Below are 72089 nucleotides of genomic sequence, written 5' to 3'. Positions count from 1 at the left end.
GACAAGACAGTCGAAGGTTGTATTCAAACGTCAACCTACAACCAGCAATGCCTTTTTGTCAATGTTGAATGTCGATAGCATGCAAAGTTCAAGTAGGAATGTACACGTTACTCGACTCGTGACCCGTGAAAATACGGGGTAGAATAGGTCCTCAGCAACCCATGCTTGCCGTAAAAGGCGACTACGCTTGTCGTAAGAAGTGACTAACGGGATTGGGTTGTCAGGCTCGCTGACTTGGTTGAAGCATGTCATCGATCCCATTTGCGTGGATCGATGTTCATGATGTCAATCACTGGATTGTCTGGTCCAGACTCGATTATTTATAGACCGCCGTCATATAGCTGGAATATTGCTGTATGCGGCGTCAAACAATAAACCAAAAAAAAACAAAAAAAAACACTCGCCTCGCTCGATGTATTGAAATACACTCGTTGTGATATGAATGGTATACAACGTGGACTCGTTTAGTTATCTCCATGTCAGACCGTGTTGTGATACACATGTTGGTCCTGGTAGCTTTGAAATCACGCCTGTGTTACAACATACACAAGCTATTGATTGACATGTTGCATATTGAATGCATAGTTCGCGGTAGTTGTGTTGTCACGAGCGATCAATGTTTAGTGTTGTGTTGGCACGCCATCTAGAACATGTATATGCAGGTATAGGCACAGAAAATGTACCAGTTTTTTTTTTTTAAAGCCGCACTCAGTAATATTCCAGCTATATGACGGCGGTCTGTAAATAATCGAGTCTGGACCAGACAATCCAATGATTTTGGGATACGATGACGTTAAACCCTATTTCACCCCACTATAATCATACGAATTCTCATTCTCAGAGTTCATTCTACGATTCCGACTATATGAAATCTTGTGTTTATGAATCACTTTCAGCGAGCTGCATGCTTGTTGGATTATTTACATTCACTTATCACGTTGTGCTACAATCGATACAACCCTTTTTTTTCAAAACTTGCTATACCGGCGCTTTCTATATATAATTTTGCATTCATGACTCACTCGTATATATATATGAGTGAGTGAGTTGGCTTTAACGCCGCTTTTGACAGTGTTCCAGTTACATTTACGACGTGTCACCTTAATGTGGGAGGAAAGCCCAAAGTGATGCAGGTCTCAGACGTTTACCACTTCGGTGAAACCCACGAGCACGGGTATGGTGCTGACAAACCTAGAAACATAATCAGGGCGAACCGGAATTCGTACCCACAATCATATGTTTCTGGCGTGTCCAAGGGACGCAACTCTGCACAGGGCATCGCGGCGCCTTAGACGACTGGGCCACCCGTGCCCCCAATATATATATGAACTTGTTCTCGTCGCTATATGGATGAAATAATGCCTATGCGAAGTTAAATTTTAACTCACTCTCTCACTATGTCGACGCTTGGTTTACAAAGCACTCCCATAGCACAGCGGGACGATTATAACAGCGTAGAAACTGTGCACACTGCAGAGATATCATTGTCCCATGCTGTTAAGTTTGTAAAGTGACTCTATCGATCGCAACCCGACAACACTAGGTGCACTGTTTATTTATAGCGACGTAAGCAGTGTGAATGCCAGCACATACCGGTATCTGCCGTATCTGACACTCCCCTGTCGTAAAGAGTTTTGCGCAGATATACAATTCAGTTACAAGTACGACTGAGGATTTTGATGTTGCCGAGAGCTACAGGTAAATAAGAAACTTTTGATAATTATTTTATAGATTAATGCAGAGGCTTAAGCACGCGCCTTATTGAATACGTGCTCTTTCTGTCTATGTTGAAACAATACAGTGACTACAAGGAACTGGATGTGACGATCCGGGTCTTCAGCAACCCTTGCTTGTCATAAGAGGTGACTAACGGGATTTGGTTGTCAGGCTCGCTGACTTGGTAGATGCATGTTATCGTATCTCAAGTGCGTGGATCGATGCATATGATGTCAATCTCTGGATTGTCTGGTCGACCGCCGTCGAATGTTGCTGAGTGCGGCGTTAAACAACAAACAAACGAAACGAGACGAGACGTGACGACCAAATACAACAATATAGATAATATTCACCATATCTTACCAAACATTATTTTGTATATTGTGTTGCGTTGCCAGTTAATTTCCTGTCCATATCTGAAATTACTATATACTAGTATATATATGAAATCTGCATCAGGTTTACAATACATACTGGTATCTTTCTAATATAACAATCCAGTAAATTTCGGTGTCATCACTGATTTTCAGCGACACATCCATTTTTTTTTAACGGCTATTTTGCCTTTTAGGTCCAATGGATAATCGAGACTTATTCTCTCGCTTTAACTTTTTATATTATGATAAAGTTATTTGAAGCCATAGTATATATATAGTATATATTTGCTTAAAAATCACACAAATATACATATGCATATAAGTGATACACATGATTTGCTTTGATATTTTAAAAAACAATGTTCACAAAATACTGCAAAAAATAATGTTGATGAACAAAACGCTGGAATTTTTTTGTCTACACATCCTGACTCAGTTTTTCTTTCTCCCAAATATTAAATTGTCAGCCCCTTAATGGTTATAATATAATATGTCTGATGAAATTCAAATTCTGTGGAGTTGACGTTTTATAAAATGAAGTTACAAACTTATCTATGTTCGATGACACAACATGTGATACGAATTGTTGAATACCATTCAATTCTACTACATTGTTGGGTTGGGTTCCAATCAGGATTCGAACCTACAACCTCAGAGTGAGGCACCCAACCTTCAGTACACAAAGTCTGCAATCTAACCAACTCAGCTACCGATGCTTTAGGAGATTGGCTAACACTTTAAATATAACGCAACTGACATATGGTTTTGGCTATGTGTGGAATGAATACAATGTTAATTCTAATTCTCTTTGTAAGGATATGTACTTCCAAAATGGTGTACAACCAAATACATATTAATGTCAGTTTTTGCTAAAAAGTTCTAATACACTTATATTAGGAAACATGTCCATGCATTTGTGTCATGCAAAACTGGTTATAGACAGGCGGTTAATGGACTGCCACCTGTTTAAATATTGCATTGTCACACCTTGCATTCACATTTATAGGCAGGTCAAAGTGACATTTGTAGTCAGTCACGTATTCAACTCAGCATTCGCCACAACCCTGACAAGTTGTATTGACTGACAAGGCCTTGTCTCCGTTGTCAGCGACAACCTGCCATGGTGTTATTGCTGTTGTATATGTCCCTGTATTTGAACACGTCTTGCGAATATGCAAATGTATATTTTTGTTTAGTACAGAAAAGACCATACTTTATCCTCATATAATTTCATGTATATGTCTTTTTGGTTTCGATGATGTTTAAATATTTATTTATTGAGTTTACTCGGAAAACTATGTGAAATACTGCACTTCCTCATTAATAACATCTTTGCGAAATGTGGGGGTAAGACATATAGGCATGAAGTAGGCATCCCCATGGGCACCAGTTGTGCTTCCCTTCTTGCTCTTCGGAATTTCTGTTAGGATTTGCAAAGTCACACTAAGGGATGTCAACTTAAGCTTCGAGGTATATCGATTCTCTTTCACTTATTTACAAACCTCGCATTGTCGCGCTTTGGTTAATTCTTACACTTTTTCCTTGTTTTTGTAAGGACGACAACGCGACAATGGCACTTCTAGGATTCCATAAACTACACAACATTTGCAACTGTTACAGGACGTTTTGTGTCTCTCTTTCCTGAAATGATTTATGCCACATAATAGGAGGAAACTGCTGACTCGGGTTAGTCTGGGTGGAAGGTAATAAGTTTCAACCTTACACTGCTGTAAGTAGGTCACATATTTCAAAGCGCCTGGGCTTCGCTTCGCGATAAAGGAGAGATCAATGTTCAAGGTTGCCTTGACTCACCATGTCTAATGATAACACATTCTGATATAGGGACAGTAACTAATTTCTACTCCTGATTTTTTTCACCTTGACGAAATGAAAACTGATTATTGTATATAAATACATATATTCTGTTTAAACGAGGCGAAAATAAATATGACCATGATGTATTTACAGGTCTATAATGTATCTGAAGGAATTAACTGACGTGACACTACTTAACTTACTGGCACACGTATCTATATTTTGCTTTTCATGAACTTCGTGGATATTTTTACACAGAAAAAAGCCTTATCACTATCCGATGGGGCACATTAGAATTTTGTTTATATGTATCGTAGTCAATATAAACTAAAACAAGGAGTCATATGAAGCCATACGAAGAGATGGGCACTAGGGTCGCTTTATGACGTCAGAAAAAATGATTAAATGTGAAATTAATACACCATCTCTGGCCAAAATAAGATAAATTCAGTAGGTTTTCTGATACTTTGCACTTTGTCAAGAACAAGGATCAAGGGTCATAACTGTATGCTCAAAATCTAAAAATTGTAGCAAGAGAAGTAACTCTAGGAAAAATGAATGTATGGCACCAATTCGAAATGAGTCTCGATAGATATCTCTTAGAAGCTTGCAAAGTTTCTTCAGTAGTTTCTGAGAAAGCTTGTCCCCATTGCAGCCGCAAAGCACTAGGTAAAGTAACATGGATCAAGGGCCGTAACTGTGTAAAGAAATAATTTACGGCCCCAATTTCATTTCTCTAATTTAAATAGGTTTTGAGAAAATTTGTCCTCTTCGAGAAGCGGATAGGACAGAAGGACGGACGGACGGACGAACTAAGTTCATTGTCCCCAGTGCCACTTCACATTTGTAATCGAATTAATTGGTTGCTTTTTCAAAGTATAACTGATTTGTTAAAATCACACACACTGTTCACTCTTACACCCGATTTAGACTTAAGCATTCCAGTATCAATAGCAGTCAACTGGTCTAACTGTCACTTCTCTCACATTCCTTGGGAGTGGTCTGTCCTTCTCGTTTCCAAACGAAAGTACAAGTTCTGCTACCGCAGTTATTGTCGTTTAGGTGATTCATGTTGTATGTTTCATACAGTTTGGGTGTGACAAGGGAGGTTCTCGGTGGGCAGGATACGCTCACCCTTTCGCGAACATCTTGTATCCTTACTATAGGATAATGATTCATAAACATAATCGTTTGATACAGTCGGAATTGTGCAATGAATACTGTGTTCAGCAGATATTTCTTATGAATATGGAAAAGGTTTTGTCGCTTTTATTACTTTCGGTCAGTTTGAGCTTGCTATCGGTTTCGCTATTCGGGAGACTGCTGACTCTGTATGCCACATGTGGTCTTTATTAACGTTGCATAGTTTATTTCTTTATTATTTCCATGTCCCCCCAAGTGACATGGTACCCACAGATCTATAAATCAGCAATGTTGCTTAGTAACACGAAGAACAAGCTGCTTTCAAGTTGAGTTGACGGCTTGGTTGTTTTCAAGTCATTGATCACAATCGACCCGTGATGATCCGGGTTACAATAGCTCTTCAGCAACTCATGCTTGTCGAGTAACAGGATTGAGTAGTCAGGCTCGCTGAACTGGTTGATGCATGTTATCGTCGGGAATATCGATGAGTGCGGCGTTAACAACGACCAAACATTGTTTATAGCTCTATGCAAATCACTATGTTTACAGCATTGGGCATGGACTACTTGTGATGGCGCGATGCAGGATCAAAATCAGGAAATAGAAGACACAAACAGTAAGTAGCCATATCAGTCATATTATCACATTGTACACCCTATTTTAAGGTCTATTAAAGGGAATATCCTAATATTGAATGAAAAACACACATTGAAATATTCCCTTTCACCACAATAGTGTAAGCCAGGTGTAGGCAAAAGTGTGTTGCAATTTGTTGTAAAGTGTGTTATGATGAATGAGTAGGTTTCAGAATATGGATAGCAAAGGGTGTAGGTGGAATGGGATCGTCTTCTGGTGGTTATAGTGATCCATCCATCCATCCATCCATCCATCCATCCAATCGTAATTCGTTTTTAGCAATTACTCAGCATTTATATTTTGGGGGGTACTAAAACAATAGTTCGTTTTTTGGTCAGTTTCTTATAAGCTCATGAACTGGGGTGTTCTACCGGCACAATGAAGCGGTGAAGCTGTGAGTTATAGACTACGAGTCAAACAGTTTACAGTCAAAGATACGTGCTTATATATCAAACAAAACATGGAAAAATAATTACAATTGATGACATGCTGGATATTGAATTGCCTTCAGGAAAGCAACTGGGATAGCGCTGCAACCTTCTTTAAACTAGAATGTCATGGCATAGAAATCTTGTGGCGTGACGTCCTAGCAGTGTATGGCGTCATCCATAGAATGTCGTTGCGGGTTAGAAGGAAGGACGTAAATGTTTAAAATTTGTTCGATTTGAACTACCAAAAAGGAATAATAATTTTTACCTGATAGAAAAACGTGTTATCCATATGTGGTTAAAAATGAAATAAATTCTTTGATCATCCTTTGATGCAGAACTATTTAAAAGGTGCATAGTTTGACTCAATGGTTAAACGTTACACAGGTTCCTAGCGCAATAACATGCACACAAACTACAACGTTTGTTTTCATTTGGGCAGTGAGACTAAACAACAAATATTTTAGATGCATCTTTTTTAGAAAATGTTAAATACTTTTTTGTACGGGGCTGTGGACATAATTAAAGTTGTATTGCAAAAAACAAGGACATTTACAACATGGTAGTTTAGGTAATGTCGTCTAATCTTTATTTATTTATTGATTGTGTATTGTAGGCCTCTATGAAGTTCATGAATTATTATCAAAGAAGTACATTTCATGCCTTCCATTCAACCACTATGACTGTATGATTCTTAAGACATGTTTATGGTTTTTTTGCAGACTGTCAAACGTGCTCTGCTCTTTTGGATAGAAAGGAACATTTTGATCTACCAGAGGACAATGCTCTGCCTATTGATGTAAATGTTGATTTAATAAACAAACCCAAAGCAAAGTTGAGTAATTTGCAGAAGAAGGAACAACGAGATCAGAGGACTGACTTTGTTAACAAGCTGAAGAAGTACATATCAGCTCTGCGAAACACAGCAGGTGGTATAGTGCTGGTTCACATAAATGGAATAGCAGATGAGGACACATGTCTAGACTATTTCAATGAATTAGTTGATGTGAGACTGAATGATATGATCGAAGATGGCAGTCTCTTTGTGCAAAGTTATCAGAAGGATTGGCTTCTAGACACCGAATCAAACAGTGTAGAGAACAGACGTTTCAAAGGATTTGTTGTCATCCATGTAACAGGTTCTAGTATAGTGACAACATTTAACTTCAATTCAAAACAACCACTTGATAATGCTATAATTGATGTGCAAAGTAATGCAGTCATCAGATTCCTCAAACGGAAAAACTGTTTTCAAAACAAAAGTACATCAATTCGTGGAATACCACAGATCAATGAAAGGCGAAACATTCAAGTGAAAGGTTTCCGTCCTGAAACTCTACCTTCTGGGTTACTGCAAAATGCTGCCACATTCAATGACTATCTTTGGGAAAAGTGTGGGTTAGCTGAATATGTAAGTGCCTTTTCTAAACTAGATGGTGGTGGATCGTTCTTCCTTGGCATCAACGAGGACGATATACTATACCAGGAGACTTACAAGTCAAAGACATTTACAGGAGTGGGCATACAATTCAGAAATTTGCAGTTTTGTGAAGATACTAAAACCGCCATCTTGCAGTCTGTACAGAACAACACTGTTATCGTGACATACAGTGGAGAGCCAGAGAACACACCTAGAGACACGATTCAAGTCGCATTCCATCCAGTAGAGGCAGACAAGTTTGTGCTGGAGGTAGCTGTTGCAGCAGTTGACGGTTTGCTGTGTTACGATAAGAAAGGACCAGAAGCTTACGAGTTTGAAAATAACAAACTGAAGAGGTTAACGATAAAAGAGTGGTACGAAGGGTAAGTTAAATTTGGTTGTCGATATCAAATTGAAGTTGTCTGTAAATATAATCGAGTCTTGAGTATGCAATCCAGTGATTGACATGATGAGCATCGATCCATGCAAATGGGATAGAGTGACATGCATCAACCAAGTCAGCGAGCCTGACCACCCGATCCTGTTATTCGCCTCTTATTACAAGCATAATCGCCTTTTACGGCAAGCATGGGTTGGTGCTTAAGACCAATTCTACCTCTGATTTTCACAGGTCCTTGCCCTTATAAGGCAACAGCATCCAGCTGCTGTCCAGATTTTGTTCAAGAGGTTCAAATCCGATTTACCATATTGTCAAAATTAAGGTTTCAATTTCTGTATACGCACAATTTCTACATTATCGAGTGTACTATTCCGAATATATCGTGAGCATGTGTCTACGAATCACTATCAAATAGTGATTGTACCCGGTGTTCGTGAAAAGGTATTCATGTTCGTTGCTTTATTAGGTATCTGACTATAATATTGATTTCAGTTTGTATATCCAAGACGAGACTGACGCCCAGGCTAAGAGCAGAGATGGCAGTATTTGAAAAAGACAGCAACCCTCGTTTAGATGGTATGTTGGTTCTCTGATTTGAAATTTATTGTTAAAGTTCAGATGAGGTGAAATGGGGTTTATTGTCACCTTCAAGGTTATTGCACTTACATTTTGACGTATTGTAGCATTGAATATTGTTCAAATATAAGTTTTGTGGAAACAGATTTTTAGATATAAATACAACAATAAACACACAGTACTCACAATTTTCATTTGATTTACTGACATTTTGACAGTAACTTGCATAAAGAAAACTCCAGCAATGATTTAACAGATCATAGTATATTAAAGAAAGTATATGTTCTGGTAACAGAGAACCTGACACACCGTCCTGTTGGGAGGGTGGATATAAGGAGTCTGTATCAGCGGAGGCCTCCCTGCATGCAGATAGAGAGGAGTCTGGAGGATATAGAGGCCACAGTTTTACATGGAGGTACAGCAAACGTTTTCCAACTTGTTGGCACCCGAGTTAGAAGTGGTTTATAGCTATATATTCCTTGTATGACTGAACTCAAGTAAATAAGATGAAAAGATTTTGTGACGTGACTGGTTGTATTTAGTGATTCCCAATATTCTGTTTTATATCTATTCCAGATCATTTAAAATTCAACAAACCTGACACTGGACTTTTCTTTCACAGGACTAGATACAATCAAGACATTTCCCACGGATTTCCCAGCAGGAGAGGCATATGTTAATTTGAAGACGAGGCTGAATGAGCTCTCAACAATGGAGAATAATGGTCTGGCATACATCGCAAAATCTCTCCCTGCTACTGCTAATATGGACATTAAGTACAGGGCTCCTGGAGATGTTATTTTGGACATATGTCTTATCAGACAGGGCAGTCCTGCAGTTGTTCTTTCTGTTGTGACAGACATGCCTGTGGATATGAAACTTGCTCAACGATACACCTCTGCTGTCTCTAAAGAACTTACAAAGAATGTTCGCAGGTTTACGACTGTGACCTTCAACTCTATATACGGGTTACTTCATGAGAAGGACCTCGAGTCAAAGGAATCATTTGAATCATGTCTATCAAGGATAGAGAAGGAAAGGTCTCGCCTCTGTGTTCCTGATTCTTTGAGCATGAACAGGGAAAAGTATAAACATGTTGTCCGTGCTTTCCTCTCTTCTGTTGCAGTAACAACGTTTGTTAATAGCGAAAGCGAAGAAACTCTATGGTTTTTGACACGCAAACAGTTTTGTATCCTGACACAGAACATTGATCACACTGAAGTGCATGTAGATACCTGCCCAGCAAGCGGTGGTGGAGTCCTGTCTCTCACAGTTGTTCAACGTCTACAGAAACTTGGACGGACATTGCTGATATCAGATGACCCCACACTAGTCGAGCGTGCAAGGTAACATTTTATGACATTTGTTCTTATTAAAACTATTTTTAATTGATTAATGTGTTCATGTAGGCAGATACAGACAAGATATGATGAATGTGCTGCCTCTGTCCTCCTCACAGAAAGCAGAATATTGATTCCAAGACATTCAACGACATCAAGCAAAGTGACCTGATGGCAGATCTCATGAACATTGTTATGTACCGAGTTGGAGGACCATGCTCATCTCAGACTCCACAGTTACCCCAGCTTTTGTCGGGTGCACATAGGCGCTGGGTTTTCCACAGACAGAAAGGTATTCGTGATCAGCGTGATTCAACATTGTTAACCTCACACCCCTGGGTACGGTGACAAGAATCATAACGGGATGCTATTATGACAAGACAAACAACTTTATATATTGTTGAAGTAAAGAAAGACCATGTTGATATGATTAGCATCTGGACTAGTTTTCCTCTATAATTTGCAAGTTATGATTAACAACAGAAGTATGACATTTGTGCTAATTCAAGGGAAAATCTGTCTGGGAACATTCCGAGTGTCAGTGATCAAAGATGAACTGTTCGCCTTCTATTTACTATATAGCATAATAGCATGAGTGATGTGTTCCAGGAATGCTTGCGGATGAAGATGGGCAACAAAGGCAAAGCCTTTTGCCAGAACCAGCAACAGTTAGTGACTATGGTGGGTATATAGGGTCAGCATAAACATAATATAACAAATGTTATATTTTGGATAACACTTTCTCAGTAACGTACAGATTCTCGTACTTGTTTTGGCTAAGTCCGGTCAGGGATTCGAACCCACACTGCCAGACTCAGGCACGTAATCGCCAGTACACAAAGTCAGCGATCTAACCCACTCAGCCACCGAGGCTTCCACAAATGAAAGTCCGACGACTGGCGGTCGTGTACCGTCTGCTTCAAGTCAGCTAATGAACGTGCATAATATCGTTTTTATGTCGTCTGTTAAATGTGTATTTACACAGCTATTGAACAACACAATTTTGTTAATAATGTATAACGTCATCAAAAATGGATGGTTACAAGATATTGCGTGCAGTAGGCGACATGAAACATTATTGAAGGATAGGTGACATGGAAAATTAAAATATGTGTGATATAAAACGCCCTGTTTATATTCATGCACACTGGGTGCAACTTTGGAAATACATTCTGTGCATACTTCAAGAGAGACTCATAGACAATCACTCAATCACAGTCTGGTTGATGAAAGATGCACTTGCATTTGGTAACTGCAAATGATTTTGTTTTGTTTGATGTTTAACGCCGCACGCAGCAATATTTAAGCTATATGACGGGGGTCTGTAAAAAATCGAGTGTGGACCAGACAATCCAGTGTTTGATATCATGGGCATCTATCCACGCAAATGGGATACGATGACGTCCATCAACGACGTCAGCGTGCCTGACCACCCGTTCCCGTTGGTCGCCTCTTACGAAATACTCACATGTCATTTTTTGCAATGGCAGTTTATAATACATGTGTATATTTTACAGATGCGTATACCATGGACAGAATTCATAATCTTTTAGGTAAGTGGAAGATAAAATACAACCATTCTGATGTGTTGTGCTTTAAACTTGATTCAGTAAAGACTGCTCTATTTAATATGATTAAATATCGAGGAAAAATTGCAATGATGTCTGTTGTTTTCTGTTATTTATAATGAAGCTCGGTTAGTGTGAAGTATACACCATATGCCATCAGAACAAAGTGCCTCAAGTTGTCAAAGTGTGCATGGTATACTACATGTAGCATACTGCACTTCATTTTTGTTCCCAGATGCTTCCTCTGCCGAAATAGCAATGGCCATCAAGGACAGCTTCAGAACATCAGCTGTTGATGATGTCATCAAACTGCTGGAAGGGGACAATCGGTGGGTCACAATCACTGGTCTGCCGGGAGAAGGAAAAACAACTCTTGGGTACATGGTTCTGGAGACTATGAAAGCCAAAGGAGCAACAGTTTGTGTCATTGACAATCCAGACGATTATGCTCTTTTCACAGACAATGCAGCAACTATGCATGTGTTTTTGTTCAAGGATGTATTGAGGTATGCTACCTGTGACCTAGAAATCAGGAAACAATGGATTCACTTTATCAATAACTTACATAGAAAGATAGTCAAGGGTGAGGATGTCAGCAATGTCTATGCTGTTTTCATATGCAACAAATATGATGAGGAATGGAAATATTTCGGTGGATATGATGAGGAAATATTCCACAGAAATGTTTTCAACCTGAGTGATCACTTCAGAGAAACTCATAGTGAACAAACCACAGTTCTTAAATACTTTCTGCAGAAATACCAGACTCCTGTACACAGACTGGACACAAGCATTGCCTGCACCAAGCATGGATTTCTACACTGCTGTAAACTCTTTTGTGAATGGCAGAAGACAAATCAGACAAAACAGTCTCTTCTATTTTTCTCAGATCCTCTTTTTTATGTAATGAATATAGTCAGTGCCCACATACACGATGTAAGTACCATGACATTTCTACGCAATATGCTACAGAATGATAGATTCATCTCCACGAAAGAAGTTGTTCTTCCAAAGCCTTTGTCTCAAATGCCTGGTGTATTCCTTCAAGAGGACAAAGAGATGCTAACGTTCAGTCATCCATCTGTTCGCATGGCAGTAGCATTGGTTGTCGGAAAGGAAGATCCGCTATTTGTCCTTCAGAACTGTAATTCAACCTTTGTCATTCCACGGCTGAAGATCCATACAGCAAAAGAAGATACAGGATTCTTATACGTCAATTTGGACAACCCTGAGGTGTTGCAAAAAGTCATATCGACCTTCAAACATGCTTTGCAAGAGGGATTCTTTGATGTAATAGGACATGAAATGTGCCTTGTAGAAACATTCTGTCGAAAGCTGCTGACAGATGTTTCAAACGTAAGCATGGAATACTTGAATATCACATTCTATGAAATTATTTCATGTTCTTTGAAGTTGAAAGTGCAGTTGCGTCACAATATTAATAGTTATGGTGTCTTTAGTTGCCGTTTACAGTGTCATATTAGGTTAGCCGAAAAATATTAGGTGAGGTTTACACTATTTGGTATCTTTGCCTTTGTATCTTTTCAAAATGAAAACTTGACACTTACAATGGTATAAACGATAGGACCAGTACATATGTTTCTGATACAACGCTTTAATATAACCATAAACATTAACAATTTAATATATAAAGCACTAAATGTGAACGTTTAAAGTACTACAGGTAAAATGGATAGAATTATCATAAAATGCCTGAATGTTTACAGAAATCTGTGAAATCATTTTCCTAACGACGAGCTGCTGTCTATTCTATTGCTATGTCTAGTCATTGGCGTCACGTTTCTTGTTTGTGACATCATCATATATTATGTTCTATGACGTTGCTATGTGTAACACAGTGACCTCTGCTTTTTTTCTCTGTAATGTTTATTATTTAAGTCACGAAGGGGGTTTCTTTAAAAATTAATATCTTTGCTCATCACATTTAATGATATTAAAACACAAAAGAGTGTCGAATAACGATTTTCTGTACTAGAATTTTCATGTGAAATATGTGAGGTTGGTGTTGAAAAAACCAAAATGGCTGTTACTGATGGTATACGGTCTCATATTAGGTCAGTAACAACCATCTTGGATTTTTACTGACGGTACACGGGCTCGTATGGGATTAGCAATTCTGTGCGTTGAATGGTCAATTTCACTTTGAGGCATAATAAAGGGTAAGATAAGGAGGTCTGATCAGGAAAAATCTGAACATTAATAAAAGTAGCCTTAATCTAGTCTACAACTGAAAACTGCATATTGATGTTTAGTCGGCCAGAATCTGATAATGATAACGTTTTCATTACCTGTCCAAACATTTCAGCTTATTTGGAGGTTGGTTTTTTTCAGGCATCTTCAACATTTCTAAACGAAGTGAACATGGATGGGTATTCATTACTTCATGTAGCCTTGAGACATGGCAACAAAGTTGCTGTACGTGTCCTTCTTGACATGGAAGTGAATGTGAAAGCCAAATGTCATGGTAAAACAGTGCTACACATCTTGTGTGAAGACATTAAATTCGACAAACATCTCTTCTTATTATTACTTGACAATGGTGCTGATGTCAGTGCAGTTGATGAAGAAGGACAAACTATTCTTCACCATTTGTGCATGATGTCGGGAAATGACCCTGCAATCCCATTGGTATTAGGTAAGGGCTGTGACACTACGGGGACAGATAAGAGTGGGAAAACAGCACTACATTATTTATGTGCCAACAGACACATTGATGAAGACTTTGTCACAAGACTAATTCAGTCAGGCTGTGATGTGAATATGTTTGACAAATGGGGAAAGAACGCTCTGCACTATTTGTGTGAAAGTTCTGTGTTTGATCAGAAACTTTTTCATATCATAGTCAAACATTGTGCTGATGTTAGTGCAACCGATCACTTCGGTAACATGGCACTGCATTATGCTGCTGAAAGGACCCATCCGCTCTATACCATAGATTTTCTCATTAAAAATGGATCAAATATCAATTGGAAAACTAAATCCGGAGACACAGTACCACTCCTGCTTTGTAAGTTGAATAAATTACAAAGCCGACTTTTGGACTATTTAATTGGACATGGTGCTGATCTAAATGTGGCGGATGTGGATGGAAAGACGATCCTCATTATTCTTGCCGAAAATGGGACTCTAAATCTTGAAATGTTACGCTTGTTAATATCAGCTGGTTGTGATGTCAACAAGCAAGATGATTTGGGTAACACACCTCTCCATTACTGCTGTATCAGAGGTAATATGGATAAAACTATTTTCCGGATGCTGCGGTACTATGGTACAAATGTAAACCACCAAAATCAGTTTCTGAAGACCCCACTTCACTATGCTTGTGAACACAAGTACATTTATCCGCAGGTCATTAAACATCTAATCATATATGGTGCTGACACAAATGCCACTGACCTGCATGAAATGACCCCACTGATATATCTGTGTGAGAACACACGTACAAGTATGGATGATTTCTCTTTGAGTTTGGATATGTTGTTACAGGGAAAATGTGATTTGAACAAATCAGACAAAGATAGAAAAACGGCTCTGCATTATGTGTGTGAAAGACAGAAAAATACAAAAATCATATGTGAGTTGATTCGAAAGTGTGAAGAAGTCAACATGAGCGATAGCCACGGGAGTACACCACTGCACTATCTTTGTATGAGGGAAGACCTAAAGGATCTATCAGGGATGGTGAATATGCTGACTCAAAAAGATTCAGACCCGAACATATGCGATGAGTGGAGGCGAGCACCACTTCATCTCTTGTGCAACAGAAAGCATATTGACAAGGATATTATCAGGATCTTATTGACCGCTGGTGCAAACGTAAATGTGAGCGATGTTTTCAAAAAGACACCACTTCACTATGCTTGTGATCATACAACTGTTAACAGAGATGCTATAACTTTGTTGATACGCGGGCGTGCTGATGTGAACATTTCAGACGGCAATGAACGAACACCTCTGCATCTATTATGCAGGCAGAAGCATATAGATATAGAAGCTGTGAAAATTCTTTTGAAACATAACGCGCTTGTAAACAACACTGATGAGCACGGAAATACTGTCCTTCATGATGTGAGTCAAAATGAGGCGTCAACCAAAGACATTGTGACTCTTATAATAGAACACGGTGCTGATTTAGACAAGACCAATGGTTTAGGCATATCAGTCTCAGAATGCCTTTTAAAGCGGACAGATTTGAAACCAATTGTACAGCGAGCCATCTGGAAACATATGCCAGCAGGCAGTACAATGCAAGCAGCAGAAGACTACAACCTCAGGTTTCAACTACCAAATGGGGCACAAGAATTGTTCAAAGAAATCGGTAGGACTGGGATCATTGACAGAAAAGACAAGCATGGGAAGACATTTCTGCATTATGCCTGTGCTATGAAATATGATAGCATCATTGAACAAATATTGAAGCTCAACTGTAATATTAATCTGAAAGATCCCGATCACATGACAGCATTGCATATCATTTGCAAACGAACTGATGGGAACATTCAGAAATTCATAGCACTATTGTTGGCGCATGGTGCTAAAGTTGACATTACTGACAGGTATGGAAATACACCACTGCATTATCTTGGCATGACCACAATTAACGCTGAACAAAATGCTACTCACCTGGAACTGCTGTTGAACAGGGGCGCAGATGTCACCAGGGCTGATGGTAATGGCATACATTTAGTTCACTATCTGGCTATTGCGGGAATATGCGATAAAATAAAAGTTGCACTGGATAAAGAGACAAGAGACGTTGATGTCACCATTAAACATGATGTCAGTACAGTCATTCATAAAGGACAGACAGCGCTTCATTTAGCATGCATTTCATCTGAAGCTGGAACAGGTGTTGTCAGAGAGTTGCTGAAGTTTAAGGCTAATATATGTGCCACTGACAGAAGAGGAAGAACACCTTTACACTACCTATGTCTGAGTCCGTGCAAAATTGCATATAATGCAAAAACAAATGAACTGACCGTTGAACCTACAACAGACCGTAAAGGGCGGAAGGAACTTGTGGAGCTTTTACTTGCCCATCATATGAAGAAGAAGAGGAAACAAAGAGAACAACGGCTGGTTGATGAGGACAGCACTTCTGACTCGGTAAGTATCACAGTTAGTTACAACATTAACTGAAAGGTAGAAATAAACTAATGATACACAAAATTAATACAGAAACAGCATACTGTTACATTTAGTTACATTTAGCGTTCAGATCCGAAATAAAGCTTACTGATACATAATATAATCTAATTTCAATGTTACATTGACATGTATATATACATTGTTTGTGGTACGACTTATTGTTTGCTGTTTTAGGGTCTTGGAGAATTAAGTGATTGTCCAAAAACAACGAAGAGTGCAAGTGTCCCTGTTCCTCCTGCTGTCAAAGATTATGTTAACATGACGGACGACAGGGGAAGATCTGCGTTCCAATATCTTTGTTCAAGTGGCACCATAGACAATGAACTTTTCCAATACATGATCTCACTGGACCCAACTGTAAAGGCAGCGTTAGTCAACAACAGAGACTACAATGGTCTAACAGTCCTACATTCGCTTGTGCTTTCAGGATCACATCTTACTGAGAAGATAATCGGTGACATAAAACATATCAACCTTACCCCATTCGATGGAACTAAGGATGCGTTCTTTGTTATTTCGCCTGGTCAAACGGCCCTACATTTGGCTTGTAGAACTATAAATGCTGATCTGAAGATTGTACATCTATTGCTTCAGCACAAGGCTGAAGTCAACGTAATTGACTGCAATGACAGGACACCACTGTACTACATCTGTGAAGATGCGCAGAACATCTCATGGGACCAGACCAGCCACGAACTTGTCATAAAATCTGATAGCAAGCCCCCAGAAGCCCTTCAGGATATCCGATATAACATTGCCTTAGCCCTTATAGAAGTTGGGGCTTGGAAAGACAAACCCAGTGATGATGGTGTCCCAGCTCTTCATGGCCAGTTTAGAACCATGTTTAGTAGTACATGAGTCTTTACTTGACCAATATGCCCACGGATGATGTATGTAGTGTTTCTGAGGAGGTTGTGAATATTTCTCTTAAGCCTGTACTTATTTGCCCAAGATCATGCACATGCTGTCATTTCGGCCATTGCATCAATGTGGCCAGGATGTTGTATATAATGCCATTCAAGTCTCTACTTAACCAATATCCCAGGGATGGTGGCTATTGTTCCATTTTAGTCTCTACATAAACAGTGTGCCCAGGATGTTCTATATAATTCCTCTTTAGTATCCACATGTCCAGTGTTTGATGCAAATGGCCTCGACTGGATGTAGTGCATCAGTCCAAATTTGCCAAGGATCTTGTGTCAAGTTTACCGAATTCTTTCATTAAACATTTTCCCAAAATGTTGTTTATAATACCACAATGGTCTGTACATCATTCATCTACCTAACGAATTTACCCAGAGTGCTTTCAATTTCAGTTAACGTTCTTGATAAATATAATTGCTTGGGATGTCGTTTATCATGTCATTCAATAATTTACTTAATCAATTCACTCAGGATGTTGTACATTGTGACATTGAAATCTCTACTTTACTTTGTATAGAATGTTTCTTACGTCTCTGAAGTATCTATTCAACACGTTCCCTTCGGGATGTTGTACGCCATGTCACTTGGGGCCCTGCCATTTAGTATTCCAGGGGAGTGGGTGGTGATAGGATGTTTGTTAGCAATAGGATAAATAGAGGATATTTCATGTGTCGAGAGATGCGCCACTCCTGAAAATGAGATGAGATATATCACGAGACACATGGAATAACCTATTTATTATATACGCTTTTTGTTGTTGTAGTTGGCAACCGGAAAATATAATTATTTCATATGAATAGTAAAACCAGGAAACATAAATTGTCCCTACATAACACACAGAGACGCGTCACCATCCCCTTGTATTTGCGACCCAAAAAGTAGTTTCCCGTTTGCAAAATCATAAAAACATAAACAAAATTAACAAAAAATAATTAGGGTCACGAAAATGCTGTGTCATACCAACTTTTACAAAAAATATTCTTGAAAACTTCGAGACCGCTTTTGGAAGCGAATGATTACACTCATGTCAAGTACAAAAATGGTGCGAAACGAACGGTCTCGATTGAAGAATTGAATGCAAAATGTCCTGTTTATAACGGAACATTTTCAAGAGAATAACAAACGCAATGGAGAGATATTTACTCCATAAATGATAATCTGTCATTATTTGGCCTTGTCAATGTGGAACTAACGTAAAACGGATGTCAACAATTTTTGAGCAGGCCAGACACTTACGAAAAGGGAGGCAATTTGAGGGGAGGTCACTCTTATATGAATATAGTTCCTTTAAAGTGTTATGTTCAGTGCGGTGAAGTATAAATTGTTATGTTCAGTGCGGTGAAATATCATTTGTTATGTTCACTGCAATGAAAATATCATTTTTCTCAACTTCGGAAAACTCACACTTAAGTAAGTGATAATAGTTTGTTCATTGCTTCAAGACTGTTATTTTACAAACGTGTTTGTCCAGGATGTTGTGTATGATGTCACTTGAGTCAGGATGTTTCAAATACTACTTAAGTACTTAAATATCTAATCAACCAGTTTGCCGATAAGTGAAAATTTGGTCAGTTCTTGACCAATATGTCCAATATATATGTAGTGTCACTTAAGTCATTACTCGAGTATCTTTACTGTGGAAGTTTTATTTGGTGTATAGGGGTGGTCGGGTAGCCTAGTGGTTAAAGCATTCGCTCGTCACGCCGAAGACCCGGGTTCGATTCCCGAAACGGGTACACTGTGTGAAGCTCATGATATTGCTGGACCATTGCTCAAAGCGGCGTAAAACAATACTCACTCACGTATATGGTAAAAAGAGTGGCTTTAGGTTGTTTTTGTGGGTGGGTGATGGAATTTTTGTTAGAGATGGGCTATCGTTTTGTCGACTGCTTCCTTTGAAGGGAGGGGTCGGGTAATTAAGGGACCGAAAATTGATATTTAGTTGGGCCCAGGAACACTTTTGAAAAACCCAGTAATTGTTCCACCAAAGAGTAAAATGATTTTCGGTCAGGATTTACCATTCAAAAGAATTTTTCACTGGACATGCTGCAAAGATTTCGTTCTAACGCGAAGATAAGACATCACAATCGTATATAGAGAACGCTAAATAGTAGGCTCACTGTTGTCCTCAAAACTTGGAATGCATTCATTTTGTTGATTTCTGTTGTGTTTTCTGCACGATATGTATTGCCACACATCCTCTGAATATTGTAGTAACTCCACGTTTGTATTTCGTAGCCGATAATTGTACACATACTTAGATGAATATACCTACCGACAATTACGTAAAAGAAATCTTGACTTCTTCAGTTTGCCCTGATTGTTGTATATAGTGTCACTGAAATCTTGACTTCTTCAATTTGCCCTGAATGTTGTATATAGTGTCACTGAAATCTTGTCTCCTTCAATTTGCCCTGAATGTTGTATAAAGTATGACCTAAATCTTGACTTCTTCAATTTGCCCTGAATGTTGTATATAGTGTCACTGAAATCTTGTCTCCTTCAATTTGCCCTGAATGTTGTATAAAGTATGACCTAAATCTTGTCTCCTTCAATTTGCCCTGAATGTTGTATAAAGTATGACCTAAATCTTGACTTCTTCAATTTGCCCTGAATGTTGTATATAGTGTCACTGAAATCTTGTCTCCTTCAATTTGCCCTGAATGTTGTATAAAGTATGACCTAAATCTTGACTTCTTCAATTTGCCCTGAATGTTGTATATAGTGTCACTGAAATCTTGTCTCCTTCAATTTGCCCTGAATGTTGTATAAAGTATGACCTAAATCTTGTCTCCTTCAATTTGCCCTGAATGTTGTATAAAGTATGGCCTAAATCTTGACTTCTTCAGTTTGCCCTGAATGTTGTATATAGTGTCACTTAAATCTTGTCTCCTTCAATTTGCCCTGATTGTTGTATAAAGTATGACCTAAATCTTGACTTCTTCAGTTTGCCCTGAATGTTGTATATAGTGTTACTGAAATCTTGTCTCCTTCAATTTGCCCTGAATGTTGTATAAAGTATGACCTAAATCTTGACTTCTTCAGTTTGCCCTGAATGTTGTATATAGTGTTACTGAAATCTTGTCTCCTTCAATTTGCCCTGAATGTTGTATAAAGTATGACCTAAATCTTGACTTCTTCAGTTTGCCCTGAATGTTGTATATAGTGTTACTGAAATCTTGTCTCCTTCAATTTGCCCTGAATGTTGTATAAAGTATGACCTAAATCTTGACTTCTTCAGTTTGCCCTGAATGTTGTATATAGTGTCACTGAAATCTTGTCTCCTTCAATTTGCCCTGAATGTTGTATAAAGTATGACCTAAATCTTGACTTCTTCAGTTTGCCCTGAATGTTGTATATAGTGTCACTGAAATCTTGTCTCCTTCAATTTGCCCTGAATGTTGTATAAAGTATGACCTAAATCTTGACTTCTTCAATTTGCCCTGAATGTTGTATAAAGTATGACCTAAATCTTGACTTCTTCAGTTTGCCCTGAATGTTGTATATAGTGTCACTGAAATCTTGTCTCCTTCAATTTGCCCTGAATGTTGTATAAAGTATGACCTAAATCTTGACTTCTTCAGTTTGCCCTGAATGTTGTATATAGTGTTACTGAAATCTTGACTTCTTCAATTTGCCCTGAATGTTGTATAAAGTATGACCTAAATCTTGACTTCTTCAGTTTGCCCTGATTGTTGTATATAGTGTCACTGAAATCTTGTCTCCTTCAATTTGCCCTGATTGTTGTATATAGTGTTACTTAAATCTTGTCTCCTTCAATTTGCCCTGAATGTTGTATATAGTGTCACTGAAATCTTGTCTCCTTCAATTTGCCCTGAATGTTGTATAAAGTATGACCTAAATCTTGACTTCTTCAGTTTGCCCTGAATGTTGTATATAGTGTTACTGAAATCTTGACTTCTTCAATTTGCCCTGAATGTTGTATAAAGTATGACCTAAATCTTGACTTCTTCAGTTTGCCCTGATTGTTGTATATAGTGTCACTGAAATCTTGTCTCCTTCAATTTGCCCTGATTGTTGTATATAGTGTTACTTAAATCTTGTCTCCTTCAATTTGCCCTGAATGTTGTATATAGTGTCACTGAAATCTTGTCTCCTTCAATTTGCCCTGAATGTTGTATAAAGTATGACCTAAATCTTGACTTCTTCAGTTTGCCCTGATTGTTGTATATAGTGTCACTTAAATCTTGACTTCTTCAATTTGCCCTGAATGCTGTGCATAGTGTCAATGAAATCTTGACTTCTTCAGTTTGCCCTAAATGTTGTATATAGTGTCACTTAAATCTTGACTTCTTCAATTTGCCCTGGAAGTTGGATAAAATCTTACTTAAATCTTGACTTCTTCAGTTTGCCCTAAATGTTGTATTTAGTGTCACTTTAAATATTGACTTCTTCAAATTTTCCTGAATATTGTATATGGTGTCATTTAGGTCTCAACTTGACAAATTTGCCCCGAATATTGTATTCAGTGCCATTAACGTCTCCACTTGACGACCACCTCCGTGTTCTAGAGGATGGAACGTCTGCCCTAAGCGAAGGTCGTGGGTTCGATCCACGGCCGCGTCACAGCAAAAGACGTTACAACATGGTACTTGTAACCCTGGTATCAAGGGGCTGAAGCAAGGACAAGTCGGCTCGGAAAGAATATTTTTGGTCTGAGCTGGGTATCCCAGTTGGCTAGCTCTATAAACTCAGCATTAGTCCGGACTAGTACAAACAGCCACACACACACACACACACCACGCGCACACACACACACACACACACACACACACACACACACACACACACACACACACACACACACACACACACACACACACACACACACACACAACCTCGCCAGTCCTCTACTTGACAATTGTGCCCTAAAGTTTTAATATGGTGTCATTTAAGTCTATACTCGACCAACTTGCCCTGAATGTTGTCTTTACTTGACAAATACGCCATGCATGCTGTATATAGTTCTATTTAATTGTCTACTGTAATATATTTGCCAAGGCTATTGTCTATATATCACTTTAGTTTCTAACTATATTCTTTACTTTGCCCAGAACTAGTATATAATATATACATTTAACCATTTTGTTACGTATGATGCCACTTTAGTTTCTACTTAACCAGTTAGCATGCAGTATAGTATTCACTTAAGTCGCTGTATAACCATTTTGGTCTTTACTCAGGTTCACTACTGTTATATTAGAATTGACTTCAATAGTTTTGGGCTGTTATGGAGGTTTATACGCATTGGGTATTAAGTCATTTTATTCTTTACCTAACCAATTTACCTAGCTATAGGATGTTTTATATAACGTCACTTAAGGCTCTACTGGGCCAATTTGTACATGATTGTTATGACGCCAATTTGGTCTTAATTAGAGTGAGAAGGATGTTCTTGAAAATGTCACGCAAGTCTCTGATATAACCACTGCCTTCAGGCAGTACACAAAGATGCTGTATAAAAGAATGGTGTGATATCATTTTTGATTTTCCACATGTCATTAATAACCCAACAGATATGGTTCTTTTCATTTTGCTATTCAAGTTCATATTGTCCCTAAATGTTAATGTATCATACCTTATTTTTTCATATGTTGATACGTTTAAGCACAATGTTTAGATTTTAGCATTTGAACCTTAAGCTAACGCTTACTTCAAATGGTGATTAGGAAAGTAATTCCCCCGAGGAACCATTTGATCTCACACTGTAGTAGAGTATTGTATAATTATGTGTTCTCTGTACAAGGATGTTTGCCCAACGCGACACCTTCAGTAGTCGTATTTAGTGACGTATTAAGTGATTGAATGTATGTATATTTAAAGGCAATTATTTAGAATCAGTTGAACTGCTGTGTTTGTACATTGTCTGATAAACTGACGTCACTTCCAAAAAGAGACTGATTCTAGTTGAGGTGATGTGTTTGTCGAACCAGTTACATTCAGGTTTAGTGCGCCTAGCATAATGTAACTTAAGTCTCTCCATAACCAATTTCCCCAATTATCAATTAGTTGATAATTTACTTAAATCTCTACGTAATGCTTTTGCCAGAGGATGTGTATATTATGTCACTTAATCTTCAAATAACAGTTTTACCATGTTTTTGCATATAAATGCCACCCTAGGTAGGTATCTATTTAACTCATATGCTTAGTTTATCACGACGTCACATACGTCTCTATCTATCACCCATGCCCATGATCGTTTTTATAAAAGCATTATTAACCAATTTGTTCACCTGATTGCAACAGAACCGCAATACCGACGAAGCTGACACGTTAGCTTGAATGATGTCACTAAAATGTGCTCACAGAATATCGATTCAATTTAAAACGTGGCTACCCCAGATTACATAGGCATGATCATATCTGCCCATTACGCTGACATTTTTTAACGTTTTCCAATGACATGTGATAAGTAGTAAGTATATGACAATTAAGCAGAATACCATATTTTGATCTTTACCTTCAAGAAACCCTGTTTATCTAGTTTCACTGCACTTTGATATCTCCTCTGAAAACTTTGAAGCTAAGATTTTATGTTCTTGGCCACAGCAATATTGTATTTATTATTTGCAAATGAATTCAGATTCGTCTTTAAATATTGGTGTCATATTGAAACATTTAATTTCCACCAACTGCTCTGACATTTCTACATATGTTGTCATATCCAAGTTGATATACAGTAATTACAGGATATGTCTGAATGTAACACATGTTATAGTGAATAACGCATGTTATGTTTTGTTGTGTATCGTGATATCTTACACAGTTACAATCTTTGGCCGCTGCAGTCTGTTCTCCCACGGGGATTCCTGCAAAAGTGCTTTTCCTCCTAGTCGAAAGAGGGGACCATGTGGACGGGGTTGTCAGGCTCGGTGACATGGTTGACGGCGTGTCAAGGTGACCCGACGACGAAATGTTAATTACTGGATTGTCAGACTCGAGTATCTATAGACTTCTGTCACATACCTAGATTACTGCTGAATTCGGCGTTAACGACAAGCAAACTCACAGACAAGTACATACTTCCTAGGTTGTCAGTTATGCATGTCCATCGTGTAATATTATGAACATGAGGAGGGGATAGCAGAGATAATTGTTATTTCGGGGTTTCTCCGTCTTTTGTCTTTAAGTGAATTGTCTGATCTAAAATATTCAAGAAACATTCAGACAAGCTACATTTATATTTCCTTATGTGTGTTAGGTTTCTTTTTAAAGAAGGTAAGTTATATGATAGAGGCCTGTTAAAAACACTGTTACTTTCGGTGTGCCATTTGTTTGTTTGTTTGCTCGTTTTGTTACGGCGGGCTGTTTATAAGGTATTTTTTGGACCGACTATTTGATATTCTGGGGCGGATGGGTTGGGGGTTGTTGGTTTTTTGGACATTACCTACGTTTTTTAAATTAAAAGCTTCGCCTAAATTTATTAAGAAAACCACCTTGCAAAAATGATTTTTTTTGTGGCAGACAATTCATTTTTATCTATAGTCTGTAGCATATTTATGTATTTAATTTTCTGAGACAAGTATTTTTGAAAATTAAATATCCCCCCCTCCCTTCCCACCTTCACTATGTCGTCACATAGTATTAACAACTTCTCATACTTTCGGAGTACGAAGACACAGGCTCAACCAATCCTGAACTGTTACGACAAGCTCAGTTTGTTGGGAACCAATTCTTACCCATGACTACCACGGTACACCATTTATACAAGTTGTACAACATTCGAGCACCTGATTGTCCGTTTTTGTGTGTGTCGTTGCTGTAATCATATATAAATAAACCTTTGAATTTATTTGCTTTTGTTTTGTTAATATCAGTTTTCATAACTTGGCTTGGTCTGTAAATAAGCTGCATGCGTGCCAATGTTAGTACTTGCGGTGGACCTACTGTCTACACACATTATTTGACTAACTTCACCCTAATCACAGAACTCGGTTTCAAATTCACTCGTATATGCGTTTGATGTGTGAATGATGTGCATGAAGGATAGACAATCATTTGAAAACAAAGTTATCTGAGAAATAGGAGGGATTTTGAAAATTAATAACAAGGATATCATAAATATACAGCAATCAATGATTTACCATCCCAAACTGGCTCACTAATACTATCGCTTGGGTGAGATCAAGCGATATCTACATTGCAGATATCGCTGCAATGAAATTGCATCACAATGCTTTGAAGACCATTGAACATATATGACGTCATTGTTACCATGACGTCACAATCAAATCGCATCACTAATGGCTCTGTTTGCAGTACTTTTTACACTTAAGACACTGCTTATTACTGTCTACAAACTAAAACAGTTGGAAGAATGATGTTGGATGATAAATAAAATCTCACACTCTTGTCAACATGAGCTGATAAAAGCAGAAAAAGTTTTCCACTTTTATCAGCGAGTGTTGATATATCTGATATCAAATGACACTCGGATAAGAGTCTCTTTCTGTATAAGTGGAATTGGCTCAACAGATCTTTGTTTCAGTATTGTCACGACTGTCAGTTTCATAAGGAATGAAAGCCATAATCGTGACTGAACTGAACTGAACTTTATTACACTCAGGCCGATATCGGCGGCATTAGAGGTACAGCATTGATGCATTAACATATACATCACTATATACAAATATATAATATATATCAACAATCTTTCACACAACGTTACTTGGGACAACAGTGTGAAAGACCTCGCAACTAGGAACCCTTTCCACAAAGCGATCATAGCGCTAAGACGATTCGTAACTATGCGTTTTTGCATCCTGGGTCAAATGAGGGCTGATGTATTTGTACCACCCATACCCTAATGACACCTTGAACATGTGGCCCAGATGCAGTCAAAGGGACATAACTCTATACTACAGTGTGTGCTGAATGTGTTAACGTGGCGGGGGATTTAAGAACGGGGATAGAGAAATGTAATTTCACACCGATGCTCCTGAGCACGATCCAAAATGTGTGTCTAAAATTCATTTTTAACAGATTTATGATCCTGGTATGAGCTTCTGTCGTAACAAACACGGAAATTAGTATAGCGCCAATGTTTAAGTCTACAATAAGGTTAAGGTGTGCTTTCTTTGATAAATTTCCCCTGTTTCTGATTATTATAAATCTGATGTGAGTTGTTCTGCTGCCTATGTACAAGCTGAATGTGTACACCCCACACAACTTCCCGTTATACGGCCTCATTATCTATGTACAGGATAAAACGCGCTCCCCCGGGGTTTGGTTGAAAATGTAAAAACGAGGGAAAGGGACAAACCCGTGTGCCACACCCCACAACCCATCACCTCCCCCACCCCACACCCGAGAGTCAAATCCGAGGGATGGTGTTGTTATCTGTCTTCCAAACCAACAAATCTGAAACAAAAACCACAACAATTTTGTGTCCAGTACACGTTGTATGAACCTTAGGAAACGGACGTAAAATATCTCTTGCTGGCGTACAATGACATGTACGAAAACGATTCATCAGCGCCTCTCTCTGTATCCTATTGATTCGGTCATGAGGCTGCAAGTAAGAGTGAGTGACTGAGTGAGTATGGTTTTACGCCGCTTTTAGCAATATTCCAGCAATATCACGGCGGGGGACCCAGAAATGGGCTTCACACTTTGTACCCATGTCGGGAACCGAACCCGGGTCTTCGGCGTGACTAGCGAACGCTTTCACCATTAGGCTACCCGACCGCCCCTGCAAGTAAGAAGGTTGCAAGTTCGAACCTACTGCAATTTTAGGTACATTTGTTGATTGATTTCACATCGTCCACATTGCCACCCCCGAGTACGGATATGCCAACAAAACACGAATCGGAATCAGGGCAATCATGTCACACCTGCTTGCTGTGTACTGATGAGTCGGAGTATTATCAATAACTATTGTTTCGTAATATGTTGTTATATGGCAATGTATTTTGTTGTTAACAGTGGTTTTAGCTGTTTTAAGTTGTTTCTGTAGAGATTCGGCAGACGCTCATTGGGTTGTTTTTGGGCAGAGATTAGTCGTCATGAATATAGTGCCATTTATACTGAGCAATCGTCAGGAAGTTACTATATTTGGATACTAGGGTGGTGATCAGCATGAATAACCTCTCATTCCATCCGGCATGATGACACGCAATCGACCAAGTCTAATCACCCGATCTATTGATGCGTGTCATATGACAAGCGTAGTAAATTGTGTTTACGTATACCCTATGAACGAACCTCGAAGATCTGGGGTGGAATAAGTCTTCAGCAATCCATGCTTGTCGTCAAAGGGTATATGGCCTGCACTCCATTTATCATGTTTTACATGCTGGTCCCGTATGACAGGATCAATGTTGACGAAACGTTTTATTCAAGTTGAATTCATCGGGGCTGTGAATCAGTTATGATTTCAAGGGTACCCTATCTTCCAAATAACGTTCTTGGAAAGGTATGCCAAGGTGAAGTGGACCTGTAAGTTCCACTACTCGGGTGGGCAGTACGGCCAGTGGTCATGCTTTCAGGCATTTGATGGCATTCTGCTTCACTGGAACAAAGCGCTCCATTTTTCCAGCGTCATCTGTGTACCATCCTGGATACTTGAAATGAGTCATTCAGGCCGCATAACTCATAAATCAATTTTTTTTTCTATAAGCACGGTAAAGTATATTTTCCACGAAGGGGGAGACTTTCGGCTGGTTGAGACCCACATGAGAGAGTGAATGCAACATAGTCATGAAGGTAACACTGACACAACTTAATGTAGATACGGATATAGTTAGCTGTCTAAACTGAAGAGCGGTCGGGTAGCCTAATGGTTGAGGCGTTTACTCGTCACGCCGAAGATTCGATTTTAAATTGAAGGGTGGTAGCCACCTACGATGGCGCAAGAGGACTGATGAATCCTCCGACCTTGTACCGAGATGAACATCTTTTTTGGGGTAGGCGAATATAATGACATAACCTCGTCCATCAGATTGAATGAAACTTGATGCATCCTTCAGCATCTGCACCTGCGCCCCGTGAAGATCCGGGGTGGAATAGGTCTTAAGCAACCCATTCTTGCTGTAAAAGGCAAATATGCTTGTCACAAGAAGCGAATAACGGGATCGGGTGGCCATGCTCGCTGACTTTGTTAAAGCATGTCATCGATCCCAAATGCGTGGATCGATCCTCATGATGTCAATCACTAGATTGTCTGGCCCAGACTCGAATATTGACAGACCGCCGTCATATAGCTGGAACGATGCTGAGTGCGGCGTACGGCAACTAACCAACCAACCTAACGTGCCTAAGGGAACGGAGATCTTCACTGACCACGGGAAGAGGGAGTCATAAGTTGGATAACTTGTTCTCAATCCATATTAACCAAAATAAAATATCTAAAAACTAAACACTGAACACGGGGGATACGCCTTTCGTCTCTTTCTACCACTGAACATTGCCCCCCATTCCCCCACCCCACCCCTTGAGTGTTAATTATTGGGTATTTTTCACCTCTAAGGAGTACATTTTTTTAACTTTCCAGACTAAGGGAGGTGAACGTTAAAACCGTCGATTCTCTTCCATGTGACCTACCATGCCGTAACTGACCGAGGCTAAGCATATGCAAAGAAGATAAGAATAAGAAGACAGCTATTATAGCAGGGGTAGTTGTTTGGGTTTATCATGGAGACACAGGCAGACACACATACACACGAACACACTAACACACCGACACAGACGGTTGATACATTTCCTGTCTGACCAACTGGCCTCCGTGGCCAAAGGTCGTTATTGTTATAGGATTTACAGAAATAGCAGAAACAGTATATGTAAAATAGCTAGGATTCACAAGATAGATAAACGCGGAAAACATATCAGCCAATGAAAACAGTTGTCACCACTGTGCCGGTAGCTTCAGGCCACGCCCCCAAATAGGTTTGTGTTGGAAGCCGATTACGGAGCGTGTGATTGCAATACTTTCACTTGGCCATTTTTATACTTTCTGCAAATATTATGAATTTGAAATTGAGTAAATGTATGAAGGGAAATTAATATTTGCAACATCATCTGTTTTTCACTTTACTTGTCTTTAATAGTTTGGATCTTTATGGGAGCTCTGAATCTTATTGGATTATGTAAGCAGTTTGGGGATGTTCCACAAGCATACAAACAATCGCGATGATGAATAATCGTTCCTTTTGAATTGTTGATTGTTGTCAACAAATTTGTCTACCAACCACAAAACCCTTTTCGGATTATTTGCATTCATTTATCAAGTTGTGTTAACTTGCTGACATAAAATACAAAGCTGTATCTGACTTGGTTTACAATACATTGGTGTAATCGTCACGGGAATTGTGCACACATCATTGTCCTGTGCTACAACCTTGGTAAAGCGACACCGTCGATTACCACCTGACAACCCCTGTGGTAACAATCAAATGACACCACTAATGGCTCTGCTACTTAAGCTGTCAGCAGTAATTTTTGACACTTAAGAAACTGCTTATTACGGTCAACAAGCTGAAAAAAAGTTGAAAGATGATAAATAGAACCTAACCCTCGTGTCCTGTGATATCAAAATTCACTCAGGTGAGATTCTCTATTTATAGTACAGAAACTATGATAACGTTGTAAATGGTTTTACTGTATGTATAACAACTTTGCTGATCGTAGCTAACTTAAATTAAAATTGTGATTGTGATTGTTGTATGTGGCAACAGTGTTGATTGTAGGATAACCAATGTTTGGTTGATGTGTGTTGAACGCAGAATCTGTGATGAATACCGGTACTTGTGAGGCTGTTGACGTCGCCGTGATGAAACGGTCCCGCAGCTGTCGAACCCGGATGTAGCGATCTTGGCCAGGCGTTGTAACGCGAGGTCGTCCTGACCATGGCCTGTCACGAACGTTGCCGGTGGTGTTGTAACGTCTCCACAAGTTAGAGATGGTCAATCTGGTCACACCCATCACCTGCCCCACATGCTGTTGTGTTGCACCCGCTTGCAGTCGCCCGATGTGGCATTTTAACGGCTCGTTTTCTGATTTTCTGATGTGTGTATCAGCAGTCATTGTCCCTGGCTGACAGAGGAATTGTCACGACAGTTCAGAAAGTCGCATGCTGCACGTTTATGGCATTGCCTTTTTTGTAGCTATGGTGCCACATGTACACACAGGAATTTTCTGTCAGATAGCAAAAGTCGGTGATAATAATAGATATTCACTCAGCGGCGACGGTGGTCAAGCTTCCGAAGTTGGGTAGGCAGGGAATCAGGGATGATGAGCGATCCTCACATCAAAACTGGCACCAAAGCGATGAACAAAATGTGTGCGAGAATGTGTGAGAGATTAGGCAGGCACTTCCTGTCTCACTATAAGGCTCTAAACAATGCGGGACCACTCTCGCCGTTTCCAGAAGTTTATAGGCCACACAAGCCAAGCTCCTTCGCAGCGCGTGAAGAAACCCCACTCTTCATCCCCCATACAATTAACAAGCTGGTGTATAGACCCGTCGTGGTTGCTTCTTGCATGTCATTTTATCCCAACTGCGTAGATCGGTGCTCATGTTCTCGACCACGGGGCTGACTCCGCCATGTTATTGCTAAACTTTGCGGCGTAAAACAACAAACAAAACAGGCTGACATACATAAGCGTTATACCTTATTATCCGATTATAATATCAAACAGCAATTGTACTAACGTTCTCATCTTGTGAAGCTCAGTTCCTCCATCGTTGACACCCACTAAAGCCACACAGAGTAATGTCACAACCACTAGATGTAACAGAAAGAATATAGAATTGTTAATAAGCAGTGAATAGCATGAATAAGCTGTCGTCATCCTCTCAATTATGTTATTGTTGTCAGCCACGTTGGAAGTGTTTTTTGATGTGTCAGTGTTCGTGTCACGTGGCGAGGCTTTGAGGTGTGAACAATTCAGACGTGTGACGAAAATGTCAGGATGTATACATAGGTATCTTTGTGTTTCAGGGGGCACGGGTGGCCCAGTCGTCTAAGGCGCCGCGATTCACTGTGCAGAGTTGCGTGCCTTGGGAATGCCAGAAACCTATGATTGTGGGTTCGAATCCAGGTTCGCCACGATTATGTTTCTTGGTTTGTCAGCACCAAACCCATGCTCGTGGATTTCACTAAAGTGGTAAACGTCTGAGACCTGCATCACTTCGGGCTTCCCTCCCACATTAAACTGACACGCCGTGATATAACTGGAATACTGTTTAAAGCGGCGTTAAACCCAACTCACTCACTCACTTTGTGTTTCAGCGATTCCATCACCAGCAGACTGCGACAACCTCCATGTAGCCAGCGGGAATTGGGACGTGGAGGGAGTGAGGCGGTTCCTGTCTGCAGTTGATGTCAACATCAATTGTAGATTGTAGAGCATGATGTGGGCAGCACGGTACGGACACAGAAGTGGTGGAGCTCCTTGTGAGAGAAGGCGCCGATGTGTCACTGCTGGACAGGCACGTTAACAACATCCTTCACTGTCAGGGAGGAGACGTGGAGACGGTGAAGTTTGTCCTGTCTCTGAACGTGGGGGACATCAACAGTAGAGATTTCGCACGGTATGGACACAGAGAAGTGTCACTCAGAGACGATGACGGTTACAACACCCTTCATTTGGCCTGTGATGAAGGAGACATGGAGACGGTGAAGTTTGTCAAATAGTGATTGTACAAGATGTTCGCGAAAAGGTGAGCGTATCCTGCCCTACCGGTGGCACCCATCACAAACACATGCAAAGGCAAGTCAATTGTTCATCTGAAAAATCATGGGAACATAAGGTACAAGTCCAAATTGCATCGGACATCATTTTTGTCACTGATGCGGCAAATTTGGAAAGGGCCTCCGCATGTCTACCATAAAACCTGTTGAAAGCTTTCCTGAGGCCTTGAATGTTGATTATTTACAGACCGCCGTCATATAGCTGGAATATTGCTGAGTGCAGCGTTAAACAACAAACCAACCAACCAATGTTAAGGACGTCAATAAATTGTACAAGCTTTAAAAATATTTACCTGTATCTAAATATTGATGGCTCCCTGAATAGAATCCCACCTCGCCGATGTCAGACAACGGGATACCAGATCCACCTGTTGTCCTTGGTCCGATAGTTTTGTAAAGAATATTACTGTCTGTGTTAAGTCTCGAGTATGAGTTACTGCCGCTGATGCCTTGAAGTACACTCAGTGAGTCTGATAGGACGACTAACTTTCCTTCCGGTAGTTCCGGTAGGAGTTTGAGTGCATGATGAATTGTCTCCAATTCAGCAGTGAATACTGACTGACCATCAGGTACGCGGACCGAATGTACTTGGGGTTTGGAGCTGTGGATGTGGATCCTGTAACCATCAGTGTTGTTGATAGGATTCTTGGATCCATCAGTGTATATATGGGCCCAGCTGTCTCAGGTAGTTTGAATTTTAGTGACAGCTACTGATTTTAGTATGGTCAGGTTTTCTTTATAAGTTACTTCTGATGTTTAAGTACAGTGTCAACATTGGGAGTTTTAAAGTCCAGGGAAGGTGTAACCTTTGCAGTGACTTTCTGGTGGCTGTCTGTCGGATGGGATCACGTAATATTATCCTAAATGGCTTTACACGGGGATTTTTCCAAACTTGGGCTTCATCTCGGGTGTTTTTGTCATGCCATATCTTTTTCGACAAAGAGTTTTATGTTCGTCCTCAGAACGATAATATTGCCTGCTCTCTTGTCAGTTTCAATGGGAATTCTCCTGTTTCTACTTGTTCAGCTTCTAGTGAAGTACCTGTTGCTGCACCTGTGGCCAGCATTAGGGCTTTGTGTTGCAGTCTGTCGAGGCTGCCCAAGACGGGTCTAGTGTCCGCTTAGACTGCAGACGTGTAGTCTCTGTCATAGACATATGACACGGGCTGACACGACACGTGTTAATAATTGTCCTAGAACTTCTAAAGTTACTAAACTTTCTTTATATCTAACGACTAGTATTTTATCTACCTACATACCACTTTATTGTCTCATATTGCGGTAGTTAAAGAAAACACAGTGCTCAAAGTGAAGCCCTTTTCACTCAACATTCTCAACATCGTCTCTATCAGAAGTGTTTGGCTTGTCTATAGATGTAAACACATTTGATGATCCATTACTGTTCAGAATTTACATTACATAACGTTACAAAATGGAAAAAGGATTGGCAAACAGGCCAAAAAGGCCTATATAAATGCTTCTCCTTCTCCTATATATATATATATCAGAAGTGTCGTTATATATATATAACGACCGGGGGAGGAAATATTCTGGGGGGATTTCTATTTCGTAGGGTGGGGGAGAGTTTATTTCGAGAGGGGCGGAACTGTACCGGTATAAATTCGCCGGGGGGAGATTTTATTCTTGGGGCGAATATATTTCCTGACACCGGCTCTGTAATGAACGGTTTCACGAATTTCTGATACATAACACATAACTGGTAAAACCTGTCAATCGCGAGCACGAATATTTCCATTCACGTTATGGCACATGTTTCCCATGCAGATAGACATGCATTGTGTGAGTTCAGACACCGTCACAGGACTCAAGGTTGTAGCATTTATATAAGGACTTAGTACAGCCTTTCGTGTCAGTGAACAGGAATCGGATTCTCTGTGTGTGTCATATAATGGTTTATATTCTGTCGTTTCACCCTTCATATACTGGAAGTTTGAATGTTCATGTCTGTTGGTTTGTTGTGGGAAATCGGCGTCCGAGTCCATACGTTGTTTGGTTTCATTGATACATAAATATTTGCTCGCTTGATTTTGATTTTCAGTACTATTACAGACCGTGAAAGCGTTGCCTAAAGATCCCTTTGAGTCAATATGGCAATTTATTGTGACACTTTTAGGTGTTTAAGGCACGAGGTGTCAATGAAACCGATATAGCCCGGACGTCAATAGTTGTCAGCAAACCAGTAAATCATTTCCTCCACCCGATGCTCTCTGTGTACTGGGCGGTATCGCTGGCAAAGATTGATAGTGTACGATCGTCTCAATCATTTTGTTGCAACTTACAATCAACACTTTGTCTATAAACTTTGATTGTTGTGTGTGTATGTGTGCGTGCGTGTGTGTGTGTGGTGTGTGCGCGCGTGAGTGTGTGTGTTTGTGTTGTGTGCGTGCGTGTGTGTTTGTGTGTGCGTGTGAGTGTGTTTGCGTGTATGTGTGCTGTTTGTGCATGACTGTGTGTGAGTGTGTGTTGTCTGCATGTGAGTGTGTTCGCGTGTATGCGTGAGTGTGTGTGTTGTGTGTGCGAGAGTGTGTCTGTATGTGTGTATGTGTGCGTGTGTGTTGTGTGAGTGTGAGTGTGTGCGCGTGTATGTGTGTTGTGTGTGCATGAGTGTGTGTGTGAGTATATGTTGTGTATGTATTCGTGTGTGTGTGTGTTGTTTGTGTGTGTTTGCGTGTGTGTGCTTAAGGATTGTTTGCCAGTTTTTGTGCGTTTAACGAATGATCATGGCCACAAATTGTAAACAATTGAATAAATAATAATCCTTAGCATCAGTGCATCTATCGCTACTACATGGATGCCACCAACAAGAGTCAGCACACGTTCAGTTTCCGCGGCAAGCAGAGATGTAGAGAAACCTATGTACTATTGGCATCAAGTTATTGTTGACATCCCCAGTATCTTCCACAACAACAATAATCTAGAAGACATGTGCAGAACATCTCCAAATTTGACCCATCCGTGACCAGAATGATGTGCTGAACAATTCCATGTCATGACTTGTATGTTCGCATGTTTGATCAGGGGAACAGTTGACGTGCCTTTGCATGTTTTTGTGATGGGTACCACGAGCGGGACAGGGTATGCTCAGTCTTTGGCGAGTATCAGGTGTCATAACTATTCGATGCTGAAGCATGCTTATGAAAAAGTGAGAATCTTACAGTTTATCTATGATGATGGAAATGAATTTGTTGCATTTATTTGTTTTGTTCAGGAGTGAGAACATCAGGTTAGTTCTCCCCGTCATATGAGTGAACAGAGCTTGAGGTGGAATGTTCATGAATGTAATGTGTATGGCCTCAGTCTGGTTGAGGACGAGCTTGACTAACCAAACCAGTTTGGCAGACTTACACCTCACAGCAGGAACGGAAGCTTTCAATAGCCATCTCCCCAATGATGCATTTGGGGACAATGGGCGAATCTTCTTCATGCATTAATATCCTACAGGGGCCTCTGTTACATATATATTTAAAGATTCGGATTTTGTTGGAGAATGTATATTAATTTTCGGTCACTACTTAAAATATGTGAACTACCGAGCAAAAAAAAAAAGCCTACAGTAAACTACGTTTATAACGAACGCGCTTTTAACGAACTGACGGATAAAACGAACTTATTTTTTGTCCCGACCATTTGCTGTTCATATGCGGTGCATGCTTATACCGAACTACGGTTATAACGAATCTAACTAAGTGGTCCCTTTGAGTTCGTTGTAACCATAGTTTACTGTATATTCGATAAGGGTACCATAGTGTTGTTTTAAACCTTAAGTCAACTGTTTTCAGCCTTAATAACATTTATAATTATTTTGGCCAATTCAATTAAAGTTGTAAAAGTTTGCCCTAGGGCATTGTCTGCTTAGATAGCCCTAAATGACATGTGTCTAATATTGCCTGGCGCAGATCGATAAATACATATGGAAACGTTTTTGGGTAATCTCTTAAAGAAATTAATATTTGTCAGCATAGCTCTAAGATATTCATTTATGTTCTATCAGACAAGGACGTCTAGTTCGAGGCTATTACAGATCAAATCAATCTGATAGAAATCAGATGGTAGTGCTCCGTGCCGCCACTCAAAGATCTCAGCATATCCAATTGCTGGTCACGTTGACAACGTTGACAACTTTCCTTGTAGGTCCTTATACACTTTCCAAGTGAAGTAGACACTATATGTGGATAACAGCTTTTGAATATCCTATGATAGCGACGTTTCCTTGTAGATCTTTATACACTTGACAAGTGAAGTAGACACTATTTGTGGGTAACAGCTTCTTAATATCCTATCATAGCGACGTTTCCTTGTAGATCTTTATATACTTGCCAAGTGAAGTAGACACTATTTGTGGATAACGACTTCTTAATATCCTGTAATAGCGACGTTTCCTTGTAGATCTTTATACACTTGCCAAGTGAAGTAGACACTATTTGTGGATAACGACTTCTTAATATCCTGTAATAGCGACGTTTCCTTGTGGATCTTTATATACTTGCCAAGTGAAGTAGACACTATTTGTGGATAACGACTTCTTAATATCTATCATAGCGACGTTTCCTTGTAGATCCTTATACACTTGCCAAGCAATAGTGAAGTAGACACTATTTGTGGATAACGACTTCTTAATATCCTGTAATAGCGACGTTTCTTTGTGGATCTTTATATACTTGCCAAGTGAAGTAGACACTATTTGTGGATAACGACTTCTTAATATCCTGTAATAGCGACATTTCCTTGTAGATCTTTATACACTTGCCAAGTGAAGTAGACACTATTTGTGGATGACGACTTCTTAATATCTATCATAGCGACGTTTCCTTGTAGATCCTTATACACTTGCCAAGCAATAGTGAAGTAGACACTATTTGTGGATAACGACTTCTTAATATCCTGTAATAGCGACGTTTCCTTGTAGATCCTTATACACTTGCCAAGCAATAGTGAAGTAGACACTATTTGTGGATAACGACTTCTTAATATCCTATCATAGCGACGTTTCCTTGTAGATCTTTATATACTTGCCAAGTGAAGTAGACACTATTTGTGGATAACGACTTCTTAATATCCTGTAATAGCGACGTTTCCTTGTAATAAGCTTGGTTTCAAATTGGATTATTGATGACCTGGATAAAGAACTGTAATTAACGAAACAGAAGACTGCAGCTGGGTGAGGTGGCCAGTTGCCGCACTTGAAGAGTGTCTCTTGGGAAATGTCAGATCCAGCTAGGTGAGCTGGCCAGTTTCGTACACCAAGACTGTCTCTTGGGAAATGTGAGTGGGATGACCTGGATGTGGAACTGTAATTGACGAAACAGAAGACTGCTGCTGGGTGAGGTGGCCAGTTGCCGCACTTGAAGAGTGTCTCTTGGGAAATGTCAGATCCAGCTAGGTGAGCTGGCCAGTTTCGTACACCAAGACTGTCTCTTGGGAAATGTGAGGGGGATGACCTGGATGTGGAACTGTAATTGACGAAACAGAAGACTGCTGCTGGGTGAGGTGGCCAGGTTCACACTTGGACAGAGTCTCCCAGGAAGCGACAGACCATGCTGGTTTCGATACCGTTAGTCACATCAACACTGGAATCAGTCATGACCAGTGATTGCGAGGTACTTTGAGGAGCTATTACAGGTCTGCATTCAGAAATTTATAGAACATTAAAGTAAATGCCATCTCAATTTTACTGAGAAAACAATAAGTGAACTGCTGGACTTCCTCATTGATAACATCTACGTAAAATGTGGGGATAAGACATTGAGGCCGGAAGTGGGCATCGCCATGGGCACAAATTGTATCACCCTTCTTGTGGATCTGTTTCTTTATGCATCTGAATTTCTGTTCGGATTGGCAAAGTCAAAACAAGGTAATTAACTTAAGCCAAGAAGTTTAACTTAAGCTCGAGGTATACCGGTGATCTGATATCGTTCTATAACAATCAAATGGTCAATTCCCTTCGACTGATTTGCCAACCTGAACTAGAAATAAAGGAGACCAGCGAGATCGCCTCATCTGTTTCATATTTAGATCTATGCAATACAATTCGGACTGACACAACACTCTCCACAAGATTGTATGACAAGAGGGATGACTTCAATAGTCAACTTTCCCTTCATATCGAGCAATATTCCAGCAGCTCCAGCCTTTGGTGTTTACATTGCACAACTTTTGAGATACAATCGAGCATGCTATTTCCACCAAGATTTCAAACAGCGTCACACGACTCTTGCTCAGAAGTTGTTTGATCAAGGTTACAACATTCAGGGCTCAGTAAGAAAAATGTTTTATGGTAGACATGTGGTAGACATTTCCAAATTTGACGCATTAGTGACAAAAATGATGTCCGATGCAGTTCCCTATTTACACCTGTATCATGTGTTCCCATGGTTTTAGGTGAACAATTGACTTACCTTTGCAGGAAACGCTCATCTTTTCGCAAACATCTGGTGTTATCACTATTTGATATTGATTCTTAAACACATGCTTATGAATCAGTCGGAATCGTACAATCTACTCTGCTTAATGCAATGATTTCTATTGGCTATGGAAAGGGTTTTATCCCTTTTTGGAATTATTATTATGCACAGATTAAAATAAAAAATGCAGCTAAAAGGATTTGGGTGATCCTGGCACAGTCAGGCTTGTTAGGCTCATCATCAGCTCAGGGCCCTTGCGCCCTCTACGAGCAGCCCAGACAGCGAATGGGACTTCTCCCAGGAACCGCTGCCTAGTCGAACCCACCCAGAACTTTTCAGAGAATGTGAAGACTCCCTAACACTGCAGCCTTCTGCATTACCCAGATTGTCTGAAAGGCTGGTAGCAAACCCGGGTACTCTGCCAATGTCAGTCAACAGATAGGGAGGTACCAAACCTAAGGCACCGAGAACAATGGGGAGTCGGACAACTTGGCACTTGGGATGCAAGCGTGACATTTCGAAAGCGTGGTCCGCATATTTGCCATGTTTTTCCTGAATCTTTTCAATCACATTGGTGTCAAAAGGGACAGAAAATTCAATGATATAAATGATTTCATTTGATTTATCAAAAAGGACAAGATCAGGTTGGTTGGCCTGGATATGTCTGAGGCTGTATAAGGGCCTATTCCAAAGGATATTGTATTTATCATTTTCCATGACGCCCTCTACATATTCCGGGTCGTACTATGGATGGACCTCTGTGTCAAAACCACAAGCATGGCGAAGACGGTAATAAAATGATCGAGCCACTCCATCTGGTCGCTTAGGATACTGTTTCTGTGCCAAAGCAGGGCATCCACTGACAATGTGTTGGACAGTCTCATTAAATTCATTACATAATCTCATATACACATTTTGATGCAAAATCACAAATTGAGGGTTTCGAGTTGGAAGTGACTGGTCCTGAGCAGCAAACAGAAAGCCTTCTGTTTCACTTTTCAGGCCAGACGACTTCATCCAAGTGAAGGACTCTGTATGATTGTTGATCCCCACAACAAACTCAACATAAACTCCATGCAGGGTCGTTCAGAAAGCCTCACCTTGAAAAACTGAGTCTGGACCGACTTGATATGGCGCTTGGTTGACACTCATTTCTGTACCGTCCAGCAGTACAGAACAATCAACAAACACCGACATTGAGATTATGTCCCACACCCTTAGCTCGTTTTAGAAAACTGTGGAATGCCTTGTTTTCTTCATTAGTCTTTTTCATCAGATTTTCTTTAGTCTACATTTGTACTCTGCCCAAAGTTTTTCCTTGATATGGGCATTCTGGAGTTTGTCCCTAATTAATCTGCATCCCTAAGTACGTGTAGGCATGACCTTCCACAAGAAGGTCAATAACTCCTCCTCCAAGTAAACTGACTGATGATGATGATGATGATGATGATGATGATGATGATGATGATGATTATTATTATTATTATTAATGAAGCACAGCTTGGATAATTAACCACATTTTAAATGTTCCATCGACGAGAGAAGCATGTCACAAACCCAAAACTTGTTGCCAGAGTTATTTGTAAGCGCGAGACCGTAAATCGGTCTAAAACAGTCACGACTATTGCCTCCATCAGTGTTGTTGGTGGGGTGTTCCTCCTTACCGTGTATTGTCACGGGAGTCTTCCTTTAGTCCAGGTGGAAATACTCCAAAAATATAAAATAGATATTAAGAAAACAAAAGTGCATGTGCGAAATATACCCTGTGCGCCGCGACCCCCCCCCCCCCCCACCCCCCACCCCCTCCCCCCGAATGGAGAAATAATTATCGTTTCATCTTACCGAGTCAGCAATACCAATGGAAAATTCCCTAGTTTTAAATTAAGATGCGCATGGACGATTACATGCTGTTACATATAAAACCCTGCACTATGTCACTCAACGGTATAACTCTATCAATCGTCATTTGTGCTGACTGTGTAACAGAACTTCGCTGAATTGTAAGTTGATACAGATTACACAATTATCGATTTCTGGACATTTTGGTATGCGTATGTGTGTGTACGTGCGTTTGCGTGAATGTACAAATGTGCATTATTTGTTTCTTATTTCTCCGCATAGTTCCAGCAATAAGATCGGCCCGGAATCTCTCTCTCTCTCTCTCTCTCTGAGAAATGTTGACCTTTTCTCACTAATTCTTATTAATTTAACCGGACAGACGTAGGTGATTTTAAAACAATCCACAGATTTTTGCGTAAAATGTAATTGATTGATTTATGGCCCTATTTAGTTGTATGTGACCATCACGCCGAAAGCGCGTGGCGGATCATGGCAATACGCTCTAAATAAATTAGGTTAAAATCTAAATGTATACTTTTTTTAAGAAGACTATGGTTAATTAGTCATGGCTGATCGTATTGCAAAATACAATCTTCTGATTGTGGGTGTTCTATAACTTGTTTTCGGTAGTATATGATGTAACAGTGTGTTTAACTGTTGTCCGTAAATATTCTTTTGGGCTTCACACATTGTACCCAAGTGGGGAATCGAACTTGGTCTTCGGCGTGACGAGCGAACGCTTTAACCACCAGTCTATACCGCACCGGCCCCAACGCTGTGGCGTAATCACAGGTCACATGTGTACTTGTTTAGACTACACAGATGGAGAGACATACTACTTAGTGTGGCCACATAGTTAACGTTGATAACAATATGAAGTGCATTGCTATGATTATCTATAACATATGTTAAGTCAGCTATAATTGTAATATTTAATGTATATATCGTAAGTATAGTCTTGTCAAAAGTATGTATGTGTGTTCGTGTGTGTGTGTTCGTGTGTGTGTGTTCGTGTGTGTGTGTGTGTGTGTGTGTGTGTGTGTGTGTGTGTGTGTGTGTGTGTGTGTGTGTGTGTGTGTGTGTGTGTGTGTGTGTGTGTGTGTTCTGTGTGTGTGTGTGTGTGTGTGTGTGTGTGTGTGTGTGTGTGTCGGACTCATTGTCTGTGTACATATGTGGATAACTATATAACTCACATCAGAACGCACATTTGTTAACCATACAGTTCATAGATAGAGAAATGTTACATCAATAAGTATATTCCTGATTGAGCCTATACTATAATCGGATATCTCGTCTCCACTCCAAAATTTCATCGTCTACATCTCTGCGTAAGTTTATAGCCGGCGGTACATCTAGTTCCGCGTGAGCGCAATTCTCGCATAACCTTCACTTTTTAGATCTTAGGAAAATGTGCGTCTGAAAAAAACTCGGTATCCAGCGGGTAAGTAAATAAGCGGTCATTACATAGATATTGACGTAGTCTCACGGAACCATCACGTCTCGTCCTCATTATCTTCTTGTCTGATTGGGTGAGTGAGTGAGTGAGTGAGTTTGGTTTAGCGCCGCTTTTAACAATATTCCTGTTATATCACGGCGTGTCAGCTTAATGTTGGAGGAAAGCCCGAAGTGATGCAGGTCTTAGACGTGGTGAAACCCACGAACACGGGTATGGTGTTGACAAACCTAGAAATATAATCGGCGCGAACCGGGATTCAAACCCACAATCATAGGATTCTGGCGTGCCCATTGAATCGCGTCGCCTTAGACGACTGTGCCCCCGGCACCCCCTCTTCGTACAAGTTATGAAGCGTCACGTAATTAAAAGTATGTTGCATAACCTTCATACGTGCCTAGACATTTCTTTTGCAGTTGTTCATTCCACAATAAATCATGTATAATACGTTTCATGATATAGGAAAATTTTACTGGAAATTTCCACTGATGAAGGGTAGGTTGACTTGTACTTGTGCGAGTTTAAGATCACGTGGCGAGTGGACAAAGGGGGATTTGTTGCCTCGTTTACCTTACGAAGGGTGTACTCAGATTTGTTTACACTCCATTAAACACATCCAATTGTTCGTGAAGTAATTACACATTTGTGAAGGATAGACGGAGATGTGGAAGAGCGCTTGCAAAACCTCGTCAGTTGGATATCTTGTGGAAAAACCGGTAGCTCCAGTACTCGTGATGGGTTTCGAGATATTTTGAGATCTGACAAGTTATTTATATTTTGAGGAAACATGAGACTAAGGTTTTAACATTGTAATTTTTTTTTTCTATGAAAAGATATTAAAGTCTACAAGAAGTAAGTGCGTGTCAAGTCTTGTGATCACCATGGCAGAGTAGTGTGGAAGAGCTCAAGCTACGAAATTACATGATTTTATTACTGTCATTAGATGAAAATATACAATGGCTTCGACAGTGAAAGCTAGATGTGATTGTTAATATTTGAAGTAAACGATTGGTTATGGCTCAAACGCTGTCCGCTTGAAGTAGCCTACTTTGACTGTGTCATGGCAATTCGAAATATCAAGTGTCATCCCAAAATTAAAAAAAACCCAATGCCATTTTGGTGACAAGTTGTTGTAAGATTGGCACATATTACCTCCGTCCTAGATTGCCTCAACATAATTTGGGCATTGTAGATGTCTATCTGTATCATTAAAATAATATCTTTACAGCTATTTATCCAAACCTTCATTTAGAGTCAGTCGTCAATGTAGCAGCTTGACAAACAGATCGATGATCTTTCAGCTTGTTATCCTGGGGGCGGGTCCAAGATATGAAATGGTCTTGAGTGACCTCTGTATTAGGTCAAGGTCACAGTCGAAAAAGATGTTTGCTTTATCTGTGCTTGAAGTTTCATGCGCGTGGTGTCATTGTGTCGATGCATTGAATTTCTCCTAGGGACCTCCTAACTTTTTTGAGAGGCATTTACATGTTGGAGTGAGTATGAATTTACGCCGCTTTCAGCAATATTCCAGCAATATCACACCAGAAATGGGCTTCACACGTTGTACCCATGTCAAGAATCGAAACCGGGTATTCGGCGTGACGAGCGAACGCTTGAACCACTAGGCTACTCCACAGCCCCTTAGAAGATGGAGAACTAACTAAGGATAAAGTATACGGATGAACAAAATCTTTATGTGTTGGTGTGAAGTGTTTATGTACTTGACCGACATCATGTGTTGGTGTGAAGTGTTTTGTGTACTTGACCGACTCCATGTGTTGGTGTGAAGTGTTTGTGTACTTGACCGACTCCATGTGTTGGTGTGAAGTGTTTGTGTACTTGACCGACTCCATGTGTTGGTGTGAAGTGTTTGTGTACTTGACCGACTCCATGTGTTGGTGTGAAGTGTTTGTGTACTTGACGGACTCCATGTGTTGGTGTGAAGTGTGAAAAAAACTCGGTATCCAGCGGGTAAGTAAATAAGCGGTCATTACATAGATATTGACGTAGTCTCACGGAACCATCACGTCTCGTCCTCATTATCTTCTTGTCTGATTCGGTGAGTGAGTGAGTGAGTTTGGTTTAGCGCCGCTTTTAACAATATTCCTGTTATATCACGGCGTGTCAGCTTAATGTTGGAGGAAAGCCCGAAGTGATGCAGGTCTTAGACGTGGTGAAACCTACGAACACGGGTATGGTGTTGACAAACCTAGAAATATAATCGGCGCGAACCGGGATTCGAACCCACAATCATAGGATTCTGGCGTGCCCATTGAATCGCGTCGCCTTAGACGACTGTGCCCCCGGCGCCCCCTCTTCGTACAAGTTATGAAGCGTCACGTAATTAAAAGTATGTTGAATAACCTTCATACGTGCCTAGACATTTCTTTTGCAGTTGTTCATTCCACAATAAATCATGTATAATACGTTTCATAATATAGGAAAATTTTACTGGAAATTTCCACTGATGAAGGGTAGGTTGACTTGTACTTGTGCGAGTTTAGGATCACGTGGCGAGTGGACAAAGGGGGATTTGTTGCCTCGTTTACCTTACGAAGGGTGTACACAGATTTGTTTACACTGCATTAAACACATCCAATTGTTCGTGAAGTAATTACACATTTGTGAAGAATAGACGGAGATGTGGAAGAGCGCTTGCAAAACCTCGTCAGTTGGATATCTTGTGGAAAAACCGGTAGCTCCAGTACTCGTGATGGGTTTCGAGATATTTTGAGATCTGAGTTATTTATATTTTGAGGAAACATGAGACTAAGGTTTTAACATTGTAAATTTTTTTTTCTATGAAAAGATATTAAAGTCTACGAGAAGTAAGTGCGTGTCAAGTCTTGTGATCACCATGGCAGAGTAGTGTGGAAGAGCTCAAGCTACGAAATTACATGATTTTATTACTGTCATTAGATGAAAATATACAATGGCTTCGACAGTGAAAGCTAGATGTGATTTTTAATATTTGAAGTAAACGATTGGTTATGGCTCAAACGCTGTCCGCTTGAAGTAGCCTACTTTGACTGTGTCATGGCAATTCGAAATATCAAGTGTCATCCCAAAATTAAAAAAAACCCAATGCCATTTTGGTGACAAGTTGTAAGATTGGCACATATTACCTCCGTCCTAGATTGCCTCAACATAATTTGGGCATTGTAGATGTCTATCTGTATCATTAAAATAATATCTTTACAGCTATTTATCCAAACCTTCATTTAGAGTCAGTCGTCAATGTAGCAGCTTGACAAACAGATCGATGATCTTTCAGCTTGTTATCCTGGGGGCGGGTCCAAGATATGAAATGGTCTTGAGTGACCTCTGTATTAGGTCAAGGTCACAGTCGAAAAAGATGTTTGCTTTATCTGTGCTTGAAGTTTCATGCGCGTGGTGTCATTGTGTCGATGCATTGAATTTCTCCTAGGGACCTCCTAACTTTTTTGAGAGGCATTTACATGTTGGAGTGAGTATGAATTTACGCCGCTTTCAGCAATATTCCAGCAATATCACACCAGAAATGGGCTTCACACGTTGTACCCATGTCAAGAATCGAAACCGGGTATTCGGCGTGACGAGCGAATGCTTTAATCACTAGGCTACTCCACAGCCCCTTAGAAGATGGAGAACTAACTAAGGATAAAATATACGGATGAACAAAATCTTTATGTGTTGGTGTGAAGTGTTTATGTACTTGACCGACCTCATGTGTTGGTGTGAAGTGTTTTGTGTACTTGACCGACTCCATGTGTTGGTGTGAAGTGTTTATGTACTTGACCGACTCCATGTGTTGGTGTGAAGTGTTTGTGTACTTGACCGACCCCATGTGTTGTAGTGAAGGGTTTGTGTACGAGACCGACCCAATGTGTTGGTGTGAAGTGTTTGTGTACGTGACCGACCCCATGTGTTGGTGTGAAGTGTTTGTGTACTTGACCGACTCCATGTGTTGGGGTGAAGTGTTTATGTACTTGACCGACCCCATGTGTTGGTGTGAAGTGTTTGTGTACGTGACCGACCCCATGTGTTGGTATGAAGTGTTTGTGTACTTGACCGACTCCATGTGTTGGTGTGAAGTGTTTGTGTACTTGACCGACCCCATGTGTTGGTGTGAAGTGTTTGTATACTTGACCGACTCCATGTGTTGGTGTGAAGTGTTTGTGTACTTGACCGACCCCATGTGTTGGTGTGAAGTGTTTGTGTACTTGGCCGACCCCATGTGTTGGTGTGAAGTGTTTGTGTACGTGACCGACTCCATGTGTTGGTGTGAAGTGTTTGTGTACGTGACGGACCCCATGTGTTGGTGTGAAGTGTTTGTATACTTGACGGACTCCATGTGTTGGTGTGAAGTGTTTTGTGTACTTGACGGACTCCATGTGTTGGTGTGAAGTGTTTGTGTACTTGACGGACTCCATGTGTTGGTGTGAAGTGTTTTGTGTACTTGACGGACTCCATGTGTTGGTGTGAAGTGTTTGTGTACTTGACGGACTCCATGTGTTGGTGTGAAGTGTTTGTGTACGTGACCGACCCCATGTGTTGGTGTGAAGTGTTTATGTACTTGACCAACCCCATGTGTTGGTGTGAAGTGTGTGTGTACGTGACCGACCCCATGTGTTGGTGTGAAGTGTGTGTGTACGTGACCGACCCCATGTGTTGGTGTGAAGTGTTTGTGTACTTGACCGACTCCATGTGTTGGTGTGAAGTGTGTGTGTACGTGACCGACCCCATGTGTTGGTGTGAAGTGTTTGTGTACGTGACCGACCCCATGTGTTGGTGTGAAGTGTTTGTGTACGTGACCGACCCCATGTGTTGGTGTGAAGTGTTTGTGTACTTGACCAACCCCATGTGTTGTAGCGAAGTGTTTGTGTACTTGACGGACTCCATGTGTTGGTGTGAAGTGTTTTGTGTACTTGACGGACTCAGTGTGTTGGTGTGAAGTGTTTATGTACTTGACCAACCCCATGTGTTGGTGTGAAGTGTTTGTGTACTTGACCGACTCCATGTGTTGGTGTGAAGTGTTTGTGTACGTGACCGACCCCATGTGTTGGTGTGAAGTGTTTGTATACTTGACCAACCCCATGTGTTGTAGTGAAGTGTTTGTGTACTTGACGGACTCCATGTGTTGGTGTGAAGTGTTTTGTGTACTTGACGGACTCCATGTGTTGGGTGAAGTGTTTATGCACTTGACCAACCCCATGTGTTGGTGTGAAGTGTTTGTGTACTTGACCGACTCCATGTGTTGGTGTGAAGTGTTTTGTGTGCTTGACCGACTCCATGTGTTGGTGTGAAGTGTTTGTGTACTTGACCGACCCCATGTGTTGGTGTGAAGTGTTTATGTACTTGACCAACTCCATGTGTTGGTGTGAAGTGTTTGTGTACTTGACCGACTCCATGTGTTGGTGTGAAGTGTTTGTATACTTGACCGACCCCATGTGTTGGTGTGAAGTGTTTGTGTACTTGACCGACTCCATGTGTTGTAGTGAAGTGTCTGTGTACTTGACCGACCCCATGTGTTGGGTGAAGTGTTTGTGTACCTGACCGACCCCATGTGTTGGTGTGAAGTGTGTGTGTACGTGACCGACCCCATGTGTTTGAGTGGCGTGTCTGTGTACTTGACCAAACCCCATGTGTTGGGGTGAAGTGTTTGTGTACGTAACCGACTCCATTATGTTGTAGTGAAGTGTTTGTATACTTGACCGACCCCATGTGTTGGTGTGAAGTGTTTGTGTACTTGACCAACCCCATGTGTTGGTGTGAAGTGTTTGTGTACTTGACCGACCCCATGTGTTGGTGTGAAGTGTTTGTGTACTTGACCGACTCCATGTGTTGGTGTGAAGTGTTTGTATACTTGACCGACCCCATGTGTTGGTGTGAAGTGTTTGTGTACTTGGCCGACCCCATGTGTTGGTGTGAAGTGTTTGTGTACTTGACCAACTCCATGTGTTGTAGTGAAGTGTTTGTGTACGTGACCGACCCCATGTGTTTGAGTGGCGTGTCTGTGTACTTGACCGACAGCATGTGTTGGGTGAAGTGTTTGTGTACTTGACCGACTCCATGTGTTGTAGTGAAGTGTTTGTGTACTTGACCAACCCCATGTGTTTGAGTGGCGTGTCTGTGTACTTGACCGACCCCATGTGTTGGGTGAAGTGTTTGTGTACTTGACCGACCCCATGTGTTGGTGTGAAGTGTTTGTGTACGTGGCAGACCCCATGTGTTGGTGTGAAGTGTTTGTGTACGTGACCGACTCCATGTGTTGTAGTAAAGTCTTTGTGTACTTGACCGACCCCATGTGTTGTAGTGAAGTGTCTGTGTACGTGACCGACCCCATGTGTTGGTGTGAAGTGTTTGTGTACTTGGCCGACCCCATGTGTTGTAGTGAAGTGTTTTTGTACTTGACCGACCCCATGTGTTGGTGTGAAGTGTTTTTGTACTTGACCGACCCCATGTGTTGGTGTGAAGTGTTTTTGTACTTGACCGACCCCATGTGTTGTATTGAAGTGTTTGTGTACGTGACCGACCCCATGTGTTGGTGTGAAGTGTTTGTGTACTTGACCGACCCCATGTGTTGTAGTGAAGTGTTTGTGTACGTGACCGACCCCATGTGTTGGGGTGAAGTGTTTGTGTACTTGACCGACCCCATGTGTTGGGGTGAAGTGTTTGTGTACTTGACCGACCCCATGTGTTGGTGTGAAGTGTTTGTGTACCTGACCGACCCCATGTGTTGTAGTGAAGTGTTTGTGTACGTGACCGACCCCATGTGTTTGAGTGGCGTGTCTGTGTACTTGACCGACCCCATGTGTTGGGGTGAAGTGTTTGTGTACTTGACCGACCCCATGTGTTGGGGTGAAGTGTTTGTGTACTTGACCGACCCCATGTGTTGGTGTGAAGTGTTTGTGTACCTGACCGACCCCATGTGTTGTAGTGAAGTGTTTGTGTACGTGACCGACCCCATGTGTTTGAGTGGCGTGTCTGTGTACTAGACCGACCCCATGTGTTGGGATGAAGTGTTTGTGTACTTGACCGACCCTATGTGTTGGTGTGAAGTGTTTTTGTATTTGTCCGACCCCATGTGTTGGGATGACATGTTAGTGTACGTGATTGACGCCATGTGTTGGGATGACATGTTTGTGTACGTGATTGACACCATGTGTTGGGATGACATGTTAGTGTACGTGATTGACGCCATGTGTTGGGATGACATGTTAGTGTACGTGATTGACGCCATGTGTTGGGATGACATGTTAGTGTACGTGATTGACGCCATTTTTTTGGGATGACATGTTAGTGTACGTGATTGACGCCATGTGTTGGGATGACATGTTTGTGTACGTGATTGACGCCATGTGTTGGGATGACATGTTAGTGTACGTGATTGACGTCATGTGTTGGGATGACATGTTTGTGTACGTGATTGACGTCATGTGTTGGGATGACATGTTAGTGTACGTGATTGACGTCATGTGTTGGGATGACATGTTAGTGTACGTGATTGAAGCCATGTGTTGGGATGACATGTTTGTGTAAGTGATTGACGCCATTTTTTGGGGATGACATGTTAGTGTACGTGATTGACGCCATGTGTTGGGATGACATGTTAGTGTACGAGATTGACGCCATTTTTTTGGGATGACATGTTTGTGTACGTGATTGACACCATGTGTTGGGATGACATGTTAGTGTACGTGATTGACACCATGTGTTGGGATGACATGTTAGTGTACGTGATTGACGCCATGTGTTGGGATGACATGTTTGTGTACGTGATTGACACCATGTGTTGGGATGAAATGTTAGTGTACGTGATTGACACCATGTGTTGGGATGACATGTTAGTGTACGTGATTGACGCCATGTGTTGGGATGACATGTTAGTGTACGTGATTGACGCCATGTGTTGGGATGACATGTTTGTGTACGTGATTGACACCATGTGTTGGGATGACATGTTTGTGTACGTGATTGACGCCATGTGTTGGGATGACGTGTTAGTGTACGTGATTGACGCCATGTGTTGGGATGACATGTTAGTGTACGTGATTGACGCCATTTCTTTGGGATGACATGTTAGTGTACGTGATTGACGCCATGTGTTGGGATGACATGTTAGTGTACGTGATTGACGCCATTTTTTGGGGATGACATGTTTGTGTACGTGATTGACACCATGTGTTGGGATGACATGTTAGTGTACGTGATTGACGCCATTTTTTGGGGATGACATGTTTGTGTACGTGATTGACACCATTTGTTGGGATGACTTGTTTGTGTGTGCTCAATACACACTATGTGATTGGCTGTTATTAAAGTTCCCTTTTACATAAAGGCCTTGTACCGCCAGAAGAGAGTGACCAATCTAAAGATAACTTAACCGAAGAGGACGAGTACACATCCTAAGAGGAAATAAACGATCTAACCTTGTCAGCCCCCAAAACCAAAAGCTATAGAAAAAAACTCACCCAAAACGTAGCAAGCAAAAAACTAAACAACTCAGTCCTCCTACTAGCTTACATGTTAAAGCAGTCTAATCCAGAAGCCAGCTTCAAAGCCTTCTTTGGTGTAGCACATAAACTAAAACTCGTCACCACCCCTTTCGACCGTTTCAGCAGCAACCTTAATGACCTACTAAAGTAAATACCTAAACCAAGCCTAAACCAAACATAAATCAACCCAGTTTCCCAATGGAAGGTCTTAACATTTATCAATGGAATGCCAATGGCCTCGCCGGCCATGGTTCTGAACTTAAAGCTAAATTCAAAATAGATAAAGGTCCCAATGTAGCCTGTATTCAAGAAACCAAATTCTCACATAAAACTAAATTCAACCTACCAATTTATAACGCAGTAAGAACCGACAGGTCCAAAACCATCCCAGGCAGAACAGGAGGAGGTCTAATCATCTACGTTAGAGAGGATATTAACTACGAGGAAGTTAAAGTAAACACTCCTAATCTAGAAGCTAATGGAATCCAAGTCACCATCAATAACCAAAAAATAAAATTCATTAACATCTATCACTCAACACTAAAACCAATTAAAGATACAGACCTAGACATACTTTACCAATTAGGAAATAAATCAACCATCTTCCTAGGAGACTTCAATGCCCATCATCCTACCTGGGGCATTGCAGATAAACTAGACAACCATGGACAACTAATATCAGAGTGGATCGAAAAAAATGACCTAATACTATTAAACAATAACCAACCAACTAGATACGACAAAATCCACCACACCATGTCGGCTATCGACTTAACAATATGTACGCCAGACTTAGCACAAAGTCTGATGTGGGACGTCCACCCAGTACCTCTAGGCAGCGACCACTTTCCCATAAATATAAGATGAGATGCCATCAGAGGCATCAAACGGCACAAAAAAGGTCCAATATAAACAACTCAACTAACCCCACCCAAAAGGCCAACAACCTAGCCAAATACTTCTCTAAAGTTAGTAGCAACAGTAACTTCAGTAAGAAATTCCAAGATAAACCACAAAAAACAACCAAATTCTCCAAAGAAAACAGACAAGACAACCTAGAAATAAACCAACCTTACACCATAGAAGAACTAAATCACGTACTAAACAATAGAAAAAAAGGAACAGCCCCTGGCCTAGACCTCACCTCTGAACAAATAATCAAACACTTACCTACCAAACTACTCCAAACTTTACTTAAACTATACAACCTAGTCTACCTAAACGGACAGGTCCCATCCTCATGGAAGGAAGCTCGAATAATCCCAATACCTAAACTAAATCAACGAGCAGATCAGGCTAACTCGTATAGGCCCATCTCCCTAACCTCAAATCTCTGCAAAATAATGGAACTTACGACTAAAAATAGGCTACAGCACTACCTAGACCAAAACAGCATCATAAACCCCGACCAAAGCGGCTTCACCCCTGGCCGATCAACTCTCGATAACCTCGCCCGACTAGAACAGGATATAAAAACAGGACAGCTAAACAAGCAATACACCATAGGCATATTCCTCGACTTCTCTAAAGCTTTCGATATGGTATGGCACCACGGGCTAATAAAAAAAATGAAAAAATAGGACTAAAAGGCCAAATAATAAACTTCATCCAAGATTTCCTAAACAATCGCAAAATAACCGTGGGTATAGACCATACGCTATCGGACCAGTGTCCCCTAGAAAATGGCACTCCCCAGGGCAGCATCCTCAGCCCAACCCTCTTAAATATAATGATAAACGATCTATTCGAGGGCTTATCCCCTAAACTAAACACTTCAAAATTCGCGGATGACGGAGCCCTATGCACTAAAAGCATTGAAATGGCAGAAAACTTAATCCAAAAATCCTGAAATAAAATACAACAATGGGCAGACAAATGGGGCTTCTCCCTTAACTCAGATAAAACAACAGGAGTAGTATTCAAACATAAAAACATGAAACCTGCCCTCCCAATCCTCCAGCTAGACAACCAAACAATCAAATTCCAAAAACAAACAAGATTCTTAGGACTCATTTTCGATCAACACCTCACCTGGGAGGCTCACGTCCAAAACCTAAAAACTAGATGCAGCAAAGACCTGAACACACTAAGATGCCTCACCGGCTCTAACTGGGGAGCCTCAAAAGATACCGTCCTCTCACTCTATACAGCACTAATTAGATCAAAACTAGACTACGGCTGCGCCATATACAATACCCTAAACAACTCTCTATCTAAAAAACTTGACTCAATACAATACCAAGCCCTTAAACTAATTACACGCACCCAACATGGCACCTCCTACACCTCACTTCAGGCCCTTACAGGGGAAATGCTAACAAAGAATAACTAACTGCCTCAATGAACACCAAACTCAAAATCTTACACAAAACTGCAAAAAATCAAATATCTTCACCCCTAAACTCAAAATACCCAAAATAGACACAACGCTAGCTAACCAAATAAATAAACAAACCGACCCAAACATAGCTAAAACCACCACACTTTCATACATACACGAAAATTGGCCAAATTGGTGTCACATATACACTGACGGATCTTCAGACCCGATCTCCAACCACACAGGCTTCGGAGTCCATACCACACAACCAGTTATATCCACACAATCTTACCGACTCCCTAACAACCAATCTATATTCACGGCCGAACTTATGGGCATGGCCTCAGCCCTGCATAACCAACAATCTAAAAACAACAATAAAATCCTAATTCTCACCAACTCCCTTAGTGGACTACAAGCCCTCCAAAACAAAAATACCAAAAACGACCTAAATTAATAAACCAAATACTTAAAAGCTCCAACGACCTAACAAAAGCAAGCAAACAAATAACCTTCTTGTGGATACCAGCCCACGTAGGAATTCACGGCAACGAAAGCGCCGATAAAGCAGCTAAATTATCTCTCAAAATACCAGAAATAAGCCTAAATCTACCCATCTCAAAATCAAAAATTAAAAGTGTAAACAAACAAAAAATGACAAAAAAATGGCATAATCAATATCAAAACTCAAGTAGCCAAATCAAAAAAGTGCTCAGAAAACCACTAGCCAAACCTAAAATCCTACACCCCTCTAAAAAAATGACAGATTAATTACAAAACTCCAAACAGGACACACGAACCTAAATAACCACCTAAAAAAACTTAAAAGACACACCACAGGCAACTGCCCCCACTGCAAACAACCCGAAACCACAGAACACGCACTCATCCACTGCACCCACTACCAAACACACAGAACCTCACTACAAACCACCCTCAATCTAAATAAGGTTCCTACTCTAGATGAAATACTAAACACTCAAAATAAACTAAACAAGGCCCTAGGCCTATTCCTAATCAAAACAGACCTGATTAAGCGCATCTAAAAACTAATTAATCTACCAATCCAAAATCCAATAAATATACAAACACCCACCTCACCCGGCTCCCTTAGTTCCCTCCTCCACCCACCTCGGCATTTATTCCAAATTTAAAAATTCCAAAAATTCAATATAAGCAACCCCTAAAAGCCCCCTCTTGGGTTGCACACACCACTTTCACCCTTTTCGGAATACACTAAATGGTCCGGCCAGGCCCGTGTGCGAAATACGCTACAGTCGGAAAGCGCACGTTAAATCTTCTATAGCAGTCAGTCAGCCAGAAACTGTATATCAGCATGATCAGTGAATGGATTGCTAAAGGTCTCATGGTGTTTTGAACGTCTGATGATGTTTTTGTTTCTTTCAGATTAGGAGAAAACAAAATGTCGACCCTGAAAAAGATTTTGGTGTTCGGGACTGGGAGGGTGACGGGCCCAATGTATGAGGACTTTTCCAACGAGAAAGGCGTTCAGATCACCGCTGGTGAGTGTTGCAAATAACTATGCTGGTTTGCTGAAACACTTCATATGGAGGACAGTTGTTTAATATCCTGGTTGGGGTGGAGGCAGGGGATGGAGGCAGGGGGTGGGAGGAATGTTTCAAATCACGCATGTTTTTGACAAAATTAGGTACATGTTTCCGGCAAACCTCGTCATCTGATTGGTCAGAAGTTTCAAATCACACTATCATGCCACTGATTTGCAATTATTAGAAATTTGTGATGTGCGGAGACATTATTTAACAGGTAAAATCCGTAACAAAATCTAAGATTTTCTGAAAATGCATTTTGGCTGATCATTAGTATGTACAGCTACTTTTTCTTTTTCTTTTTATTTATGCAGTAAATATTTGAGTATAATACTGACAGTAGGTTTTCTCCAGTGGTTGTCTTTGTTGACATTTTAAACATATCCAGGTCAGCTGCAGCGATATCACACTATTTCTATCAAAGATTAAAATTTCTCACTCTTTCATTCTCTGGTTGTCAGTGAACAACACCTGTTCAAACTAAACCAGAACTAGATATCACGAGTAATAACTACATTGAGTGTTGATGTTGAATTAGGTTTTACGCCGCTTTATCAATATTCTGGTAATATCACGGGCGAGGACGCCAGAATTTGTGGTGAGTATGGTTTTACGCCGCTTTTAGCAATATTCCAGCAATATCACGGCGGGGAACACCAGAAATGGGCTTAACACATTGTACCCATGTCGGGAATCGAACCCCTGTCTTCTGCGTGACGAGCGAACGCTTCAACCACTAGGCTACTCGACCGCCCCCGCCAGAAATTGTACCCATGTGGGAAATCGAACGCTGTCTTTCGGCGTGACGAGCAATCGTTTTGACCACTAGGCCACCCCTCCTCTCATTTAACAATTCTACAAAATGATATTGCATGGTTGGTTCTTTATCGTCATTTCACCTTTACAGTGAGCAAAGGAGGGTCCGGCTTAAAGCGAGTTAGTGAGCTGTGTCCGGGTGCGAAGCTGGTACGCTTGGACGTGATGAAAGAAACTGACAGCCTGAAAAGGCTTATATCTGAACATGACGTCGTTGTCAGGTACCTCACGTTGTGGATCTTAAAAACAACGACTTGCACATGCATCCCGCCAAACGTTGTATCGAGCACATTTCACAGGGGGCCAAACCATCTCTTACAAGGCGGACAGGTCCTTGACATTTTTTTTTATTTTGAAATCGTGGTCTTGTCTAAAACACAAATTTGACTGTATTATTGTAATGGTGGTGAAATGGAATTATTTGTAATTTATATAGCGACTATGCTTACCGGAACGAGATCGGGTGGTCAGGCTCGCTGACTTGGTTGATGCATGTTATCGTATCCCAATTGCGTGGATCGATGTTCATGATGTAATTCACTGGAATGTCTGGTCCAGACTCTATTATATACAAACCGACGTCATATAGCTGGAATATTGCTGAGTGCGGTGTTAAACAACAAACAAACAAACAAACATACAAACAAACAAACGTGCATGTGAGTGTGTGTGATTGCTTGTACTAGTCCGGACGTAAGTCGGTTTATCAGTGCTACCCCACTGTGGTTCCATGCCGTAGTGTAACACGATTACCCCATTCAGCCAAAGTATAACGACTACGAGAGCCAGGCAGGGTAATAACAAGTACCATATTTAAGGTCTTTTGGTATGTCGCGAGTTATTGAGCCCCCTACCTTCCCCTCTCCGGGCTGATGCTCTCCGTGTCAATGTGACCGCCTGCGTGGTCTTGTGGTAGAGCATCCGCCCGGAGAGCGGAAGGTCCGGGGTTCGATCCCCGGCCGCGTCATACCAAAAGACGTTAAAAGATGGTACTTGTTGTTACCCTGTTGTTACCCTGGCGCAAGAACTGGTCGGCTCAGAGTCAGTATACTGTGTCTGAGTGAGTATTTGGTATTCATGTTAAACTGCGGCATGGTATCTCAGTGGGCTAGCACTATAAATTGGCATCAGTCCGGTCTAGTACAAGCAGACACACACACACACACACACACACACACACACACACGTGCATGTACGTCGCTATATAAGTGCAATAATCTTGGACGCGACGTTAAACCCCATTTCACTTCACCTCACCTGTGTCAGTGTTACTCTGCGGCATGGGACCTCAGTGGACACTGTACAACCGTCAGAAGTTCGGACCAGTACAAACATCCACGCACACGCATACACGTCGTTATGGCAATTTAATAGTCATTAACGCCACGTTACACCCCATTTTACCACAATTGATCTGTTTATATTTGCCATCAACCGCTGTATGTTTCAGTTGTGTGCCGGACGCTGTGATTGAGAATCTATCCCTGGCTTGTCTCGCCATGAAGAAGAATCTCGTGTCGGTTAACTACACTGTTCCCGAACAGACGCGGCTGCATCAACAGTAAATTGTTTTAGGATATTACTTATATATTTATGTATATTATTTTACTTAAGTGCGTGTGAGTGAGTTGGGTTTAACACCGTTTTAACAGTATTCCAGTTATTTCGTGGCGTGTCAGCTTAATGTGGGAGGAAAGCCCGAACCTACATGCTGGGGTATGGTGCTGACAAACCTAGAAACATAATCGGGCGAACCGGGATTTGATCTCACAAGGATAGGTTTCTGGCTTGTCCAAGGGACGCAACTCTTCACAGCGATTCGCGGCTTCTTAGACAACTGGGCCACCCGTGCCCCCTTTTACTGAAGTGTTATATGTTTTGTTATGTAACATTGCATAATAAATAAACATATTTTTCAATAACATTTACACAACTTTATAAGACGCACGGCTAATTTTTAAATATAAGTGATTTCTTTTATGTGAAAACATGATTAAACATGTTCCACGTACGCACGGGATACGAACGTTTGGATGCGCCCGTATGAACGTTACGTGAAGCAGTTATTCTTCCGTTTGCATACAGCAGTGGAAGAGGAAGTTGTTACTATAAACAGGTTCATGACTCTGGTTCGACCCGTGAAGATCCGGTGTAGAATAGGTCTTTAGCAACCCATGCTTGCTGTAAAAGCTGACTATGCTTGTCGTAAGAGGCGATAAAGGGGATCGGGTGGTCGGGCTCGCTGACTTGGTTGATGCATGTCATCGATTCCAATTGCGTGGACCGATGCTCATAATGTCAATCACTGGATTGTGTGGTCCAGACTCGATTATTTACAGACCGCCATCATGTAGCTGGAATATTGTTGAGTGCGGCATTAAACAACAAACAAACAATCTTGAGATTGTTCCTGTGGTTCCGTGTGCGAAATACGCTTTTATGTCGGAGAGGTCACGTACAATCTCAAAACGCCTTACCTTACCTGACGGTGGGTAGATGGACTAGCGTCGTTGTCGACTCCACGTCTCAGCTATTTGTTTCCCCAAGATTGTACTATGACAGTTCTCAAGCCGTTACTTTCGTGATTATTTGATGTCATCTGGCAGAATGTTCAAGGAACCACACAGTATCCATTTGAGGACGTCACGTGTTTCAGAGTTGTCGACGCTGGTCTGACTTTCCTGGTTGACGTTGGTTTCCGCCCCGGTGCGGACCACATGATTGCCAAGAAGACAATAGACGAAATGAAGAGCAGAGGAGGGGAGGTAGGTTGAGGTACTCTGCTCCTGGACGCTGTGGTAATCTAGTGGGTGAAGCTTTCGCTCGTCACTCCGAAGAACCGGGTTCCATTCCCCAAATGGGTACGTGTGAAGCTACCCGTGAAGATCCGGGGTAGAATAGGTCTTCAGCAACCCATGCTTGCCGTAACAGGTGACTATGCTTGTCGTTGTGAGGCGACTAACGGGATCGGGTGGTCAGACTCGCTGACTTGGTTTATGCATGTCATCGTATCTCATTTTCGTGGATCGATGCTCATGATGTCAGTCACGGAATTGACTGGTCTAGACTCTATTATTTACAGACCGCCGTCATATAGCTGGAATATAGTACAGTGCGGCGTTAAACAACAACAACAGCAACAAAAAACAACAACAACGTGTGAAGCCAATGTCTGCTATCTCCCGCCTCGATAAAGCCGTAATAGTACTAAAATGAGTGAGTGAGTGAGTTGGGTTTAACGCCGCTTTTAACAGTATTCCAGTTATATCACGGCGTGTCAGCTTAATGGGGGGGGGGGAAAGCCCGAAGTGATGCAGGTCTAAGACGTTTACCACTTCGGTGAAACCCACGAGCACGGGTATGGTGCTGACAAACCTAGAAACATAATCGGGGAATAGTACTAAAGGTTACGTAACACGATATTAGGTACAATGTGTCAAGCCCATGTCTGGAGTTTCCCGCCTCAGAATATTGCTAAAACCGGCGTAAAAAATAGTATGCACTCCTTCTGGTTCTTTTGCTACTTAGGAATAATACACTGAAGTTTTTTACAAGGAGTTAGTTTAATTAGATCCATTTCCTGTCGAACCAGGATGTACTTGTTTAGCTTCTTCTGCCATGTGTGACCATCAACCCGTTGGGATTCAGGGTAGGCCCAGGGGAATTGCTGGATTGACGTAGAGGCGAGTGAATGGCTCGGTTGGTCAGGCTCGGTCACATGGTTGATGATTGCTGGCCATCAACCCATGGGGATTCAGGGTAGGCCCAGGGGAATTGCTGGATTGACGTAAGAGGCGAGTGAATGGCTCGGTTGGTCAGACTCGGTCACATGGTTGATGATTGCTGGCCATCAACCCGTTGGGATTCAGGGTAGGCCCAGGGGAATTGCTGGATTGACGTAAGAGGCGAGTGAATGGCTCGGTTGGTCAGACTCGGTCACGTGGTTGATGACTGCTGCACTCACTGTTTCAGTCACGTGTGTACAGGCTACGCCGTGTTGTTTGTATACAGCTGCTTCAAGTTTTCCCAACGCAGTTTTGCATAACAAACTAACTGCCATAATCTGATTCTTTCAGGTCACTTCGTATGAGCTGTACACAAGCGCCATTCCGACTCCAGATTCCGCCAACAATCCTCTCAAGTATAAGTTCAAGTACGTTGACAGACACACTGCTCAATTGGGACTAGATCAGACTAACACGCCGCTCAATCAGCGCACTGCTCAATTGGGACTAGACCAGACTAACACACTGCTCCGTCAGCGCACCTGCTCAATTGGGACTAGATCAGACTAACACACTGCTCAATCAGTGCACTGCTCAATTAGGACCAGACCAGACTAACACGCTGCTCAATCAGCGCACTGCTCAATTAGGACTAGATCAGACTAACTAATTGCTCCGTCAGCGCAATGCTCAATTAGGACCAGACCAGACTAACACGCTGCTCAATTAGCGCGCGGCTCAAATAGGACTATTGACCAACTACTACTACTACTACTACTACTACTACTACTACTACTACTATTCTACAACAACAACTACTTCTTCTAGTACTGCTGCTACTACTACTACTACTACTACTACTACTACTATTCTACAACAACTACTTCTTCTAGTACTGCTACTACTACTACTACTACTACTACTACTACTACTACTACTACTACTACTTCTACTACTACTACTTCTACTACTACTTCTACTGCTGCTACCACTACTTCTACTACTACTACCACTTCTACAGCTGCTACCACTATTTCTACCTCTACTGCTGCTGCAACTACTGCTCCTATAACTACTTCTGCTCCTACACCTACTACCACTACTATTACTTCAGCTTCCGCTGTATTTGCTTTGTGAGCCCGATGGAGTCTGTTTCGCGGAACACCTGTTGACATCCTTGATCCTGGGGGTCCATTCTTGTGTTTTCTACCGCTGATTTTTTTCTGTTTGAGCGTCATGGATTGTCGAAACTGGTTGTTCTCTGGCGTTGACATTTTGTATTTTTTTAACAACATTTTAAGAACATTTCAACATTCTCAACTTCAATACCCGAGTATCTATAACGAAATACTTTAACAACTTTTAATGAATAGAATGATGTATCTGTGTTGATCAGCTGGAACCCGAGAAAGGCTCTGTGGAAGTACTGGAAGGCGAGCGGCTACATAAAGGACGGCAAGGTAAATAGTTGTTTGTTATTTCACGCCCTAAATATTCCAGCTATATAGCAGCGGCCTGTTAATTGTCGTGTCTGAACCATATATTAAGAGGGTAAAATGACATGCGCAACCAGCGTGTCCATTCGTCACCACTCGCCCCTTTCCGTCACCTGCAATCGGAATAACACGATTTGTTCACGAATGCCAGCATGTCCAGGCAATCTATTACGTTGCATCTTAAGGCAAACATGGGTTGCTGAGAAACTAATTCTAACCTAGAATCTCTTCAGGGTTGGGGTAAATCGACGTAGCTATCGATGTGCGTGTACATATGATTACTTGGTAATTTCCCTATTTTGTTCAGTATACTCCAGGGTAGCGTTGTGCAGCGAAAAGTTACAAGCCTCGCTGTGCAACGCTGCTCACGATCAGACAACGGATTAGTTTAGGGCGCTTCATTGAAAATGGCATCGCTCAGAGGGTACACCTCACCGATACTAGACGCACTTTTGAGTGTCAGATCAGAACTGTAAATACACTATTATTTGTGAATAACAAACCACAAACATAGCAAATATAGCATTCGTTGCGCTTGCTCTTCAGTCAGCAATAAGGAAAAGTGGCCTTGTGAAACCTGCGAGTAGGGTGCTGACAAACCTGGAAACATTAATAGGACGAACCGGGATTCGAAATCATTATCAGAGGTTTCTGCATCAACAAATACGCTCTTTAACTCCTCGGTTTTATAAACGCAAACATGTAAATCTCCTGCTATAGGAGACGTTAATCTGCATAGGAATTTGCACCCTTTAACTCCTGATTATTATGGATGTGCAAAATGTAAATCTCCTGCTATAAGAGACGTAAATCTGCACAGGCAATTGCGCCCTTTAACCCCTAGATATTATAAATGTGCAAACATGTACCTTTCCTGCTATAAGGGACGTAAATCTGCCCAGGCAAATGCACCCTTTAACTCCTAGATATTATAAATGTGCAAAGATGTAAATCTCCTGCTATAAGGGACGTAAATCTGCACGTACAAGTGCGCCCTTTAAAAGGAAGGTTATGAATGCGCAAGCATGTAAATCTCCTGTTATAATACACACTGAATTGAGCCTTTCAGCTCCGAGGTGAAAGTAAAAACCTGTATATTTCCTGCCATTATGACGTCATTATTCTGTCCTACAGACGACGATACTCCCGGCGGGAACAGCCACCATGGAAGCTGTCCAAGACATTGGGGCGGTCCGGGACTTCCAGGCCGAGTTTGAGGCCGTCCCCTATTCCTTCCACCAATCGTACATACCGCTGTACGGCATCGAGAAAGTGCAGAACATGGTCGTGGGCTCCATGAGATACAAGGTATGTACCTCCACCCAGAGTGGACTCCATGAGATACAAGGTATGTACCTCCACCCAGAGAGGCTCCATGAGATACAAGGTATGAACCTCCACCCAGAGTGGGCTCCATGAGATACAAAGGTATGTACCTCCACCCAGAGTGGGCTCCATGAGATACAAGGTATGTACCTCCACCCAGAGTGGGCTCCATGAGATATAAGGTATGTACCTCCACCCAGAGTGGGCTCCATGAGATACAAGGTATATACCTCCACCCAGAGTGGGCTCCATGAGACACAAGGTATGTACCTCCACCCAGAGAGGGCTCCATGAGATATAAGGTATGTACCTCCACCCAGAGTGGGCTCCATGAGATACAAGGTATATACCTCCACCCAGAGTGGGTCCATGAGATACAAGGTATGTACCTCCACCCAGAGTGGGCTCCATGAGACAAAAGGTATGTACCTCCATCCAGAGTGGGCTCCATGAGATACAAGGTATGTACCTCCACCCAGAGTGGGCTCCATGAGATACAAGGTATGAACCTCCATCCAGAGTGGGCTCCATGAGATACAAAGTATGTACCTCCACCCAGAGTGTGTCCATGAGATACAAGGTATGTACCTCCACCCAGAGTGGGCTCCATGAGATACAAGGTATGTACCTCCACCCAGAGTGGGTCCATGAGATACAAAGTATGTACCTCCACCCAGAGTGTGCTCCATGAGACACAAGGTATGTACCTCCACCCAGAGTGGGCTCCATGAGATACAAGGTATGTACCTCCACCCAGAGTGGGCTCCATGAGACACAAGGTATGTACCTCCACCCAGAGTGGGCTCCATGAGACAAAAGGTATGTACCTCCATTCAGAGTGGGCTCCATGAGATACAAAGTATGTACCTCCACCCAGAGTGGGCTCCATGAGATACAAAGGTATGTACCTCCACCCAGAGTGGGCTCCATGAGATAAAAGGTATGTACCTCCACCCAGAGTGGGCTCCATGAGATATAAGGTATGTACCTCCACCCAGAGTAAGTTCCATGAGATATAAGGTATGTACCTCCACCCAGAGTGGGCTCCATGAGATACAAGGCATATACCTCCACCCAGAGTGGGCTCCATGAGACACAAGGTATGTACCTCCACCCAGAGTGGGTCCATGAGATACAAGGTATGTACCTCCACCCAGAGTGGGCTCCATGAGACACAAGGTATGTACCTCCATCCAGAGTGGGCTCCATGAGATACAAGGTATGTACCTCCACCCAGAGTGGGCTCCATGAGATACAAGGTATGTACCTCCATCCAGAGTGGGCTCCATGAGATACAAAGTATGTACCTCCACCCAGAGTGTGTCCATGAGATACAAGGTATGTACCTCCACCCAGAGTGGGCTCCATGAGATACAAGGTATGTACCTCCACCCAGAGTGGGCTCCATGAGACAAAAGGTATGTACCTCCATTCAGAGTGGGCTCCATGAGATACAAAGGTATGTACCTCCACCCAGAGTGGGCTCCATGAGATACAAGGTATGTACCTCCACCCAGAGTGGGCTCCATGAGATATAAGGTATGTACCTCCACCCAGAGTGGGCTCCATGAGATATAAGGTATGTACCTCCACCCAGAGTGGGCTCCATGAGATACAAGGCATATACCTCCACCCAGAGTGGGCTCCATGAGACACAAGGTATGTACCTCCACCCAGAGTGGGCTCCATGAGATACAAGGTATGTACCTCCACCCAGAGTGGGCTCCATGAGACACAAGGTATGTACCTCCACCCAGAGTGGGCTCCATGAGACAAAAGGTATGTACCTCCATTCAGAGTGGGCTCCATGAGATACAAAGTATGTACCTCCACCCAGAGTGGGCTCCATGAGATACAAGGTATGTACCCCCATCCAGAGTGGGCTCCATGAGACACAAGGTATGTACCTCCATCCAGAGTGGGCTCCATGAGATACAAGGTATGTACCTCCATCCAGAGTGGGCTCCATAAGATACAAGGTATGTACCTCCACCCAGAGTGGGCTCCATGAGACAAAAGGTATGTACCTCCATTCAGAGTGGGCTCCATGAGATACAAAGTATGTACCTCCACCCAGAGTGGGCTCCATGAGATAGAAGGTATGTACCTCCACCCAGAGTGGGCTCCATGAGATACAAAGTATGTACCTCCATCCAGAGTGAGCTCCATGAGATACAAGGTATGTACCTCCATCCAGAGTGGGCTCCATGAGACACAAGGTATGTACCTCCACCCAGAGTGGGCTCCATGAGATACAAGGTATGTACCTCCACCCAGAGTGTGCTCCATGAGGCACAAGGTATGTACCTCCATCCAGAGTGGGTTCCATGAGATACAAGGTATGTACCTCCACCCAGAGTGGGCTCCATGAGGCACAAGGTATGTACCTCCACCCAGAGTGGGCTCCATGAGACAAAAGGTATGTACCTCCATTCAGAGTGGGCTCCATGAGATACAAAGTATGTACCTCCACCCAGAGTGGGATCCATGAGATACAAGGTATGTACCTCCATCTAGAGTGGGCTCCATGAGATACAAGGTATGTACCCCCACCCAGAGTGGGCTCCATGAGATACAAGGTATGTACCTCCATCCAGAGTGGGCTCCATGAGATACAAAGTATGTACCCCCACCCAGTGTGGTCTCCATGAGATACAAGGTATGTACCTTCATCCAGAGTGGGCTCCATGAGACACACGGTATGTACCTCCATCCTGAGTGGGCTCCATGAGATACAAGGTATATACCTCAATCGAGAGTGGGCTCCATGAGATACAAGGTATGTATATCCATGCAGGCAAACAAATGATTAAGTTGGAATATTGTACAGAAAACTCCGGTTATATCGAACTCGAAGAGACCACTTATTTTAGTTCGTCATAAGCGTAGTTATAAGCATATGTACAGTATTTATAAAACAAATGTTCGGGACTAAAATGTAAGTTCGTTATATAGGTAAGTTATTAATAAGCGTCTTTGTTATAACCGTAGTCTACGGTATATGTAAGGACATATCCTTTTTCCATTTGGTACAAATAGTATGGCATATGCATAATAAAGTCACTGTGGGTGATTATAAATATATCGCACAGTGAGCATTCAGATTAAAAACAAATACATAACTATGATTTCACAGACCCAGGAATAAATGCATAATAATATCATTTTTCTTTTCCTGAATCTGTAAAGAAAAGTGCGAGTGAGTATGCTTTTACGCCGCCTTTAGTAATAGTTTACCAGTAAGACGGCGGGGTACACTAGAAATATGCTTCACACATTGTGAGGAATCGAACCCGGGCCGTCGGCATGACGTGCGAACGCTTTAACCCCGAGGCTACCCAACCGCCCCGTTAGCGAAAGAACCGTGTACAATCTACACACAATCTCCTTGTACACTCGCAGAAATATGAACATACTATTGCTTTAACACTGATCCCGTTGTTTGCTTCCTGCCCAGGGCTTCTGTGCTGGGATCCTGAGCTTGATGAGACTTGGGCTGTACAACGTCTCCACTCACCAGATGCTTGTTGATGAATCCCAACCATTCACATGGGTATGTAGCCAACGACAATAACAGCTTGCCAGTCATGGATGTACTTGCATCATATTTTAGCATATGATTTAGCATAAAGATTCAGAGTGACAAAACATTCTCAAAAGGACTGTATGATAAGAGGGATGATTCACCTTTCCAATTGCAAACTTTCCCTTCATGTCGAGCAATATTCCAGCAGGTCCAGCCTTTGGTGTTTACATTTCAACTTTTTGAACTTTTGAACATGCTCTTTCTACCAAGATTTAAAAGAGCGTCATATGACTCTTGATTAGAAGTTGTTTGATCAACGTTACAACATTCAAGGCCTCAGTAAAGCCTTCAAAAGGTTTTATGGTAGATATGGGGAGGACATTTCCAAATTTGACGCATCAGTGACAAAACTTATGTCCGATGCAATTCCCTAATTTGACTTGTTGCATATGTTCCCATGTTGTTTCAGGTGAACAATTGACTTGCCTTTGCATGTGTTTGTGACGGTACCACCGGTGGGGCAGGATGCACTCACCTGTTCGCGAACACCTGGTATCATCACTATTTGATATTGATTCTTAAACACGTGCTCATGATATAGTCGGAATCGTACAATTGACTCTGCTTTATACAGAGATTTCTACTGGATATGGAAAGGGTTTTGTCGCTTCAATTAATTATTTTCATAAGCAGAGCAATTTATGCGAAAGGCAAATATGCGCGTTTGTACAGTACAAAAACAAATGGAAAGTAAATACAAATGACACACAAGCACATGCATTAGTTTCAGGTGAACTCTTTACTTGCCTTTACATGTGTTTGTGGCGTTTACCAACCGGGGACAGGATACGTTTTTTTATTTTGAAAGTGATTCATAAACACATGATTAGTGGAAAGGGTGCAGTGGGTTTTTCTTTTAGCAGAGATGTTTTTTTGTGATTATTGAAGTATTTGTGTCGCTTTAACTTACACACGTAAATCTATGTTTTATTTGCAAAACAGTCAATACACATTTCATCACTTGCGGTGCAGATTTTCGTATGGTTACTTCACTGAAATGAAAGAAGGGTATGGATCATTGCAATGTTTGGACCTACTTGTAGACACTAGATTGTATTCAATACATGTTGCGTAGTGCATCAGATACTTGCTCCGAGATGAGGGGTAATCCTGAAGCTGGAAACGTGTATTGCCACTGATTCCTGTGTATCAAGAAGATTATCACTTTATATGAATGCAATCATTACACGTAGATAACAAGACACTAGATAACAAGATAACATTACACGTAGATAACAAGACACTAGATAACAAGACACTAGATAACAAGACACTAGATAACAAGACACTAGATAACAAGATAACAAGACACTAGATAACAAGACACTAGATAACAAGATAACAAGACACTAGATAACAAGACACTAGATAACAAGACACTAGATAACAAGACACTAGATAACAAGATAACAAGACACTAGATAACAAGACACTAGATAACAAGATAACAAGACACTAGATAACAAGACACTAGATAACAAGACACTAGATAACAAGACACTAGATAACAAGATAACAAGACACTAGATAACAAGACACTAGATAACAAGATAACATTACACGTAGATAACAAGACACTAGATAACAAGATAACAAGAAACTAGATAACAAGATAACATTACGCGTAGATAAGAGAGTTGTTTGAATTACTGTAAACTAGTTATCTATATTGTTGCTCAGAATTCGTGCATAACACATATTTTGCATAACACAGAGAAAGTACATGTGTTCCGAGCTTGGACTGAATGATGACGTCACAGATGAAGTCCTGGAGGCCAAGGTCAAGGACAGAATAGGGGAATCAGGTCAAGTAGAGGTCATGAGAAGGTGTGTCTGCACGTAGCGGCTTCATGATTGATTTGAAGGTCGTTTTGAATCATGCGATTTGAAGGTCTTTTTGAATCATGTGATTTGAAGGTCGTTTTGAATCATGTGATTTGAAGGTCGTTTTGAACCATGTGATTTGAAGGTCGTTTTGAATCACTTGATTTGAAGGTTGTTTTGTATCAATTGATTTGAAGGTCGTTTTGCATCATTTGATTTGAAGGTCGTTTCGAATCATTTAATTTGAAGGTCGTTTCGTATCATTTAATTTGAAGGTAGTTTCGTATCATTTGATTTGAAGGTCGTTTAGAATTATTTGATTTGAAGGTTGTGCCTCTATCATTTGATTTGAAGGACTTTTTGAATCATTTGATTAGAAGGTCGTTTTGAATCATTTGATTTGAAGTTCGTTTCGAATCATTTGATTTGAAGGTCGTTTCGAATCATCTGATTTGAAGGTAGTTTCGTATCATTTGATTTGAAGGTCGTTTAGAATTATTTGATTTGAAGGTTGTTCCTCTATCATTTGATTTGAAGGACTTTTTGTATCATTTGATTTGAAGGTCGTTTTGAATCATTTGATTTGAAGTTCGTTTCGAATCATTTGATTTGAAGGTCGTTTCGAATCATTTGATTTGAAGGTAGTTTTAATATTTGATATGAAGGTCGTTTAGAATTATATTGGATTTGAAGCCCTTTCTGAATCATGTTGAATTTGAAGGCCGTTATAAAGCATTTGATTTGGAGGTCGTTATGAATTAAATTTATTTGAAGATGTTATGACTCATTTTTTATTGTGGGTCGTTATGAATCAAGGCCTCTTGGGTTTCGGGTAAGAATATAATGTTATTTGCAACCTATGCTTGTCGTAAGACTTAAGGTATCGGTTAGTCTTTAATGGATATCACCATATACCAGTTGGGTGGATCGATCCAAATGCTATCTGTCACTGAACTGTCTGACTCGCTGACTGCGGCGTTGGTCAAATAACGTTAGGAATCCAGGACAGTGAGTGAATGGGTGACTGTGATTTTACTTCGCCTTTAGCAATATTCAAGCAAAATCACTGCGGGGAACACCAGAATTGGGCTTCACACATTGTACCCATGCGGTGAATCGAACCCGGCTCTTTTACATAACGGACGAACGCTTTATCCGCTTGACTACCAAACGCCCCGAATCCATGACAGCACATTCCGAGTAAGCATTCATCCAATAGGGACCGACCATCATATTTTCGGGAAAATTGACGCAGGTTTTACTTCACTGGTAAGAACGAAAATGCTGACAACCCACATGTCACGATGATGACCAAACTGGTCCTGGAACCAGCGATCAGCGGCTCTGTGTCCGCTGTATGAGAACTAAGAATTGTTTATACCTCACCGTAAATGTACATGCGTTATACAGTATTACATAGGCATCCTATATATCTCCAAACTATCTCTCTTGTAGCCTTGGTTTGCTGGGATCTGCAGAAATCGAAAAGAGGGAGACCATCTTTGATACCTTGGTCTGTCACGTTGATAAACGACCTGACTTCAAATTTGGTGAGTTCTTGCATTAAAAATGTTGAACATTCATGAGATGTTTTGTGAGGGTTTTACATGTACACCTTGTTTTACATCAACACATAACTTTAACATGCACACTGATGTTTTACATGCACACTGAAGTTTTACATGTACGCTAAAGTTTAACATACACACTGAGATTTTACATTCACACAGACGTTTTACTTTTTCACAGGCGTTTTACATGTACACTTAGGTTTTACATTCACACTGATGTTTTATATTGACAGAGGTTTTACATGTACACTGAGGTTTTACGTTCCCACGGACTGTTTACAGTAACACTGAGATTGGCATATTCACTGAGGTTTTACATTGACAGAGAGGTTTTACATTCACACTGAGGTTTTACATTCACACTGAGGTTTTACATTCACACTGAGGTTTTACATTGACAGGGAGGTTTTACATTTACACTGAGGTTTTGACAGGGTTTATTGACATATTGTCCGTCTGATACTTGATGCGGCTGGCTTGGTTCTGAAACATCGAACAGGAAGACGCGTCGCCTGGGGACTTGATCATGATCATGATCACTGGTACATCGCCTGTTGTTGGTGTGTCTTAATTCGGAATGTTAGCTTCTGGGTTCGTGACGTCAGTTTTGTGAGGGGTTCTGTTCATGCGTATTTCAGGTCCGACCGAGCAAGACATGGCCCTGATGAACGTCCAGGTCGCCGGGCGCTTCAAGGATGGGACCACCGAGACAAGGAGGCTGGATCTCACCGTGCTTGGGGATCCGGGAAGACACACGGCCATTTCCAAAATTGTGGGTCGAAGCGCAGCCACTGCAGCAATGATGGTGCTGAATGGTAGGCAGGCAGATGCGGCACAAAACATTATGGATACTGACGAAATGTAGTAGCACGTTTGGACAAACCCTCACATTCGTTTTGATCTTGTCACATTCTGTAAACAAGATAACACGATTGACCTATATTTGATTCTTCCATACAGAAATGTACCTTAATGTACCTTTATATATATATATATATATATATATATATATATATATATATATATATATATATATATATATATATGTATATGTATGATCTACATCGTGAAACCCTTCCTCTCACTGTTTCAGGGGAGATAACTGAGAAAGGTGTCGTCATGCCTGTCTCGCCAGAGATCTACGAGCCCATGCTGCAAAGACTTGAGCGCAAGGGAATCAAGTTTGTTGAAAGAAAGTAAAGGACATACCAGTATATTCCAGTACAGAAATCATATCACAGTTGTCAGACGCAAAGGTTCGGTACGATTGTAATGCTTCATCAATTGAGTACAACTGCACTCTTATCCTGACGCCTATCTTGCACGGTTGTGATATTTCTACAACAAATATCTATGTAAGCACAAGGGGGTACCCATTTTGTTTTCTTTTGATGAGAGATCGTGTCGTCCTTCCTCGTCACAATCAGCCTCATTATAAAATAATGGTTTACAATGTATCTGCTACAAATCATTTGTAAGTCGTCCTTGTATTGTCATTTATTTTATAGTGCATACTAAATGCTCCTGTTAATGGTAGTTTACGCCTGAGATATGTCACGTGAACAATGTATACTTGTGTTCAATGACCACCATTAACAGCCACAACGACAGCGGCAACATATCTGCACACACAAGTAGTTCATCTATGACTACAATGACTAATCGATTGGCCTATCTACATGTCTATATACACATTATTTTATTCTGTTTTAATAAACTAAAAGTTACATATTCATGTGTTTGTTATTAAATGCTTTTTCATGAGGTCGTGGTCTGCTTGTGAGTCGGTGAGTGAGTGAGTGAGTGAGTGACAGTGCTTGTCAGAGCAAACAAAATGATGATCGTCCCTCCAATCTGTCTGTACTTTGTCTACATATATGACGACAAAGCACACTTCAATAGCCAGTAACACTTCACATATTTGTGTTACACCCTGTGATAGAACATCATAAGACATCAGACTATAACACACCCACACGATATGGTGAGTTGACTTGGGGCTGAAGGACGCGTTCAAGATTATCGCACTTATATAATGGCGTGCGTAGATGTGTGTGTCTGTGTGTGAGAGAGTGTATGTGTGTGCCTGAGAGTGCCTGTGTGTCTTTTGGGTGTGCATGTGTCTGTGTGTGTATGTATGTATGTATGTATGTATGAGTGTGTCTGTGTGTGTGAATGTGTTTGTGTGTGAGAGTGTCTGTGTGTGTGTTTGTGTGTGTTTTTGTGTTGTATGTATGAGTGTTTATGTGTGTGTATGAATGAGTGTGCCTTTGTGTGTAATTGTCTGTATGTGTACGTATGAATGAGTGTGTGTGTGTGTCTGTGTGTGTCTTTGTGTGTACATGTATGTATGAGTGTGTCTGTATTTGTCTGTGTGTACATGCATGTATGAGTGTATGTGTGTGTGTCTGTGTGTGTACATGTATGTATGTGTGTGTGTACATGTATGTATGAGTGTGTGTGTCTGTGTGTGTACATGCATGTATGAGTGTATGTGTGTGTGTCTGTGTGTGTACATGTATGTATGTGTGTGTGTGTGTGTACATGTATGTATGAATGTGTGTGTCTGTGTGTGTACATGCATGTATGAGTGTATGTGTGTGTACATGTATGTATGAGTGTGTGTGTGTGTGTCTGTGTGTGTACATGTATGTATGTGTGTGTGTGTACATGTATGTATGAATGTGTGTGTCTGTGTGTGTACATGTATGTATGTGTGTGTGTGTGTGTACATGTATGTATGAGTGTGTGTGTCTGTGTGTGTACATGTATGCATGTGTGTGTGTGTCTGTGTGTGTACATGTATGTATGAGTGTGTGTGTCTGTGTGTGTACATGTATGCATGAGTGTGTGTGTTTGTGTGTGTACATGTTTGTATGAGTGTGTGTGTCTGTGTGTGTGCATGTATGTATGAGTGTGTGTTTCTGTGTGTATGAGTGTGTGTGTCTGTGTATGTATTTATGAGTGTGTGTGTCTGTGTGTGTACATGTGAATATGAGTGCGTGTGTCTGTACATGTATGTAAGAGTGTGTCTTCGTGTGTATGTATGTATGTATGTATGTATGTATGTATGTATGTATGTATGTATGTATGTATGTATGTATGTATGTATGTATGTATGTATGTATGTATGTATGTATGTATGTATGTATGTATGTATGTATGTATGTATGTATGTATGTATGAGTGTGTGTGTCTCTGTGTGTACATGTATGATCAGTGTGTGTTTCTGTGTGTCTTTGTGTGTACATGTATGTATGAGTGCTTGTGTCTGTGTGTGCATGAGTGTGTGTGTGTGTGTGTATGTTTGTATAAGTGTGTCTTTGTGTGTACGTGTATGTATGAGTTAGTCTATGTGTGTACATGTATGTATGAGTGTGTGTTTGTGTGTGTTTGTATGAGTGTGTGTGTCTGTGTATGTATTTCTGAGTGTGTGTGTCT

At 41.2% G+C, this 72089-nt stretch overlaps 2 protein-coding genes across 2 annotated transcripts; both read left to right on the top strand.

Annotated features, from left to right (window-relative positions):
• Positions 1–1628: 1628 nt before the first annotated feature.
• Positions 1629–19969, top strand: LOC139461234 (uncharacterized). The gene is made up of 12 exons (XM_071242872.1): positions 1629–1698; positions 5601–5667; positions 6838–7918; positions 8428–8511; positions 8807–8926; positions 9134–9857; positions 9971–10143; positions 10461–10532; positions 11369–11404; positions 11655–12775; positions 13772–16546; positions 16763–19969. The coding sequence occupies exons 4-12, from the start codon at positions 8472–8474 to the stop codon at positions 17444–17446; spliced, it is 5745 nt and encodes a 1914-aa protein (XP_071098973.1). The 5' UTR covers positions 1629–1698; positions 5601–5667; positions 6838–7918; positions 8428–8471; the 3' UTR covers positions 17447–19969.
• A 20606-nt stretch (positions 19970–40575) lies between these two features.
• Positions 40576–70365, top strand: LOC139460816 (alpha-aminoadipic semialdehyde synthase, mitochondrial-like). The gene is made up of 13 exons (XM_071242294.1): positions 40576–40647; positions 54144–54259; positions 55212–55341; positions 56571–56681; positions 57777–57885; positions 59197–59273; positions 60242–60305; positions 61476–61649; positions 65125–65220; positions 66968–67080; positions 68533–68627; positions 69287–69463; positions 69742–70365. Exons 2-13 carry the CDS (start codon positions 54160–54162, stop codon positions 69846–69848), a joined length of 1353 nt encoding a protein of 450 aa, XP_071098395.1. The 5' UTR covers positions 40576–40647; positions 54144–54159; the 3' UTR covers positions 69849–70365.
• The last annotated feature ends 1724 nt before the right edge of the window (positions 70366–72089 follow it).

This window comes from Haliotis cracherodii, unplaced genomic scaffold (genome assembly GCF_022045235.1).
Source record: "Haliotis cracherodii isolate W230 unplaced genomic scaffold, xgHalCrac1.p SCAF_14, whole genome shotgun sequence".
In the NCBI taxonomy this organism is placed as follows: domain Eukaryota; kingdom Metazoa; phylum Mollusca; class Gastropoda; order Lepetellida; family Haliotidae; genus Haliotis; species Haliotis cracherodii.
Note: the sequence above shows the minus strand (reverse complement) of the source record. Positions and strands in the feature narration are given on the sequence as shown.

What these genes read in the sequence shown, in the direction of transcription:
- LOC139461234 (XM_071242872.1), top strand. Translation starts at nt 8,472, where the DNA reads ATGGCAGTATTTGAAAAAGACAGCAACCCTCGTTTAGATG. An exon ending in GGTTTTCCACAGACAGAAAG is followed by an intron (nt 10,144 to 10,460) that starts GTATTCGTGATC and finishes GATGTGTTCCAG; the next exon opens with GAATGCTTGCGGATGAAGAT. An exon ending in TGCTGACAGATGTTTCAAAC is followed by an intron (nt 12,776 to 13,771) that starts GTAAGCATGGAA and finishes GGTTTTTTTCAG; the next exon opens with GCATCTTCAACATTTCTAAA.
- LOC139460816 (XM_071242294.1), top strand. Translation starts at nt 54,160, where the DNA reads ATGTCGACCCTGAAAAAGATTTTGGTGTTCGGGACTGGGAGGGTGACG. An exon ending in GAACATGACGTCGTTGTCAG is followed by an intron (nt 55,342 to 56,570) that starts GTACCTCACGTT and finishes TGTATGTTTCAG; the next exon opens with TTGTGTGCCGGACGCTGTGA. An exon ending in CAGACGCGGCTGCATCAACA is followed by an intron (nt 56,682 to 57,776) that starts GTAAATTGTTTT and finishes CACGTGTTTCAG; the next exon opens with AGTTGTCGACGCTGGTCTGA.